This window comes from Vicia villosa, unplaced genomic scaffold (assembly GCF_029867415.1).
Source record: "Vicia villosa cultivar HV-30 ecotype Madison, WI unplaced genomic scaffold, Vvil1.0 ctg.000218F_1_1, whole genome shotgun sequence".
NCBI lineage: Eukaryota > Viridiplantae > Streptophyta > Magnoliopsida > Fabales > Fabaceae > Vicia > Vicia villosa.
In genome coordinates, this window is record NW_026705082.1 from 970,073 (window position 1) to 1,042,161 (window position 72,089).

General features: G+C 34.9%; 5 protein-coding genes and 1 long non-coding RNA gene across 7 annotated transcripts; all 6 read left to right on the forward strand.

Moving 5' to 3' along the window:
* Positions 1-18,155: 18,155 nt before the first annotated feature.
* LOC131625473 (uncharacterized) lies at positions 18,156-19,409 on the forward strand. Its single transcript, XM_058896333.1, has one exon. It carries the CDS (start codon positions 18,156-18,158, stop codon positions 19,407-19,409), a length of 1,254 nt encoding a protein of 417 aa, XP_058752316.1.
* Positions 19,410-23,910: 4,501 nt separating this feature from the next.
* LOC131625474 (putative F-box/LRR-repeat protein 9) lies at positions 23,911-24,958 on the forward strand. The gene is made up of 2 exons (XM_058896334.1): positions 23,911-24,251; positions 24,385-24,958. The coding sequence occupies exons 1-2, from the start codon at positions 23,911-23,913 to the stop codon at positions 24,956-24,958; spliced, it is 915 nt and encodes a 304-aa protein (XP_058752317.1).
* Positions 24,959-32,590: 7,632 nt separating this feature from the next.
* On the forward strand, positions 32,591-33,547 carry LOC131625499 (uncharacterized). 2 transcript variants are annotated; one of them, XR_009290868.1, is made up of 2 exons: positions 32,591-33,106; positions 33,229-33,547. It is a non-coding gene; the product is annotated as an uncharacterized LOC131625499 (long non-coding RNA). The 2 variants fall into 2 exon arrangements; XR_009290869.1 differs by having other exon boundaries at positions 33,242-33,547.
* A 4,289-nt stretch (positions 33,548-37,836) lies between these two features.
* LOC131625500 (putative F-box/LRR-repeat protein 23) lies at positions 37,837-38,927 on the forward strand. The gene is made up of 2 exons (XM_058896355.1): positions 37,837-38,227; positions 38,329-38,927. The coding sequence occupies exons 1-2, from the start codon at positions 37,893-37,895 to the stop codon at positions 38,846-38,848; spliced, it is 855 nt and encodes a 284-aa protein (XP_058752338.1). The 5' UTR covers positions 37,837-37,892; the 3' UTR covers positions 38,849-38,927.
* Positions 38,928-50,461: 11,534 nt separating this feature from the next.
* On the forward strand, positions 50,462-51,440 carry LOC131625476 (F-box protein SKIP19-like). Its single transcript, XM_058896335.1, has 2 exons — positions 50,462-50,796; positions 51,059-51,440. The coding sequence occupies exons 1-2, from the start codon at positions 50,462-50,464 to the stop codon at positions 51,438-51,440; spliced, it is 717 nt and encodes a 238-aa protein (XP_058752318.1).
* A 13,811-nt stretch (positions 51,441-65,251) lies between these two features.
* On the forward strand, positions 65,252-65,584 carry LOC131625477 (putative F-box protein At4g05475). Its single transcript, XM_058896336.1, has one exon. It carries the CDS (start codon positions 65,252-65,254, stop codon positions 65,582-65,584), a length of 333 nt encoding a protein of 110 aa, XP_058752319.1.
* Positions 65,585-72,089: the final 6,505 nt, after the last annotated feature.

Here is a 72,089-nt window from a genome sequence, read left to right on the forward strand (position 1 = left end):
ATAAGTTATTCTTTATCAAGAATGTATTTATTTTATGTTCATATGTTATATTTTTCGTTTTTACTTAAAACCCATTTAACCCAAACTCAAGAACGAAGAATCCGTCGAACGACAATTCAATAGCACTAATCTCTGTGGACACGATAAAATTCCCAGATAAATACTTCCAAAACTTTTGTTGCCCGCCGCTTTACCGCTTCAACACTGACAGAAAACATTTTTACCAAAATAGAAACTATGCAGAATTAAATTGCAAAAGGTAAAAGAACACAATCAGTTGTTAACTCAATTTGGTGCAACATCGCTTACTCTAGGGGGCTACCAAGCTATGAAGGAAATCCATTATGATAATATTAGTTCAAAGCCTAAACAATTCCAGTTTACAACTTCTCGCCTAATCACTACCTTGTGCGACTTCTACCTAAATCCCTCTAGATATGAGATCCCCTTCTCACTTTCTACCAATCACCTCAGTGATAAACTAAGTCACAAACTAGTGACAAGAAACAAAAATAGAACATTACACTTCCAATAAACAATACTTAGTTTTACTTAAAGGTTTCAACTAAGAACAATACTCGACTCTTTGCTTAAAAGCTCATGAGTGAGAATAATGAATACTCAACTCCTTGCTTAAAAGCTCAATAGTGTTAACAATCAGTTTACCTCAATGTATCAAAAGATACATGAGTGACATACACAAAATCACAAAAAACTTGAACTACTCTTAAAACCATAAACCCTTATTTTCACCTACAATTTGTTGTTGTGAATGCTTGCTCTTCTAGCTTTAACAAGTCCTTATTCATAAACTCTAGCAGTATGGGATTTGACTCTTGAATCAAATCCAATATTCTCCTTTTAAATCAGCTAAAAGATCTTCACAAAAAATAGGAACAAACCAAATCAAATAAAAGTTTCCAAAAAAGTCTCCCTAGAACATTCTTGATTGGCTGTGCCTGTATGAGTACTAGAATATTCCAAAATCTCATATTTTTCAATAAATCTTCAGGGATTTAAACTAGTTGTATAGTCATTATGTTCTAGTGTAACATGTCACGATATTTGTCAGAGCATTTGTCAAAAATACATGACAGCAAAACATGTCATGACAGTTGGTCAAGATGTTACAACATCTTGCTCAACATTAGATAAGAACCATGTTTTAGCAAAACTTATGTCAATCATAAAACCATGGACCTAACTGTTAGAACAAGATTTGTTCTGATCAATTATCTTAGTTTTGATGATAACAATAATATGAATTTTGCTTAAGATAATATGGTACTCTAATCCAATGCAATTTCCCTTTCAGGAAATATATAAAAGAGTACGCATAATTCAGTGCTCAGAAGCTTTGTCTCAAAGGGTTCAGCATGCAACATCAGAACATGGTCTGGCAAGACATCAGAAGATGGTCGAAGCAGAATCAGAACATGGGTCTATGGAAGCATCAGAAGAACAAGAGAACAGAAGCACTGAAGTTCTGATGGTATCACGCTCAGAAGCACTTCAAGGTCAGAAGATCAGAAGATGCTATGCACCAAGCTGTTTGACTCTGATGATATTCAAACGTTGTATTCACAAACATCAGATCAGAAGAAAGTACAAGTGGCAAGCTACGCTGACTGACAAAAGGAACGTTAAAAGCTACTAAAGGCTACGTCAGTAGACACAGCGTGAACAAGGCTCGAGGTAGTTGACAAAAGCGTATAACATTAAATGCGATGCTGTACGGAACACGCAAAGCATTAAATGCACTCAACGGTCATCTTCTCCAACGCCTATAAATATGAAGTTCTGATGAGAAGCAAGGTTAACGATTCTGCACCAAAACAACTCATATCAAACTTGCTGAAACGCTGTTCAAATCTAAACTCAGAATCTTCATCTTCATCAAAGCTCACTACATTGCTTTTGTAATATATTAGTGAGATTAAGCTTAAACGATTAAGAGAAATATCACAGTTTGTGATTATCGCTTTTAAGAAGCAATTGTAATACTCTTAGAATTGATTACATTAAGTTGTAAGGAACTAGAGTGATCGTGTGGATCAGAATACTCTAGGAAGTCTTAGAGGTTATCTAAGCAGGTTGTAACTAGAGTGATCGTGTGGATCAGTAGACTCTAGAAAAGTCTTAGAGGGTATCTAAGCAGTGTTCCTGGAGTGATCAGTGTGTGATCAGAAGACTCTGGAAGACTTAGTTGCTGACTAAGTGGAAAACCATTGTAATCCGTGCGATTAGTGGATTAAATCCTCAGTTGAGGTAAATCATCTCTGCGGGGGTGGACTGGAGTAGTTTAGTTAACAACGAACCAGGATAAAAATAACTGTGCAATTTATTTTTATCTGTCAAGTTTTTAAAGCTACACTTATTCAAACCCCCCCCCCTTTCTAAGTGTTTTTCTATCCTTCAATTGGCATCAGAGCGCCGGTTCTAAGGTGCAAGCACTTAACCATGTTTAGAAAAGATTCAGGAAGAGAAAAACGCTTCAGTAAAAGATGGTTGATGAAAGTGAAAAGTCTACACCTGCATCTACATCTGGCTCTGCTGAGCAATACAACGGTAACAATGGTTATACTAGACCGCCGGTATTTGATGGTGAAAACTTTGAATACTGGAAAGATAAACTGGAAAGTTACTTTCTTGGTCTAGATGGTGATCTATGGGATCTTCTGATGGATGGTTACAAACATCCAGTAAATGCCAGAGGCGTAAAGCTGACAAGGCAAGAAATGAATGATGATCAGAAAAAGCTTTTCAGGAATCATCATAAATGCAGAACTGTTTTGCTGAATGCTATCTCTCATGCTGAGTATGAGAAGATATCTAACAGGGAAATGGCCTATGACATATATGAGTCCTTGAAAATGACTCATGAAGGAAATGCTCAAGTCAAGGAGACTAAAGCTCTAGCTTTAATCCAGAAGTATGAAGCCTTCAAGATGGAGGATGATGAAGACATTGAAAAGATGTTTTCAAGATTTCAAACTCTTACTGCTGGATTGAGAGTTCTTGACAAGGGATACACCAAGGCTGATCACGTAAAGAAGATCATCAGAAGCTTACCCAGAAGATGGGGTCCTATGGTGACTGCATTCAAGATTGCAAAGAATCTGAATGAAGTTTCTCTGGAAGAGCTCATCAGTGCCTTGAGAAGTCATGAAATAGAGCTGGACGCAAATGAGCCTCAAAAGAAAGGTAAGTCTATTGCATTAAAATCAAATATCAAGAAATGCACTAACGCTTTTCAGGCTAGAGAAGAAGATCCTGAAGAATCAGAATCTGAAGAAGAAGATGAACTGTCCTTAATCTCCAGAAGGCTAAATCAACTCTGGAAGACCAAGCAAAGGAAGTTCAGAGGCTTCAGAAGTTCAAAGAAATTTGAACATGGAGAATCTTCTGATGACAGAAGATTTGACAAGAAGAAGGTCATGTGCTATGAATGCAATGAGCCTGGACACTTCAAGAATGAATGTCCAAATCTTCAGAAGGAAAATCCCAAGAAGAAATTTCATAAGAAGAAAGGTCTTATGGCAACCTGGGATGAGTCAGAAGATGATTCAGACTCTGAAGATGAGCAGGCTAACTGTGCGCTGATGGCGACAGAAGATGACGAATCAGAATCTACATCAGAATCAGATTCTGAAGAGATATTTTCTAAACTTACTAGAGATGAGTTAGTTTCCGGTCTAACTGAACTTCTGGAACTCAAGTCTCAGATTAGTCTCAAATACAAAAAGCTGAAAAAGCTGTTTGAATTTGAAACAAAGAAGCTTGAGTTGGAAAATTCTGAATTAAAAGAAAAACTTTTAAAATTATCCAATAATGTTGGATCTCCTTCTGATTCAGAAAAATCCACTCCTAGTCTAAACCATATTCTGAAAGAATATGATTTAAGTTTCAGGAAGTTCTTATCTAGAAGTATTGGCAGAAGTCAGCTAGCTTCTATGATATATGCTGTGTCTGGAAACAAAAGAGTTGGCATTGGTTTTGAGGGTGAAACCCCATACAAACTTGAACCTGTTGATGAAATGAAATTCACATACAAGCCATTGTATGATCAGTTCAAGTATGGCCACTCCCATGATATTAGGCACACTTCACATGCTCAAAGTTTTCACATAACACACACCAAAAAGCATGTGACACAACCTAGGAAATATCATGAAACTCACATTAAGAATTATCATGCTGTTCCTCCTATTGCTTACAATGTTAAACCCAAGTTCAATCAGAACTTGAGAAAATCTAACAAGAAAGGAACCAAGAAAATGTGGGTACCTAAGGATAAGATTATTCCTATTGCAGATATCCTTGACTGCAAAAAGGACAAAGCACAACATATCATGGTACCTGGACTCTGGATGCTCACGACACATGACAGGAAGAAGGTCTATGTTCCAAGACCTGGTGCTTAAGTCTGGAGGAGAAGTCAAGTTTGGAGGAGATCAGAAGGGCAAGATAATTGGCTCTGGAACTATAAAGTCTGGTAACTCTCCTTCCATTTCTAATGTACTTCTTGTAGAAGGATTAACACATAACCTCTTATCTATCAGTCAATTGAGTGACAATGGTTATGATATAATCTTTAATCAAGAGTCTTGCAAGGCTGTAAATCAGAAGGATGGCTCAATCCTATTTACAGGCAAGAGGAAGAACAACATTTATAAGACAGATCTGCAAGATCTTATGAGTCAGAAGGTGACTTGTCTTATGTCTGTTTCTGAAGAGCAGTGGGTCTGGCACAGAAGATTAGGTCATGCTAGTTTGAGAAAGATTTCTCAGATTAACAAACTGAATCTGGTCAGAGGACTCCCTAATCTGAAATCCAAATCAGATGCTCTTTGTGAAGCATGTCAGAAGGGCAAGTTCTCCAAACCTGCATTCAAGTCCAAGAATGTTGTGTCTACCTCAAGGCCATTAGAACTCTTGCACATTGATCTGTTTGGCCCAGTCAAAACAGCATCTGTCAGAGGGAAGAAATATGGATTAGTCATCGTAGATGATTATAGCCGCTGGACATGGGTAAAATTCTTGAAACACAAGGATGAGACTCATTCAGTGTTCTTTGATTTCTGCATTCAGATTCAATCTGAAAAAGAGTGTAAAATCATAAAGGTCAGAAGTGATCATGGTGGTGAATTTGAGAACAGATCCTTTGAAGAATTCTTCAAAGAAAATGGTATTGCCCATGATTTCTCTTGTCCTAGAACTCCACAGCAAAATGGGGTTGTAGAACGAAAGAATAGGACTCTGCAAGAAATGGCCAGAACCATGATCAATGAAACCAATATGGCTAAGCATTTCTGGGCAGAAGCAATAAACACTGCATGCTATATTCAGAATAGAATCTCTATCAGACCTATTCTAAATAAGACTCCTTATGAATTGTGGAAGAATAGAAAGCCCACCATTTCATATTTCCATCCTTTTGGATGTGTATGCTTTATTCTGAACACTAAAGATCATCTTGGTAAGTTTGATTCCAAAGCACAAAAATGTTTCCTTCTTGGATATTCTGAACGCTCAAAAGGCTATAGAGTATACAATACTGAAACATTGATTGTAGAAGAATCAATCAATATCAGGTTTGATGATAAGCTTGGTTCTGAAAAACCAAAGCAGTTTGATAATTTTGCAGATTGTGATATTGATATATCAGTAGTTGTTGAGCCAAGAAGCAACGCATCAGAAGCAGAGCTTCTCAGAAGCAAAGAATCTGAAGATCAAGTATCAGCTTCTCTGGAGGATCTAAGCATTTCTGAAGAACCATCTGTCAGAAGATCATCCAGACTCATCTCTGGTCATTCAGAAGATGTCATTCTTGGAAAGAAGGATGATCCAATCAGAACAAGAGCATTCCTTAAGAACAATGCAGACTGTCAATTAGGTCTTGTATCTTTGATCGAGCCAACTTCTGTTGATCATGCTCTAGAAGATCCAGACTGGATAATTGCTATGCAAGAAGAACTGAATCAGTTTACAAGGAATGATGTTTGGGATCTTGTTCCTAGACCAGATGGATTCAATATAATTGGTACAAAATGGGTCTTCAGAAACAAGCTCAGTGAGAAAGGTGAAGTGGTAAGGAACAAAGCCAGACTGGTGGCTCAGGGTTATAGTCAGCAAGAAGGGATTGATTATACAGAAACCTTTGCACCAGTGGCCAGGTTAGAATCTATTCGTCTATTAATTTCATTTGCCACTCAACATAACATCACTCTTTATCAGATGGATGTTAAGAGTGCCTTCTTAAATGGTTATATAGATGAAGAAGTTTATGTCCATCAACCTCCTGGTTTTGAAGACTCTATGTCTCCTAATCATGTTTTTAAACTTAAGAAATCATTGTATGGATTGAAACAGGCTCCCAGAGCTTGGTATGAACGCTTAAGTTCTTTCCTTCTGGATAATGGTTTCACTAGAGGAAAAGTGGACACTACTCTCTTTGGTAAAACCTTTAAAAGGGATATTTTAATTTGTCAAATATATGTAGATGATATTATTTTTGGAACATCTAATGCTACACTTGGAAAGGAGTTTGCTGAGTCTATGCAGGCTGAGTTTGAAATGAGCATGATGGGAGAACTCAAGTATTTCCTTGGAATACAAATAAATCAAACATCAGAAGGAACGTATGTTCACCAAACCAAGTATGTGAAGGAACTTCTGAAGAAGTTTAATCTTCTAGACTGCAAAGAAGCCAAAACTCCTATGCATCCAACATGCATCCTAGGTAAGGATGAGGTAAGTAAGAAGGTAGATCAGAAGTTATACAGAGGTATGATTGGATCTCTTCTATATCTGACTGCTTCTAGACCTGACATTCTGTTCAGTGTTTGTTTGTGTGCTAGATTCCAATCAGATCCTAGGGAATCTCATTTAACTGCTGTTAAGAGAATTCTAAGGTATCTGAAAGGTACTACTAATGTTGGCTTAGTTTACAGAAAATCTAAAGAATACAACTTAGTAGGATTCTGCGATGCTGACTATGCTGGAGACAGAATTGAAAGAAAAAGTACTTCAGGAAGTTGCCAATTTCTTGGAAGTCATTTGATCTCTTGGTATAGCAAGAAGCAAGCAACTATTGCTCTATCAACAACAGAAGCAGAATATGTCGCTGCTGCTGGTTGTAGTACACAGATGCTCTGGATGAAGAGTCAGTTAGAAGATTATCAGATATTTGAGAGTAACATTCCTATATTCTGTGATAATACTTCTGCTATATGTTTATCTAAGAATCCTATTCTTCATTCAAAAGCTAAACATATTGAGATTAAACATCATTTCATAAGGGACTATGTTCAGAAGGGTGTTATATCTTTAAACTTTGTTGATACAGACCATCAATGGGCTGATATCTTTACAAAACCCCTGGCTGAAGATAGGTTTAAGTTCATTCTGAAGAACATCAGTATGGATTTATGCCCAGAATGAGAAGATGAGAAGTTCTTATGTATGAGTATCTTCTGAAATGAAAATGGATTATTTTTTATCAGAAGTTCTGATTGAAATCTTTTAGAAATTATGATTCGGTTATTACTAACGTTTCATTGTCTAAGTTGATTCAGAACCTCTTTTAAAGCAAAACAGCTGTAACGTTTTATCTCGGGATGGTAAACCTGTCGTTACTATTCATGGATAAACGTGCGTGCAGTTGAAGGGACGCCGACCATAGGTAACTGTGCTAGTCACCTCATTTGTCTTAGCTAGGGTCTTAGGCTTTGGTCTTTGTAGTTTTCTTTTTCTTGTTGCATCTGCCTGTTAAACATCTTCATGTAATATCTTTTGATTATAAATAAAAGTTTCTTTGCTTTTACATTCCAGTGATTCTATTTGTCGTTTTATGCATCTGAATCGTTTTAAAATATGCTTTTTGATGTTATGACAAAAAGGGGGAGAAGATAAATGATAAATGATTTGATAAATCTATCAGTTGCTGGGTAAAGCTCCCACACATTCTCTAACAAGAACTGCAAGTTCTATATGGTTTAAGTGTTTTGCAGGTATAAAGAACTGAAGAGAATCTTCAAAGCAAACACAAGAAGCAAAACCATGGAAACTGAAGCAAGCCGAGTGCTGTCAAGCTTCAGAGATCAGAAGCAAGAAAGAAGAATGAATCAGAAGCACTGATAATAGAATTTGATCCATATTTTGTCTATTTGTTTTGACAAAATTCTATTTGCTCTGATACATTATTTTAGCCTATATGGCTCTGATACATATAATGTTATAGCTCTGATACATATAATGTGTTAGAATATACATTTTATGTTCTGACTCGTTCATGCTGACTTTTGTCGTTTAGTTTTTGTTCTGTAACATTTCAGGATGTAGAGATGCTCTGATGATGCTCTGGTACATTCAACAATGTTCTGATACAAATCTAGCATGAAGTGATGTTGGTAGAAATTCAAGCTCTGAAGCTATCCGAGGGAAGCAGAAATCAGAAGCTGCGAATGTTCTAAAGATCCAGAAAACTCAAGTTCTGAAGCTGTCCTAAATGGAAGCAGAAATCAGAAGCTGTGAATGTTCAGAAGATCAAAGAAATTCAAGTTCTGAAGCTGTCCTGAATGGAAGCAGAAATCAGAAGCTGTGAATGTTCAGAAGATCAAAGAAATTCAAGTTCTGAAGCTGTCCTAGATGGAAGCAGGAATCAGAAGCTGTGAGTGTTCTAGGGATCTAAAGAAATTCTAGTTCTGAAGCTGTCCTATGGAAGCAGAAGTCAGAAGCTATGAATTCTCTAAAAGACAAAAGCTTATATGATCGTCTCTACCGAAATAATCAGGGAAGTCTTTTATTAAAGTTCTTCGAGTATTTATTTCAAGGGGAGATTATTTATCTCAGGGGGAGATTGTTAATCTCAGGGGGAGACATATTCATATGCTTATGCTATAGCTGTGTAATTTGTCTTTTGCCGTCTGTTCTTTCTGATCGCAAATTCATATCATTTATATATGTTTTTGTCATCATCAAAAAGGGGGAGATTGTTAGAACAAGATTTGTTCTGATCAATTATCTTAGTTTTGATGATAACAATAATATGAATTTTGCTTAAGATAATATGGTACTCTAATCCAATGCAATTTCCCTTTCAGGAAATATATAAAAGAGTACGCATAATTCAGTGCTCAGAAGCTTTGTCTCAAAGGGTTCAGCATGCAACATCAGAACATGGTCTGGCAAGACATCAGAAGATGGTCGAAGCAGAATCAGAACATGGGTCTATGGAAGCATCAGAAGAACAAGAGAACAGAAGCACTGAAGTTCTGATGGTATCACGCTCAGAAGCACTTCAAGGTCAGAAGATCAGAAGATGCTATGCACCAAGCTGTTTGACTCTGATGATATTCAAACGTTGTATTCACAAACATCAGATCAGAAGAAAGTACAAGTGGCAAGCTACGCTGACTGACAAAAGGAACGTTAAAAGCTACTAAAGGCTACGTCAGTAGACACAGCGTGAACAAGGCTCGAGGTAGTTGACAAAAGCGTATAACATTAAATGCGATGCTGTACGGAACACGCAAAGCATTAAATGCACTCAACGGTCATCTTCTCCAACGCCTATAAATATGAAGTTCTGATGAGAAGCAAGGTTAACGATTCTGCACCAAAACAACTCATATCAAACTTGCTGAAACGCTGTTCAAATCTAAACTCAGAATCTTCATCTTCATCAAAGCTCACTACATTGCTTTTGTAATATATTAGTGAGATTAAGCTTAAACGATTAAGAGAAATATCACAGTTTGTGATTATCGCTTTTAAGAAGCAATTGTAATACTCTTAGAATTGATTACATTAAGTTGTAAGGAACTAGAGTGATCGTGTGGATCAGAATACTCTAGGAAGTCTTAGAGGTTATCTAAGCAGGTTGTAACTAGAGTGATCGTGTGGATCAGTAGACTCTAGAAAAGTCTTAGAGGGTATCTAAGCAGTGTTCCTGGAGTGATCAGTGTGTGATCAGAAGACTCTGGAAGACTTAGTTGCTGACTAAGTGGAAAACCATTGTAATCCGTGCGATTAGTGGATTAAATCCTCAGTTGAGGTAAATCATCTCTACGGGGGTGGACTGGAGTAGTTTAGTTAACAACGAACCAGGATAAAAATAACTGTGCAATTTATTTTTATCTGTCAAGTTTTTAAAGCTACACTTATTCAAACCCCCCCTTTCTAAGTGTTTTTCTATCCTTCACTAACACCTAACTTAGTTTCTACTACTAGGTTAAGATCAAGAGTAAGGGTTGCGACCAATCTTTCAATGATGGAGTAATGATTCTTGATGATTGCTTTCTTTCAAAAAAAAATGTCAATGTTGTAACACTATGTATTCAGCTAGTGTCAAAGTCATTTTGTTTGGTTTCATTACACCGTATGAGAATGAAATTGGTTTGACAAATAGTATCAAAAGCATCTTGTTTGGTTTCATCTTTTCTCTAATTTTTTTGATTATGGAGAGTGATGTCAAGTTGATTCTTGCCCCCAAATTACTAAGCGCTCTCTTAGTTTTTAAGAAAAATGAGAGCTTCTTAAAATAATTTTAGGTTGAAAGATGGAAAAGCATAGCAAAAAGAATCAACTGCCAAAAAATAAAAAATATCTTAGCCAATAACAAATAATGAAGAAGAAGAATTAGATTAATGCAAGCTGTCAGATTGGTTGGTTGAGATGTTAGTTACTTTTAGTTAGGTTAGTTATAGTTTATGGTTTACTATATATAGACTTGTATAACCAATGTAACTGCTTCTTAACAATGAATAACAGAATCTACTTCTTCTCTTTCTATCTTCTTCGTTCTCATGCTAATAGCTTGTAGTTCAACACCTTCATCAATGGAGTTCACCATTGCTTAGATGGTATCAGAGCAGGTTCGACCTGCTCTGCTTCCGCCGCATACGATAGGTGAAGTTGTTCATCTTTCTTCTTGTATCTTTTTCTTATGTGATTGATTCTTCTTGAATCATCCTTTGTGTTTCGAATCTTTCTCGAAGCTTTTTTCTTGATTCAGTTTCTTATTTCGATTCTTTCTCGAAATACATTGTTATCTGTTATTCATTGTTGTTGAATCATCTTTTGTTGAAAATTCATATTTGGTTAAACCCTAATCATGACAAGAAACACTGGTAGTAGTGCGCAAATTGTTGATACACTTGATCCATACTATGTTCATCCATCAGAAAACTCTGCAACTGTGTGTGTAACACCGGTACTATCGGGATAAAATTATCATGCTTGGTCTATGAAGATGAAGCGAGCATTAGCAATGAAAAATAAGTATCAGTTCGTTGACGGATCCATAGAAGTACCAGATGTCAACGATCTCAACTTCAGAGCATGGCAACGATGCAATAATCTGGTTCACACTTGGATTATCAATTCAATCAATCCATCAATTGCACAAAGTGTTGTGTTCATTGATAATGCAATTGACATGTGGAATGACCTTAAAGATAGGTTTATGAGAGGTGATAGAATACGAGTTGCTCAGTTACATCAAGAGATTTCAAATCTGAAGCAAGGAACCAACAAAGTTTCAGATTATTTCACTGAGTTGAGAAGCTTATGGGAGGAATTTGATCAATACAGGCCTATGCCAAACTGTACCTGCAGAGTTGCTTGCACATGCTTGGCTATGAGGGATAGTCGAGCCTATAGAGCTGAAGACAGAATCATTCAATTTCTGATTGGTTTGAATGAAAAATATCATGGAGTTGTATGTCAAGTCTTGTTAATGGATCCCCTGCCTCAGATAAACAAAGTATTTTAAATGGTGATGCAGCAAGAAAGGAAAATTTGTGGAGGAATCTCTATTGGAAATAACTTGGTTGAGGATAAATCAGGAATGGTGAATGCCACTGAATCTAATAAATTGACAGGTAATGGAAGAGGTAGAGGGAATTTTAATGGAAATAGCCAAAGAGGAGGTCATAGTTCAGGTAGAGGAAGAGGAACTGTGAAAGTTTGTACCTATTGTGGGAAGACAGGCCACATCATTGACAGTTGCTATAAAAAGCATGAATATCCACCAAGCTTTGGAAGAGGAAATGGAGGCAATTCCTATGCAAATCAGGTAGCTACAGGAGAATCAAATAGCAAGAGCACTGAAGCCTCAACAAGTGATAACATGACTCTCACAAAAAAGCAATACCAAAACCTAATGAGCTTACTTGAGAAGAACACTAGCAATGTCAACTTAACAAAAGGAGGTAACTCTTTTCTTGCCAATTTTAAATGCAGTAGTAAGGTTAATTGGATTATGGATACTGGGGCTACACACCACATTTGCCATGATCTCAATTGGTTTGTGAAGTATTGTGATATTAAACCTATCATTGTTAATATACCAAATGGAAATACAATAACATCAAAAATATGTGGTAGTGTGAAATTGTCTAGCCAGCTTGTCATAGAAAATGTTCTTTACTTGCCTCAATTTGAAGTGAACTTGATTTCAGTTTCAAAACTATGTGCAGAACATAACTGTCAAGTTGTTTTTGAAACTAATCAATGTGTGATACATGCAAAGAAGGATTTGAAGAGGATTGGTTTGGCTAAAGAAATAGATGGTCTTTACTACTTGGGAGCCACTGAGCCACATAAAGAGAACACCTATGCTGGCCATGTTTCTAGTATTGTAGTCAATAGCAATAAGGAAGGCAGTGGAGTGCTATGGCACTTAAGGCTAGGGCATTTATCTTTTGAAAGAATGAAATGTATGAAAAAGATATATAGCTACATCTCAGATAGTGTACATAGTGCTTGTGATGTATGTCATCTATCAAGACAGAAAATTCTCCCGTTTCCTATTAGCAATAATAATGCCACTCATGTATTTGATCTCATACATTTGGATATTTGGGGTCCTTTTAATACTCCTTCTGTGCATGGCTTTAGATATTTCCTAACTATTTTGGATGATTATAGTAGGCATGTTTGGGTTGTCATGATGAGATCCAAATCAGAAACTTCCCAAAGAATTAAAGAGTTCATTTTAATGGCTGAAAATTAGTTTGAGAAAAGAGTAAAAATAATCAGAAGTGATAATGGCTTAGAGTTTCTTATGCCATCCTACTATGCTTCCAAGGGCATAGTACATCAGAAGAGTTGTGTTTATACTCCACAACAGAATGGGAGAGTGGAGAGAAGACATCAACACATTTTGAATATAAGTAGAGCTCTAATGTTTCAGGCTGGATTACCAAAGAAATACTGGTCTTATGCAGTGTTACATTCAGTATTTCTTATGAACAGAATCCCTACAAAACTACTCCAAAACAAATCCTCATATGAACTTATGTACAATGAGTTACCTGACCTAACTTGCTTGAGAGTTTTTGGATGTCTCAGCTATGCATCCACCCTACCAGCAAATAGACACAAATTTGATCCTCGGGCAAGGAAGTGTGTTTTCTTGGGCTATAAGTCAGGAATGAAAGGGTTTGTTCTCCTTGATCTTTCCAATTATGAAATACTTGTCTCAAGAAATGTCAAATTCTTTGAGATGGAATTTCCTTGTCACACTAATTCCTCTACAAACACACCTCATGACATCTATGTTAATTCTCCCATTGAGAATTTGGCTTCCAATGTTCCTGAAATTCATGATGATGTTGTGAGCATCTCTGACATCCAGGCTGATTCAGTTGAATCTGAAGTAGTTGAGCATCATGGATCCACACCACCTGTTGTGCATTCCAATGAGGATACTCTTATCCACACTCCTGCTCCCATTGCTATTCGAAAGTCTAGTAGAAATGCTGCTCCTCCAGCACACTTGAAAGATTACATCTGTAGTTCTATTACTACTACTTCATGCCAGTACCCTATCCAAGATTACTTATCCTGTGCAAACATCTCTTCATCTCATCAGGCCCACATTCTAGCCTTGGGATCTGAAACTGGACCTACCAACTACTCTATGGCTTCTAAAGATCCTAGGTGCGTTCAAGCTATGGAAAGTGAAATTGATGCTCTTCATAGCAACAATACTTGGGAATTTGTGGACCTTCCCCCAAATACTTCTCCTATTGGTAGTAAATGGGTTTATAAGATCAAAAGGAAAGCTGATGGTTCCATAGAACGATTCAAGGCCAGGTTGGTTGCTCAGGGGTTCACTCAAACCGAAGGCCTTGATTATTTTGAAACTTTTTCTCCTGTTTCCAAGCTTTCTACAGCCAGGGTTCTACTAGCTCTAGCTTCCATCCATGGCTGGCATTTACATCAACTCGATGTTAATAATGCCTTTCTCCATGGAGACCTACATGAAGCTGTTTACATGAGGATACCTCAAGGAGTTGTTCCCTCTAAACCAGGCCAAGTATGCAAACTCATTAAGTCATTATATGGCCTAAAACAGGCAAGTTGATAGTGGTTTGAAAAACTTACCAAATTTCTTCATTCTCAGGGGTTTGTTCACGCACATGCTGATCATACTCTCTTCATTAAGTCTGATTCCACATCCTTCACAGCACTCCTTGTGTATGTGGACGACATTATCTTGGCAGGAACCTCTTTACAAGTTTTTGATGCTTTGAAAGCATCTATGAACAAAGCATTTCGCATAAAAGATTTGGGTCAACTGAAATTTTTTCTCGGCCTTGAAGTAGCCAGATCCTCCTCTGGGATTACCCTTTGTCAACGCAAGTACTATTTAGATCTTTTAAAAGATGTCGGTCTCATTGGTTGCAAGCCTGTCTTAACACCTTTAGACACTGCCACACGTTTGTCACATGACAATGGATCAGCTTTTGCTGATGTGACTGCATATCATAGACTTGTTGGTAGATTAATCTACCTATCAACGACACGACCTGACATTGCGTTTGCCACACAACAACTCAGTCAATACATGAGTGCTCCCACTGACACACATTACAAAGCAGCTTTACGTGTGCTTCGATATCTTAAGAGATCTCCAGCTCGTGGCATATTTTTATCTCACTCCTCTGACCTTCAAATCCTTGGATTTAGTGATGCAGATTGGGGAGGATGTATCGATACGCGCCGATCTATTTCTGGCTATTGCTTTTTCATAGGTAAATCATTAGTTTCCTGGAAATCAAAGAAGCAAGTGACTGTAAGTTGTTCATCCGCTGAGGCTGAATATCGGGCTTTAGCATCTGCCACCCGTGAACTTCAATGGATGTGTTTTCTTCTTCAAGATCTCAAACAACAACCATCACGCCTTCCTGTGCTTTACTGCGATAATCAAAGTGCTCTACATATTTCAGCTAATCCGGTGTTCCATGAGCGTACTAAACATCTGGACATTGATTGTCATCTTGTCCGTGAGAAGCTCCAGGCTGGTCTCATGCGCCTCTTGCCCGTTCCTTCTCATGCACAAGCTGCAGACGTATTTACTAAGGCTCTTGGACCTAAACCTTTCTTCAACTGCCTGTCCAAGCTTGACTTGGTAGATATATTAACCCCAAGCTTGTGGGGGGGGGGGTAACAAATAATGAAGAAGAAGAATTAGATTAATGCCAGCTGTCAGATTGGTTGGTTGAGATGTTAGTTACTTTTAGTTAGGTTAGTTACAGTTTATGGTTTACTATATATAGACTTGTATAACCAATGTAACTGCTTCTTAACAATGAATAACAGAATCTACTTCTTCTCTTTCTATCTTCTTCGTTCTCATGCTAATAGCTTGTAGTTCAACACCTTCATCAATGGAGTTCACCATTGCTTAGAGCCAATGACCCAAAAGTAAAAACGAAATCAAATTCACTAGACAAATTTGAGCTTGTTCAACAAAACAGCGACTGGATGCATGGGTGAAAAACAAGAACAATTTGTTAGGTGAATATAAATTCAGACAACAAATATGAGTTTTTTAATTAATAAAAAATAATTTATACTTTTAAAAATAATTTTCATAAAATTTATTTTTAAAAATTAAAAAAACATTTTTTTAACTAGCAAACACACCTGAAGTTTAATCAAACAAACAAAATTAATATAGGTTAAATAAAATTAAATTAAAGAAAATGTTAACAAACTTGTTTAATCACTACCTTGTGCGACTTCTACCTAAATCCCTCTAGATATGAGATCCCCTTCTCACTTTCTACCAATCACCTCAGTGATAAACTAAGTCACAAACTAGTGACAAGAAACAAAAATAGAACATTACACTTCCAATAAACAATACTTAGTTTTACTTAAAGGTTTCAACTAAGAACAATACTCGACTCTTTGCTTAAAAGCTCATGAGTGAGAATAATGAATACTCAACTCCTTGCTTAAAAGCTCAATAGTGTTAACAATCAGTCTACCTCAATGTATCAAAAGATACATGAGTGACATACACAAAAACACAAAAAACTTGAACTACTCTCAAAACCATAAACCCTTATTTTCACCTACAATTTGTTGTTGTGAATGCTTGCTCTTCTAGCTTTAACAAGTCCTTATTTATAAACTCTTGCAGTATGGGCTTTGACTCTTGAATCAAATCCAATATTCTCCTTTTAAATCAGTTAAAAGATCTTCACAAAAAATAGGAACAAACCAAATCAAATAAAAGTTTCCAAAAAAGTCTCCCTAGAACATCCTTGATTAACTGTGCCTGTATGAGTACTAGAATATTCCAAAATCTCATATTTTTCAATAAAATCTTCAGGAATTCAGCTGTACAGTCATTATGTTCTAGTGTAACATGTCACGATATTTGTCAGAACATCTGTCAAAAATACATGACAGCAAAACATGTCATGACAGTTGGTCAAGATGTTACAATTTCTTGCTCAACATTAGATAAGAACCATGTTTTAACAAAACTTATGTCAATCATAAAACCATGGACCTAACACCTAACTTAGTCTCTACTACTAGGTTAAGATCAAGAGTAAGGGTTGCGATCAATCTTTCAATGATGGAGTAATGATTCTCGATGATTGCTTTCTTTCGGAAAAATGTCAATTTTGTAACACTATGTATTCAACTAGTGTCAAAGTCATTTTGTTTGGTTTCATTACACCGTATGAGAATGAAATTGGTTTGACAACTAGTATCAAAGTCATCTTGTCTGGTTTCATCTCTTCTCTAATTTTTTTGATTATGGAGAGTGATGTCAGGTTGATTCTTGCCTCTAAATTACTAAGAGCTCTCTTAGTTTTTAAGAAAAATGAGAGCTTCTTAAAATAATTTTAGGTTGAAAGATGGAAAAGCATAGCAAAAAGAATCAACTGCCAAAAAATAAAAAATATCTTAGCCAATGACCCAAAAGTAAAAACGAAATCAAATTCACTAGACAAATTTGAGCTTGTTCAACAAAACAGCGACCGGATGCATGGGTGAAAAACAAGAACAATTTGTTAGGTGAATATAAATTCAGACAACAAATATGAGTTTTTTAATTAATAAAAAATAATTTATACTTTTAAAAATAATTTTCATAAAATTTATTTTTAAAAATTAAAAAAACATTTTTTTAACTAGCAAACACACTTGAAGTTTAATCAAACAAACAAAATTAATATAGGTTAAATAAAATAAAATTAAAGAAAATGTTAACAAACTTATGATTTTAGATAAAATATAAAATTTAATATAATAAAAATAATAATATAAAATTTATAATTATTAAAGTAGGTCAGTAAGACAAGTCAATATATATATATATATATATATATATATATATATATATATATATATATATATATATATATATATATATTTGTTAGAAATTAGATATCCTCTACTCACCACTCCAATCCATAGACTAACCCCTTGAATTGGGGAGGACCTCGATAGGTAAACTCAAAATAGAATATTTGAACCACGTGATATAGACAAATCTAAAAAGATTTCTAACATTGTATTTTTTTAATATAAAAAAATATAGTCTTATCTCAACCTCAAATATTGAACTAAATATTGAAGACCTCTAAAATAAGAATTGATGAGAAGGTGCTAAGCTGCTCACGTGTTTCTAGAGAGAGGCTCTCTCTGTCCAGGAACTTAACGTGTTTCTTCCCACACTGAACCTAGGGTTTGGCGGCGGTTTCCTCCACCAGTGCTTCTGGTTTCTTCTCCAGTTCCTACAAACTGGTGCTCTCCGCAGATCTTGTGGATAGTCTCAGTGTTTATCCTTAGTCGGTTCCTTGGGTGTGAGCAATATCTTTTGAGCAATCTGTTGGGCGATGGAGAAGTGGAAGAGTATCCAACTTTCCAAAGAGGAGGAGGAAGGTGTTATAGTGGCAGATGAGGAGGTGTGCGCAGAGGAAGGTTTCCAAAGATCTCTAGCTGGGAAGCTCTGGACTGAGAGCAATTTCAACGCAAGGGCGTTTAAGAGCACAATGGTGAATGCCTGGAAACTGAAAAATCCTGTGGAAACACAAGATTTAAGCAAAAACTTGTTCCTATTTAAGTTTGCTACGAAGAGGGATCTGGAATATGTTTTGAGAAATGGACCGTGGAGCTTCGACAGATATCTCCTGGTACTAAAGCGCATTTCGGGGGAGGAGCAACCCTCAGATCTCAACATGCATTACGGCTCATTTTGGGTGCGAATTTACGAACTACCACTCATATTGCGATCTGAAACAATGGCTAAGAAGCTTGGCAGCATACTAGGTGAGTACGAGGAGATGGACTCAAGGGAAGCTTTCAAGAATGGGCGATTCCTAAGGGTTAAAGTCACGCTGAACCTTAAAGATCCTCTGAAAAGGGGTACGATAGTGAAGTTCAAGGAGAAAAATTTAAGAGTTCACTTCAAATACGAGAGGCTCCCGACCTTCTGTTTTGTCTGTGGAAGGATGGGTCACCAAATGAAGGACTGCGAAGCTTTGGAAGAGTTTACAGAGGAGGGCTTTGACGAAATTGAAGAACAAGATCTTTCCTACGGTCAGTGGCTTAGAGCATCCCCATTGCCAAAAATGAGTGAAGAATCGAGAAAGAAGGATTCGAGTTCAGGGAACTGCAGTAAAAATCTCTTTAGCGTCTCCTCGAGTCATAGCCGTTGCGACATGAAAGAGAAATCAACAGCGGACAATGCAGAAATGATACAAATTCATGAGAAGGAGGAAGAGCCGGCTGCTGCTAGTGGGGAAGCTGAACGAGTCTCTAAAGGAAAAAAAATGGTGGATGTTGAAAAAGTTGCAGAATCATTGGGGGCGGTGATTCTTTCCTCTACTGAACAAGGTGGTACAGGGCTAAGTAAAGAAAAAGGGACCCAGCAAAAGAAATGGAGTAGAAAGAAAGTAGGGAAGAAACTAGCAGGAGATCAGAATGCGAAGAAAGCTTTTGAAGCTACCAAAAGACAATTGGTAGATGTGATGATAACAGAAGGACCAATTGAAAGGATTGGAGCCAGTGGGAAGAAAAGACGACAATCGAGTGAGGCAGATGATCTACCAGAGGTGGTGTTGGAGGACCAACACCGCCTACCCCAATGAAGATGTTAAGCTGGAACTGCAGAGGCTTGGGGATGCCTCGTGCAGTTCGAGCCCTTGGGAGGCTCATTAGAGTGGAAAATCCCCAAATGGTTTTTCTGATGGAGACAAGATTGAAGTCAGAAGAATTAACTAATATAGCAAGAAAAATTGGTTTCCAACACTGGTTTATTGTTGACTGCAGGGGAGAAGGGAAGGAGCGTGCGGGGGGGATTTGTTGCTTGTGGAATAATGCTGTCCAGACCAATATTACTACACACTCTCAGAACCATATTGGAGGGGAGTGTTGTATTGATGGTGAGGAGGAAGTGTGGAATTTCGCAGGAATTTATGGATTCCCGTATGAACACCAAAAGAGGGATACTTGGAGGCTGGTGGAGAATATTTACCAGGAGCTAGGAGACTGTCTTTTGTGCGTAGGAGATTTTAATGATGTGATGCAGGATAATGAGAAAAAAGGGGGAAATAAAAGATCCTTGACTCAATTCAGCTGGAGCAGAAACACTATGGACTCGTGTGGGCTTAAAGATCTGGGCTTCTCTGGCTATCCGTTTACATGGTCTAATGGTAGAAGGAATGATGAGAACATACAATGTAGGCTTGACAGGGGCTTGGCTACTTCATCTTTCCTGGATCTCTTTCCAGCTACCCGTGTTGCTCACCTTCACCGACATGGGTCTGATCATGCTGTCCTGAGAATAGAAATTGAGCAGGAGAAGGAAAAGAAGAGAACGAGCCATCTATTCAGGTTTGAAGAAGTTTGGTCTAAGGACTCCAGATGCGAACCACTCATAAGGCAGATATGGTCAAGTAATCCGGTGGAATTTACGCAGAAAACTAAAGCTATCCGAAGTCTCCAACATACCTTTAAAGAGTATCGGGCTGGGAGTGTGGCTAAGGAGATCAAAAGAATCGAAGCCTCTTTGGAAGAGGAAAGTAGGTGGTCTGGGGAAAGCAATGAGATCCGCAAGTACAGAGCCTTAGAACAACAAAGAGCCAAATTGCTTAGGATTGAGGAAACTTTGTGGCGTCAGCGGAGTCGTGCAGTGTGGTTGATGGATGGGGATCGAAACACAAAATTTTTTCACCGCAAAGCTGACCAGAGAAGGAAGACAAACACCATTAAAAAATTGAAGGATGATAGGGGTATATGGTGGAGAGGCCATAGTCACTTTGAACGCATTCTCGTTGGTTATTTCTCTAGTATTTTTGCCACATCTAATCCTGAGCATATCACGGAAGTGTGTAGCAATATACGGCATAGGTTGACGGATGGTCAGAAAGAGTGTTGTGGGGAATCGTTCTCGGAGGAAGAGGTGAAGGCAGCTATCTTCCAAATGCACCCCTCAAAAGCCCCTGGCCCAGATGGACTTCCTGCGTTGTTCTATCAGAAATACTGGAATGTAGTGGGGATGGATGTTATTAAGCTGGCCCTTGCAGTTCTCAACCAGCAGCGGGATCCCTCTGACATAAATTCAACTTTTATAGCCCTCATCCCCAAGGTAAAGACTCCTGGCAGGCCCCAAGATTTTAGACCCATTAGTCTTTGCAATGTCATCATGAAAGTGGTTACGAAGACTATTGCAAACCGACTGAAAGGAATGCTGCCTGACATCATTAGCGAAGAGCAAAGTGCCTTTGTTAAAGGACGCTTGATCACAGATAATGCCCTGATTGCCATGGATTGCTTCCATTGGATGAAAAACAAGAAATACGGGAAGAAAGGAACCATGGCTTTAAAACTGGATATGTCCAAAGCATACGACCGCCTGGAGTGGAACTTTGTTGTTGGTACTTTGGAAGCCTTGGAATTCCCCCAAAGTTTCATTGATCTGATTCATAGATGCATTTCCACGGTCTCGTACAGAATCCTCATAAATGGCCAGCCAAGCAGAAGTTTTTCCCCTAACCGGGGCCTCCGTCAAGGGGACCCCCTTTCACCTTACCTCTTTATTATTTGTGCAGATGTCTTATCAGGTATGATCAAGCAAGCGGTGTGCACGTCGGAGATTCATGGCGTGAAAGTTGCAAGGAAAGCGCCAGCAATTTCTCACCTTTTCTTTGCAGATGACAGTCTCCTTTTTGCCAGGGCAAATGAAAGGGAAGCGGGTATAATCCAGAATATTCTCACAGTTTATCAAGCTGCATCAGGCCAAGTTGTAAATTACGACAAATCCGAAGTTTCCTTTAGTGGCAACGTGGACCTGAACAACAGGGAGGCAATTAGGAACAAACTTGGTTTTCAAACTGTAAACAACCATCTGAAATATCTGGGACTGCCTGTGATTCTCGGTAGAAAGAAAAAAGAAGTTTTCTCGTTAGTGGTCGAGCGGGTTTGGAAAAAAGTCAAAGGCTGGAAGGAAGGCTTTCTCTCAAAGGCTGGCAAAGAGGTTTTGATCAAGGCAGTAGCTCAGTCCATCCCCACATACATCATGAGTTGCTACAAAATCCCGGAGAGCGTTTGCAAAGAAATTGAGACTATGCTGGCCAGATTCTGGTGGGGTACAAAAGAGGGAGTAAGGAAGATCCACTGGATGTCATGGGAGAGGATGGCTCAAGGGAAGTCTTTTGGCGGTATGGGATTTAGGGGAATTAGCGACTTCAACACAAGCCTATTGGGTAAACAATTCTGGAGACTGTTGCAGGGTGATGGATCTCTGTTTGAGAGGTTCTTCAAAGGGAGATATTACCCTAGAGGCCATATTACCGAAGCCCCGTTGGGTTTTAGACCTAGCTATGCTTGGCGTAGCATTCTCAGTGCAAAGGAGATTGTTCTAAAAGGATCAAGGTGGAGAATTGGTAACGGAGAGAGCGTTCGGATTAGAGAAGATAATTGGATCCCATCCATTCCGGGTTTCAAACCGCTCACTGTCAATCCTCATGTTGAGGCGGAAGCAAAGGTAAGCTCCCTAATTAATAAAGAACTGGCCATCTGGAACTTGGAGGCTCTCGAAGAAACTTTTGCAGGTGGAGATTCAACTCATGTAGCCAGCATCCCTCTTTCGAGTAGTTTGCCGGAGGATAAGTTAATCTGGAACTTTGAGAGAGATGGAGAATTCTCAGTCAAAACAGCATACCATATGATTAGGAGTAGCAAGCAAAATCTGAAACCGGGGCCATCGCATACAATGGACTCTTTTCTGTGGAAGCAATTGTGGAAAGCGCCAATCCTCGAGAGAACAAAGCACTTTATTTGGAGGCTGCTTAAGAACATTCTGCCTACTCAAAGCAATCTAGCAAAAAAAGGCATCTCATTGGATGTTACTTGCCCATTGTGCCAATCCCATGTAGAAGATTCATCTCATCTATTTCTGCAGTGTCATGTCTCTAAGGCTGTTTTCTTTTCTTCTCCCTTAGGAATTAGAATCCCTATGACAGATGACATTGTTGAGTGGTTGACTGGTGTTTTCAAGAGTAAGGATGATTTCCTGTGTCAAGTTGTTTGTATTGGTCTCTGGAAGATCTGGCAGGCCAGAAATGAGCTGGTACATAATCACAAGGAGGTGAAACCGCATTTGATAGCGCAGGACATATGGTATGCTTGCAGTGAGGTGTCGGGGCAGCGGAAAAAAGGAACTATGCAGATGGGAGACTCACAACAGATGAGGTTTTGTTCCAGCCATTGGACGGTTCAATCTGACGCGGGGTGTTTTGCCGATGGAACAGTATCCTTAGGCTGTATCATCAAAGATCCGTGCGGCATGGTTTATGTGGCGACTTGCAAAAGCTTTCCAAGCGTAACAGATATTCTCTCAGCTGAACTGCAAGGAATCCTATGGGCTATGCAATTAGCAAAGGATCTCAAACTAACCAATGTTGTCTTCCAGTCGGACGCGATGGTGCTAGTAGACTGCATAAATGGCCAAGATTTTCTTGCAGCTTTGGACCCGTTGATTTGTGACTGTAAAACTTTGTTATGTTCTTTTAATTCTGCTACTATTATGTATCTTAATAGATCCTTGAACACTGATGCCCACCAGATGGTGGGAATTGGCAAGATTGCTGGATCCAGAACCTGGTCTGGTTCAATTCCTTGTATGGAGGATGTTATATCCCCTTTGGCTGTTTCAGCCGTCTGCTAATATATCAGTTATGTTTCGCATCAAAAAAAAAAAAAATATTGAACTAAATATTGAACTAAAATGCTCAATCGGTGTGACGTTTCACCGAATCAATAAGTGAAAAAGTAAAAATATTATTTATGGTGATCCATTTAGTATAGTCCTAATTTATAAATTATCCTTTAATGAAAAATTATTACTGATAAACATTTAATTATATATCTAGGAGTATTGTTTTAGTTATAGATTATTTGGGCAGCCAAAAGGTTTATGCACTATTATACTTTATCTCAAACGTTGCAACCCCTTTTCTTCCGCAGGTTACTAATTCCAACTAAATCAAAGCTCATATGTGAAAATTATATAAATGTAAAGTTACAGGTAACCTATATCATCACACACACACACAAATCAATCTTAAGCTATCGATCTTTATTTGCAAAATGGTTATGAATTCAAGGCCAACTAAGGTAATGAGATTGGAGGACCTAATACAGTTAGTTCCAAATTGGCTTGAACTTCCAAAAGATGTGACATCAAAGATACTCCAATTGCTTGGTCCTGTTGAAATTGTGAAGAATGCACGTAGAGTGTGTCCTATGTGGAGGAACATTTGTAGGGATCCTAGCATGTGGAAGAGCATTGAAATGATCAAAAGTCGAAAATCACCATATAACTTAGAGAAGATTTGTATGTATGCTGTTGATCAAGGTTGTGATCATGTTGAAGAAATTAATGTTGAGTATTTTGCTACTGATGAACTCATCAAAAAAATAGCTGAAAGGTAATAATAGTACAGTATTATCTTATTTTTGTTTTCATATTCAATTTTTTTTTTTAATGTTTTTTTATTAGGGTTTGTACTTCTTTCTAATCAACCAAATTTTTTTCTTCCAATTTTGACCTAAATTATACAGAACTACCAATCTGCGACGCATTCGGATCTCAAAATGCTTGAAAATATCAGATAAAGCCTTCAGTGATGCTGCTAAAAAGTTTTCACTACTTGAGGAACTTGAACTTTCGTTCAACGAATTAAACAAAGATTCTCTTGAAGCGATTGGCCAAAATTGTCCACTTTTGAAAACCCTAAAATTCAATAGAGCATACAAAGGACTTAAGTGTACATCCTACAAAGGTTTCAAATGCAACAAAGAAGCATTTGCTATTGCAAAAATGTCCGGATTAAAACATCTCGAGCTTTGGGGAAACAATCTCACAAGTGATGGTTTAGTTGCTATTCTCGATGGTTGTCCTAACCTTGAATCTCTTGACCTTCGTATGTGTTACAAACTTGTTATGTCTGAAGATTTGGTGAAAAGGTGTTATGAGAATATTAAATATTTTAGACATCCTGGTGAGTTTATTGATGAGCACGATGATGATAAGGATGATCATGTTTTTGTATTCCATTGTGAATGTCGTGATAGAAGTGGCAAGGGAATGAAGAGGACGAAGATGACATACATGAATTTTAATAAGTTTCGTTGATGAATGGTTTGACTAGAAGCTGTGATCTTTTGAAGGAAATTTGCAGGAGAAATTTAATATTCTTGTTTAATTTTTTTGGTCTGTTTGGGATGTAATGAAAATGAATTTTGATGGAAACAACTGTGAGCTTTTTTTTTTTTGGTTTTATTGTTGAAGTAGTTTCATTGGGAGATTTTGTTTAGTTTATGTATAATACAATTTTTTTTGCGAGTGTCTATTATAATGATATCGACACATCCACCCTTCCAATTTTAAAATAATTAGTAACTTTTTTAAAGATCCCATCAAATTGATAAATATATTTTTTTTCATTAACAAACTAGAATAAAACTAATAGAGTAAAGATTAATTTTGGTCCTGCATAAAAATAAAAATTGCAGAATCTAGATTAATTTGAGGAAAAAAAACCTATTTAATCCAATAAAAAATCTAACTTGCCATGTTAATCTCTATGTCAATTTTTTTTTTTTTTTAACTTTTGAATTGTGAGTGATTGTCCCCTATATTATTTATAAATAGGGGCCAACTTCATTACCCTTCAATTAAAAGTGGGAAATTTTACCCATCTGACTTGGCTAAAACATATTGGTGTAAAATTAGGTTATTTGACATATCATTAAGAAAATTGTATTTTTAATTGTTGCAGCATAATTCTTTATGATTACAATTACATCTATTATGTTTCCAATGCACTAATGAACAAATTTTGTTTGCTTGCCTCTATAAAATAATTGAATTTTAATGATCACTTTTACTTTGGTATACAAAATAGATGTTTTTTTTTTTATGTAATTGTTATTTTTTAATAATAAAAGTTTATACTATTTTAGCATATAATTTAATTACGTACTGTATGCTGTTTACTATATAGTATTTTATTAAGTGTCATGCTAACGAGTGTCCCAGGGGCACTCTTTAAGCATTCTAATTAAAGAATATATTCTATAGAAAAGTTAACAATTTCAATTTCCGAGGCAATTAATACACATATTATCAATAAAAACTTGCTATTTTAAGGCCTTAAAGAGTGCCCCAGGGGCACTCGTTAGCATTTCCCTTTTATTAAATAACTTGGAGAATAAGGGAGGTAAGGAAGAGGAAGGTAGGAAGGAGTCTTATAGTGCGCATCAATGATTATAGGTTCGTTGAACATAAGAGGGGGAGTGAATGCACTCAAAAGGAGGAGGATTAATTCTTTAATCAAAAGAGGTAAAGCGGACATTTTTTTAATTCAAGAAACTAAGGTGACAAACATGGATGAGGAGATAGCTAAGAGTTTTTGGACTTCGGATCTTGGGTATTCTTACTCGAATTCGAGAGGTAGATCGGGGGGCTTGCTTTCATTATGGAATAAGGAGAAAATGGAGGTTTTGTTTAGTTTCAAAGGTGAAGGTTTTTTGGGGATAAAATTGAAGTGGGATCTTAATATCTATTATGTTATTAATGTGTACTCTTCTTGTGACATACATAAAAAGAAGGCCTTGTGGGAGGATCTTTTATCTTTGAAGGATAAATTCAAAGATGGAGAATGGATCATGGGCGGGGATTTTAATGCGGTAAAGGATGGGAAGGAAAGAAAGGGCAAAGTCGGTGTGGTTAATAATAGAGAGGTGGAATTATTTGCGGATTTCATTGATAAATCTACGTTGGTGGACATGCCATGCAAAGGGAAAAAATTCACTTGGTTTAGTGGAGATGGTAAGTCGAAAAGTAGAATCGATAGATTTCTTTTATCTAGTGTTGTTGTTAATAGATGGGGGGTGGTTGGTCAATTGATTGAGGATAGAGATATTTCGGATCATTGTCCGATATGGATTAAGACAGATATTGCCAATTGGGGTCCTAAACCTTTTAAATTCAATAACGAGTGGTTCTCTTTGGATTCTTTTTTACCTTTTGTTGAGAAGGAATGGAAGAGTATGGAGGTGGAAGGTAGAGGTGATTTTGTCTTGAAAGAGAAGCTTAGAATTTTAAAAGATAAAATTAAGGTGTGGAACAAGGAGGTGTTCGGGAAGATAGATATGGAATTGGAAGATTGTGTGCGCAACATTAATTTAGTGGATGAAAAGATGGATTCGGATTCTAGTCCTTCTTTTTTTGATAATCTCGACTTGAGAAAGGAGGATAGTGGAAATTTTTGGAAGAACTTAAGGATAAAGGAGAATATGATTATTCAAAAATCTAGATCTAAGTGGCTTAAAGAGGGAGATGCTAATAGCGGTTTTTTTCACAAGGTGATGAAGCAAAGAAGATGTCATAACCACTTAGGTCCGATTCTTACACGCGGAGGCTTGAAGGAGTCGGTGGAGGATGTTAAAGAAGAGGTTTGGAATCACTTCAGTTTTAAATTCTTGGAAACGGAGGTGGATAGACCGGTGTTGGATGGTATTTCTTTTAATACCATTAGTGCGGAAGAAGTGGCTAATTTAGAAAAACCTTTCCTTGAAGAAGAAATAAAGGAAGCGGTTTGGAATTGTGGTGGAGATAAAAGTCCGGGTCCGGATGGGTATTCATTTCTTTTTATTAAGAAATGTTGGTATTTCATTAAACTTGATTTTATGAAATTCTTTAATCATGTGTTTGACGGATGATCTATTTCAAAGGCCATTACTTCATCTTTTCTCTCCTTAATTCCAAAAGTTACTAATCCTTTAACTTTGGATGACTATAGGCCTATATGCTTGGTGGGATGCATGTATAAGGTGGTGGCTAAGTTGTTGGCGGGTAGATTGAAAAGGGTGCTTAATTCTATCATCTCTCCTTGCCAAAGTGCCTTTGTTCCAGGGAGACAATTGTTGGATGGAGTGTTAGTAGCGAATGAAGTGGTGGATTTTGCGAGAAAAGAAGGTAAAAATTGTATGCTTTTTAAAGTTGATTTTGAGAAAGCTTATGATAAAGTTAGTTGGAATTTCCTCCGTTACATGCTTAGGAGGATGGGGTTCGGAGAGAAATGGTTGCATTGGATGGAGCTTTTTGTGTTCAATAGTAGTATGTCGGTTTTAGTTAATGGGAGTCCAACCAAGGAGTTTTTGGTTTCTCGTGGGTTGAGGCAAGGTGATCCCCTATCTCCTTTTCTTTTCGTGATAGTGGCGGAAGGATTAGCGGGCCTTGTGAGGAAGTCCATTGATATTGGTGAATTCCATAGTTTTGATATTCGAGGTTCTTGCAAGGTGGATTTGCTTCAATTTGCGGATGATACTTTAATTGTGGGGGAAGGAAGTTGGAGGCATGTGTGGGCTATAAAAGCGGTGCTCCGGGCTTTCGAAATAGTATCGGGATTAGGCATTAATTATCACAAAAGCAAGTTGATTGGAATTAACTCTAATATCTATTTTTTGGAGGCGGTTTCTCACTTGTTTTCTTGTAGGAGGGAAGATAACAATTTCTACTTCCTTGGCATTCCCGTCGGTTTCAATCCGAGGAAGGAATCCACGTGGAGTCCTCTTGTTCTTAAGTTGAAGAAGCGATTGGAAGGATGGACTAATCGATTTTTGAACTTGGGAGGTAGAATTACTCTTTTAAAGTCCGTGCTTAGTTCTTTAACTATTTTCACTTTATCCTTTTTTAAAGCTCCTAGCAAGATTGTGAAAAAATTCACAAGCATTCAAAACAAGTTCTTGTGGGGGGGAGTGAGGGAAAAGAGAACCATTCATTGGGTGAGGTGGGAAGATGTTAATTTACCTTTGGAGAAAGGAGGGCTTGGAGTGAAAAATATCGCTTTATTTAATCTAGCACTTATTAATAAATGGAGGTGGAGAATTATTCAAGGTCAAAATTCTTTGTGGTATAACATTTTGAAAGCGAGGTATGGAGATATTTCTAATAAGGTCTTTAGTGGTGATAATAGCATTAAAATTCCTTCATCTTGTTCTTTTTGGTGGAAGGATTTATTAAAGATTGGTAGTTGTTTTTTGTTGGATCCCTTGGTTGAGAATTGTAGGTTTTCCATTCATGATGGTTATACTACTTCTTTTTGGGAAGCTAGGTGGTTGGAGGATATGGTGTTGAAAGATTTTTTTCCGGAATTATTCAAGGCATCTTGTTTGAAGTATGTGTCGGTGGCGGCAATGGGAGGATGGAAAGAGGGTTGTTGGCATTGGAGTAATCTTGGTATTTCGATTGATTCCTTGGATAGTAGCGGGTTAAGGGAGAATTTTTGTGCTTTAAAGGAGCGGTTGGAGACTTTTAGGGGTTGGTCGGAAGGAAAGGATGAAGTGGATTGGCTTGCGAATTCTAGTATGGATTTTTCGGTAGCTTCTTGTTACAATTTCCTCGAACAATTGCGTATCCCGTTTGGTCCGAAAAACAAGTGTGATGATGCTTTTGGGTTGTTGTGGAAAATGGATGTTCCTTTTAAAATAAAAGCTTTTGGTTGGAGACTTTTTCTCAACAAGCTTCCAACTAAGGATCTTTTGTCTTCTAGAGGTTTGTCTTTCTCTAATGATAATTTATTATGCATTTTATGTGGTAGTTGTTCGGAAGATAGAAACCATTTCTTTTTTAAGTGTTCGGTGGTGAAAAAGATTTGGAGGGAGGTGGCTTTTTGGGTTGGTAAAGAGGAAAATAGAGAGGAAGCTTGTTTAGCCAACTTCATGGAATGGTACGAATTTTTTGATTGTATGAAGGTGAGGCATAAAAAGGAGGGTGTTGTGTGGCTAGCGACAACGTGGCATTTGTGGCTATTAAGGAATGGGGTGTGTTTTAGGAATGATAATTGGAGCGTAAATAATGTCGTTTGGAATATTAAGTTGCTTATATGGAGGTGGTCTTTTTGTGGGAATATTACCCATTCCAAATACTCTTTTTATGAGTTTATTAAGGACCCTTTGTTCTTCATCTCATAATTGATTATTTGGTTGGTAATTTTTTCTTTGGTCGGCTATTTCCGACTTTGTAAGAGGGTTGAAGAACCCCTAGTTCTTCCGTTATTGAATTTTGCTTTCTAAAAAAAAATATTGGCAAATAAATTTTTTATATAATTTTTCAAAAATATATATTTATTTGTTACATTCTATTCTATATTTCTATTATAACTATTACATTATTTATTTACTCCATATCTAAATTCTTATTTTATATTTTATTTATAATAATGAAAATATATCAATAGTTAAAAATATTAATTTTTTAAAATATTAAATGTGTGATAATTTTTTTTAATTACCAATTTATTTATTAAAAAAGTAGTCTGATATAATTGATTTTTAATTTTTTGATTATGTGTTGTCGAGCTAATTTTAAAAAAATCAAACAAACCTTTCTTTTGCACACAATTTTCTTAACACAAATTTTCAAAATGATATTTGTGGAGTACCACAAATATGATGGGTGCTAACACCTTCCCCTTGTATAACCAACACCCGTACATAAGATCTCTTTTTGATTTTTTTGTTTTAAAAACTTCTTCTTTGGGTTTATTTCGCTCTTTTCCCATTCCCTTTGAAAACAATAAAGCGTGGTGGCGACTTTCACAGAAATAATGAGTCAAGTCAATCCAATGTCTTTGATCTCAGATTTTTCCCCGCTACACCTACGCTTCGAACAACGCATCAAACGGAGTCCAGAAACTCAAGTTACGGCCTTTACAAAAATTCTGGTTCAGGCACCATTCGCTCGGCGAGTCTCCTCGTTCGCCCGGCGACTGAAGTCACTAACCAACATCCGAATTTCCTCACGCCTCTCGCCCAGATAGCCTCTTCACTCGCCCGACGACTAAAGTCAGTAGCCAACACCTACCCTTGCTTGCACCATTCACCCGACGTGTCCCGAATTGATCGCCTCACTCGGCGATTGGGTCGATTCACCCGACGAATCTACGCGAACAGGATTTTCCTGTTTCGATTTCCTGCATAAAACCAGTCCCAATTCTTGCGATTCCTTCACCTTACAAGTCCTAAATTATCATCTAAACTCAAAATTTCATCATATAACCACAACTCTATGTTTTCCCCATTATAGACATCATTCTATTGCAAACTAGCACCTCTAATTAAAATAATCTCAACTAATTATTCTAAAATACTCCCAATTTCCGATAACCCTCTTAACAGACATGAACATCACATAAATCACCAAAACACCACATATCATGGTTAAAACATCACAAACTTCACAAGGACTCACATATTCACACTAAATTAATTAAATAACTAATTAAATAATGGGGTAAATAAGTTTTTGGTCCCTCTAAATATAGCGGTTTTCAACTTTAGTTTCTCTAAATATTTCCTTCAAAGAATGGTCCTCCTAAAAATTTTAATTTTAACTTTTGGTCCCTATTGCAATTTAGCGACGGTTTTAGTGACAGTTTTAGCAACAGTTTTTGATTTAGCGACAAAATTATTGACAATTTTAGCTACGATTTTGCCATGAGGGACCAAAAGTTAAAATTAAAATTTTTAGGAGGACCATTCTTTGAAGAAAATATTTAGAGGGACTAAAGTTGAAAACCCCTATATTTATAGGGATCAAAAGCATATTTAACCCTCAAATAATTAATTTAGATTTTCGGGGTGTTACATGGTGGACCTCTTGGAGTCAGATTGAGACTTTTTTAAAATTGATTGATTCTTTGTCCAATTTACACAGTTTGGACAATTTTATATTTAAAATTCTAGTTGGTGTTCTTCTGGTGAAGGAAAGAGTCAATAAAAAAGGACCATTTCTAGTGTAAGACTTTTGAATTGTGATTTGAGAAGGAGGTGGTGGATCTCCGAGAGTTCGATTGATGAAACTTTTGAATTTGTTTGTTTCTTAGACCATTTTACACAATATGGACAGTACAATATTGAAAAGTCTAGTTGGTGAAAAAATAGTCAGCTAAGAAATACTCCATCCGTCTCACAATGAGTGACCCAGGACACCATTTCACACAGATTAAGAAGACCCAGATTTCATTGAGGGGCCGTCGACTCAAGCACAAGACGAACCAAATAGAGGGGGGCGTCGTCGCAGGAATAGGGGGGCATTACCAACTCGTGACCCGTCTACACGACCCATTAGACAACCTCAATGTGGATCGTACCATGGTCCACGTGGCGCGCAATAAGATTTTTATTTGTATCGTTAATGTATTTTGAGTAATTTGTATTTTGGTTATGTTTAATATATTGGTATTATATTTCCATCTTAAAAAATATAAAAAAACAACTAAAAAAGTAATATAAAAAAAACAGAAAAAAAAAATGAAAAAAAAAACAGTTGAAAAAAATACCAAAAAAAAAAATGAAAAAAAAAAATAGGGGGGGGGGTGTTGTCGCCAGGGGGGTGGCGACAACACTTAAAGGAAACAACGTAGGCGCCAGTGGGCCTGGCGACCACACTAAAGCCCACAACGTTGTCGCCACCCCCCCCCCGGCGACAACGTGTATTTTTTAGCAAAAAAGTGACATTTGTGTAATTAATTTGAAAACCTTGTTATTTTTGGAATTTTTTTAAAAAAGTTGGTTATTCAAAAAAAAAATTCGATAAGTTACAATAGTGAAAGGGTGCGTGACCATCCATGACATTCAGGTTATCTTCAGCATTAGAAACATAGTGATCACAAAACAATTTTGATATTTTTATGTAATTCATTCACCAATAAAACAATGGCACGTGGCATGGCAAAATAAAAACATAAGAAATCATGTTAGCAGCAATACAGATCTTTTCATTCTCCTCTTCTTTATGCCATTCACGCTCATCTTTTCTTATTTCCAAAATCTCTAACCAAGCACCACAATAACAACATTCTAACACAAAATCAATCAAAAAGACATAAAATTTCAAGCATAACAAAACGATCATGGAGATTACCAAATCAAGGGTGAAATGTTCAACGATCAACCGCAAATATCACGAAAGAGATGGTTACCGATGTGTGTATCGTCCGCCGAAAAATTGCTGCGAGTTGCCGCGTCGTGCAATTCTTCTTCTTTTTCGGTGATGGAGATGGTAGAACCACGACGACGGCGCGTCCGATCTGGAACCGACGGTGGTTGCTTCAGCCGTAGCGGGTGGATTCAACGGCAGTGATGATGGGCGGCGCTCCGGCGATTCTGCTGTACGGACAGCCGGACTGTGTGGCGGCACACGGCTGAACGTGGAGCTGTTCGTGAGTGGATCGGTTCGACTCGACGACGATGTCCGAGAACGGAGCTATTTCAGGTTGCGGTTTCGGATCCGTGCGATTAGCTTTTCTTTCTGTAAAACAACAACATTAATAACAAGATTACTCAAACAATTGAATTAATTCATGTTATTTATATCTGCAATTCTTGTCAAGATAGTTCTAATTTGCAGGTGTCTTGAGAGTCCAGGGGTGAGTCGCGAGTAAATTCGCCGGGGAGTCGTACTTCATGCGGCGGTTGGAAGGGCTGTGGCTTCGCGGAGTGCGTATGGTTTTCCGCGGTGGCTGAGTTGTTATGTCCTGGTGGTGTCGGCCGAGTCTTGTTATAGCTGCTGGAAAAAAAAACAAAACTAATGTTGTAGTTGTTAGTTCAATGAAATCTGCATTTTGTATGAAGTTTATGTCAGTATTCGTTGTTGCAACTAAATGAGAAAAATAGTGTTAATTTGGGAAAGAATTTGTGAAAATATTGTTATGAATTGGACTTGTAGTTCTAGTGATTGAATCTTGATTGGTTTTGGTTACGTTTCTTGTGAATTGTTTGAAGGAAGGATATGGTGTGGGTAGTTACTGTAAAATATAGAACAAGCAACCAAAAGGATGAAGGTTAGTATTATATATTGGTAAGAAAGGTTTACAAGTTAACAACTACGAGAGAAAAAAAGATTTTCTATACAAGAGAACTGTTAGTGCATGGCTACTGTAGGTGAAGAGAAAAGACTTTGTGGAATAAGGGTTCGGATTCTTGGTTTATATATGAAAAATATTAGGTTAGAATGATTAAAAGAGAACAAAATCAATAATCAATTAAAATAATAAAAATCCAAAATCAAATATTGTTTGATTTAAATTTATGATTATTTTAACCAATTATATAAATTCTCTCCTAAAATAAAGATTACCATCTAAAAAAGAAAAGGAGAACAAAATCTTTCAAAAAATTTATTTTATGATTTTTTGGATATTTTTGTGAATAAAATGTGAATAATAAAAAAATATTTTTAATAAATAATAAATAATAAAAGCGAAAATAATATTTAAATATTAAAAAACAATTTTTTGTGAATTTTTTAAAAAAAAGGAAAGAAATGTTAGAAGTGAGATTCCGACTTGGGGCCTCTCGCTCTTGTACCTTTTACCCGCAAATTCTTACCAACTGTGCTATGTCACTTAATCGAAATAAAATGACATTTGTGATGAGGGCAAATTTTGGGGTATGACAGGAGGTGGGTAAAAAAATTTTCTAAAATAATCATTTAAACACCTAAGGACAATTTGGTAAATTACCATTAATCTTGCATGACATATTAAGTAAATAAAGAACTTTTGTGATCAAGAATCATGTTTAAACCTCAAGTCATTTCATTAAATCAAGAAGGGTAGAACTAAGATTTTACAATTAAGACAAGGGAATAATGATCTTTTGAGGTATTTGGCTCTATGGGTGTGACCTCTTAAGAGAGAAATTAGAATTTTCTCTCCTTTCTAATAAAAATGCACACGATGGAAAAGGAGAAAAAGAGAGAGCAACTTAACCTCTTACAAGCTTCTCTTCCACTCTCATCACTATGAGAAACAATTGAAGAAGAAGATGGTATTGGAAGTCTTCTTCAACCTCTCCTCCTTACCTTGAAGATACAAGGTAAGTATTGTATTCAGTTCTCTCTTCCGAATCTTAGTGCTAATATCTCTAAACATCCCTTCCTTTTCTATGTCATATGGAGACGATCCTTGGAAGATCTAGCCATATCACCTAGAATGAAGGCAAGTCTAATAGAGATGGAATTTAATCGTGCATGTGGTTGGAACAATGAAAAAGGGATTCGTCATCAAGTTCATCTTCTCTAATTTTTTTATTTTAGGTGGCTTTCCCCTCCCATAGATTATGATCATGAAATGACTAAAATTTTTACATGCATGTGGTAATATAGATACTTTGAGGATTCTATGAATATGCATGATACAATTATAAGAAAGGGTAGTATGACTAGAATGACAAGTAGATTATAATTCTATGTTAATTAATATCAAGATCATAAGAATTATATGCTAATTGCATGCTAGAATTTAGGATCCTTTGATGTGTTATGCTTTAAAATATATGTAATTTTATGTGTTAGCTACTAATATGAACATGTTTAGATGATGGTAATTTTTAGTAAAATTTTGGCATGTTAAGAGTTGAATTTTTTGTTGTAAGCATGGAAAAATTTGGAAGTCTATTCAAGCATGTGGAAGTTGAAGTTGTGCTTGTTGTAGTCAAAGCCTGTTCGAACCTGCAGTACTAAGTTGTTGTTTTGTATTTTTCTTATGCAGTAGCTATGCATGCCATGTATGAGTGTTATCATCATACATGACATTCATATGCTAGTAGTCTATAAATAGGTTTCTCTCTCAAGTTGTTGAGAGATGTTGGTTATTAACCACTTGTAATCTTTTAACCCTATTTGAGAAAGTGAATAGAAAATAATCGTCTAACAAACTCTGTTTCTCTATCTTTTTATCATGAATTGAACCGTTTTTCTTATACTTTTTCAAGAAACTCTCTATCTTACAACATTTCTTCGTTCTTGAAGGAGATTGTTGCAACAAACTAGTACGGTGAACATGTATCAAGATGCCATCAACGAAGTATGAGATTCATAAGTTCACATGTGTGATCGATTCTTAACAGGGTATGTTAGAAGTATTGAAGGGATCGAAGAAGATGAATGATGCCTTAAGAGAGAAGGATAAGACAATGATGATCGAGAATGCCCACTGTGTCGTATTGAGCCTTCGTGATAAGGAGAATTCAAAGGTTTGTACATGACTAAGTCATTGGTGATCAATCGTATTTAGCTGAAGCAGGTCATATATTCATTCAAGATGAGTGAAGATAAAGTCTTGACTAAAGAGTTGGATATGTTCAATAAAATGATTATTGATTTGGAGAATATTGATGTTAGCATTGATAATGTAGATCAAGCGTTGCTGTTGCTGCTGCTGCCTGCTTTACCAAGATCTCATGCTCATTTCAAAGACACTCTCTTGTATGGAAGAGAGTCCCTAACCTTTAAAGAAGTTCAATCGGCCTTGTACTCAAAGTACTAAAACGAAAGAAAAGAGAACACGCCATCGTCTGTTGGTGAATGATTTTCTGTAAAAGAAAAATTCTTGAAGAAGAATGATAAGTTTGAGAATAAGAAGGGTAAAGATCAACACAAGACTTATGATGGTAATGCTCCTGCTATTAGGTGTTACCACTGTAAGAAAGAGGGATATAAAAGAAAAATGTGCCCTAAATGGCCAAATAATCATAGAGGTAAGGATAATTACAAAACATCACTACGCCAAACAAGACCTTAGACATCGCTTTTATGGCTTTAGACAACGTTGTCTATTCCAGCACTGCTGTAGGTAAAGACAACGTTTTTTTAAGTGAAAGCGCTTCTAAAGCCCCCCTTAAGCCAGCGCTTTTAGTTTGAAAGCGCTGCTAAAGGCCCCTTTAAACCAGCGCTTTTAGTTTGAAAGCGTTGCTAAAGGCCCCATTAAGCCAGCGCTCTTAGTTTGAAAGCGTTGCTAAAGGCCCCCTTAAGCCAGCGCTTTTAGTCTGAAAGCGCTGCTAAAGGCCCCCTTAAGACAGCGCTTTTAGTTTGAAAGCGCTGCTAACGGCCCCTTAAGCCAGCTCTTTTAGTTTGAAAACGCTGCTAAATGCCCACTTAAGCCAACGCTTTTAGTTTGAAAGCGCTGCTAAAGGCCCCTATGCCAGCGCTTCCCAAACTAAATTTTTTAAAAAAAAAGCCTCTTTAGGCAGCGCTTTTAGTGTAAAGCGCTGTCTAAACTATACAATTTTTTTTATATAAATTAATTAAAATAGAGTTGTTTGTATTATACATTTTATATGCACCTGTTTTTAACCACAATTTGCACCAGGTTTTTAACCAAAATTTGCACCAGATTATATGCACCAAATTTTTACAAATTGGAGCTTCAATCCAATTAAAAACAATACCATAAGATATACCATATACATTTGCACCAATATACTTATATATACTATTACTCTTGTACATATACTTTTAAAAAAAATAACACCAAAAGATAGTGATGAATGGTCCTGGTTATAAATCACATTTGAAGAAGTTCAATGAGTTTTTTTTTGTTGTTGTAGTGCAAACCCTATGTCCACATGAATGGTCCTGGTTGGAGTAAAAGGACAAGAACTTTCTAAGACCCCAATAAAATATCTATAAAATGATAACATACATCAATATAGTACACACTACAATTCTTAAGAATTCAATACCTCTTATATCTAAGAGTCACTAACTAGAGTGTTGAAGTGTGTGGAGGTACCTTTCTCTCTAATTAAGCTAGGCAATCAGAGAGATACCGATCTTCATGTTGTTAATTATGTTAAGAATTGACTGTCATCAAATAGAAGACTCCTTATCAAAAGGAATAACAACTAATAAAATTTATTTTAGTAATGATCTTAAATTTATAATTATTTTTTAAAACTTTGCACAACCTAAATATATTCCTATTATTGAGTTTCATTTTGGTTAACTATTCTTCTTACTACAATAATAATAAATGTTTACTCTAAGAGACGATTGAAGTGAGCATGCCTTTATGCCTTTATATAGGCTTTGGAATACATATGCTTAATGGCTAAGTAACTTAAAGCATCCTTGAGTGGTGGGGTACTTGCTTTCTTTCTTATGCTTAATAAATAAGCTTAGTTTTACTTGGACAACAAGTTATCTAGATTCTAAATTCTTCACTTATTTAATCTACCAACGTTACTAAATACTTCTCCACTCCACACTATCGAATACTATGGCATCCTGTTCAGTTGCTCCAAAGGAAGCCGAAAGTGAGCATACAGCCATACCAAATTGGGTTGCACTTCCCAGAGACATCACAGCAAACATTCTTCTGAGGCTCGATACTATCGAAATTGTGACAAGTGTACGCTATGTTTGTCCTTTATGGTGGAACATTTTCAAAGATCCTCTCATGTGGCGCAATGTTCAAATGACCAGTCTTGGTGATTTTTATGAGCAGGCAATAGAGATTTGTGAATATGCTATTAAACAAAGTTGCGGTCATTTAGAAAACATTTTCATTGATGGCTTTGCCACGGATGATCTTCTTCAATTCATAGCTGACAAGTACTGTAACTGTTAATACCGATTTTTTGTTTTGCTTTCAGGAGTTGTATCATTAGGCCTTGATCAAACATATTTTTAATATTTTATTCAAAATTTTGCAGTGCTAGTAATCTCCGAGGCCTGGTGCTTATAAATTGCCATGGAATTTCCGATGAAGGTTTCTGTCAAGCGGTAAAAAAACTTCCGCTGCTAGAGGCATTGAATATTTTGTGGTTCAACTTATCGAAGGATTCTCTCGAAGTTGTTGGCCAATGTTGCCCTCTTTTAACAATTCTAGTATTTGCAAGATCGGGGAGTAATTGTATTATCGACGGTGGTCTTGATGACGAAGCGTTTGTAATTGCAAAAACAATGGTTGGATTACGTGATCTTAAAATTCCAGGAAATTCGCTCACTAATGCTGGCTTGCTTGCGATTCTTGCCGGTTGTCCTCATCTTGAGATTCTTGATATTCGAGCATGCTATAATCTTCACTTGGATGAAAGTTTGAAGAAAAAGTGCATTGATCAGATTAAAGATTTGCTACTCCCAGAGCCAGTTTATGATGACTATTGGGATGATGATCGCGTAACTTATTTGGATTCTGTAATAGATGATGATTCTTACGATCCTTATGATTGATGATAAAAGTTAGTATTAGTCTATTGTCATTGTTTTCTTTCCATGTATTAATCTTCAAGTAAACTTTAAGTGTTTTTTATTTTTGTTTTGTTTATTTATGATTATGAATTAATTTTTGTGGTTTCCGAGTGTTCTAGATTTGTAATCAAAGTGGCGAAGCATATTTGTTCAATTACTTAATTAGATTAAGGCTGTGTTTTGGATTTGATTGAACGAAATGGCTTAACTTATGTTTTTAGCCCAAACAAAGTGTATTATAGAATCAAATGGGACTAGAGTACCAAAAGCTACAAAGAGAAAAAGAACTAACACCAATAAATGAATACTATAGATCAAAAACACCACATAAATAAACTCCAAAGAGAGTTTCCCTCAAGAATCTACTTCCTTTTTGGAGGAAAAAGCTGGATCTCAAGTGTACAGATCGCCAACACTAGATCAAAACCTCATAGGAAAGGAAAAGAAACACAAGACTCTTGATCTCGTTGAGATCTCGATTCACTTTGCCGAATTCAAAGGATATGGTTATATAATTAAGTTGTGAAGATGCAAGAATTTCCTCTTTGGTTTTGTCAAAAACTATTTCTATGTGCACAACATAATTACTCAACACCAAATGTTGGGTAATTTTACCCAGTTGATGTTTCTCAAAGATATTGATCTAAAATTGTCCATTAGTCATACCATTGAAAAAAGTAGCAGTTTTTCATTCTAGCCAGGGCCGGCCCAATCAAGTTGGAGGCCCTGTTCTAATTCAAAAAATGGACTTATATATAAAAAAAATACAATTTTAATAATTAAAAATAAAGATGAATTCTGTAGACAGTAGTTTCCGTAAATCAATTCTACTATATTCCTATAATAAATTAAATATTACAGTGAGAAAAATCAATTACATTAATAAAATTATAGAGAGAATTAGGAATAAATAGCTTATTAATCTATAATCTATTAACCTAAAAATTCTTAGGAACTTAGAACAAATTAGGAATTAATAGCTTATTAATCTGTAATCTATTAACCTAAAAATCCTTAGGAACTTAGAACAGAACTAAAAATGAAAAATCTAACTTTGTTTCAACTTTCAAACAATACAACCAAAATCCATTTAGTTTTGCATCACAATAGAAAATATGATATTTAGTTTGTCCAAAATTCTATGAAACAAAACATCAAAAATTCTCTGAATATCCATATAGTTTTACAAATTACAATACCATAGAGGACGGCAGTGCGGTGTTTTGTTACGGTGCAGTATTTTGCTACAGTGCAGCTTTTCGTTACGGTGTGGCGTTTTGTTAATGAACAACGGTGGACCAGTGGTGTACGGTGTTTTTTTTCCGCTTTCGTTTCGTTTTCGCTTTTTTCCTTAACGTTGCTGTGTTGTTCATATTGAAAAGAAAAGAGAGAGATAATAGAAAGAAGGAGAGAGACTCTAGTATTTAGTTTTCTATTTCTTTTAGTGTTTCAATATCTTTTTTATATATTTGTTTAATAATAATATTACAAATTGGGCCCCCAGGTTTATGAGGCCCAGTGCAATAGCACTGCCTGCACCTGGTTGGGGCCGGGCCTGATTCTAGCAATACTACTCTAACGATTTTTTTTTGAATTCTTATAATACAACCGATTAAATTCGACCACTAAACAATATCGGTTTCTCAATACAACTGATTAAATTCGACCACCGAACAATAAAACTTCACTGCCATGGAACCTAATGACTGTCAATATTTCAGCTTTTTTTATGCTTTAGGTTTCAACGATCCGTGAGAGTAAATTAGATGATAAGCGGTTTTTAGTATTCACGAGAATTAATAGTTTCCACTTGAGAGCGGAATCACGTAAAAATCGTATGGGGTGGATAGCAGCTTTGCAAGTGGTGAAAAAGCCAGATCCACAACTATGGTATAGGGTAAGTTAAATCGATATTGATTTATTTTAATTTCAAATTTAAAATATGAAATTTTATATGTCTGGTGGAACTGCTAGTATCATTAGAATGAAATTTGATGTGAATTTATTTTGGTATTTAATTATATTTGTCATTTCAATTTTCACATTAATCTTTCTCCGATAGGAACCTGAAGTATTTTTCTATTTCTTGAACTTTTTCATACATGCTTTTCTTGATGTCAATGATGTGTATAACTCAATTTATGCATTTCTTAAATCTTAATCACAAAACTTTTATGAGATTGTAAAAAAATCCTGGGCCAAATGACACGAATAAAGTTTCCATATTTTCCTTTTTTATATATATATATATATATATATATATATATATATATATATATATATATATATATATATATATATATATACTATCTACCCATTATTATTGAATTGGCCAAACTGACCAAATTGTCCCTTGCACAAATTACATTTACAAAGGAAAAAGGGCAATTTTGTAATCAACTAAATACAACACAAAATCTTCACCTTTTTCAACAAGCGTTACATTTCCATTGGTCCAACTTGATTTATTCTCCTTTCCCTCCATAACACCCTTTCTTTCTAGCACAATTTCAAATTTCACTTTTCACTTTTTTCTAATAAACTCTTTTCAGATCTGTTTTGCAACCCTAAATTTCTTTCTCTATCTCTATCTCTTTCTCTGCTCATCAACTCATCCATCTTCTCCTAACCATAGCAGAAAATAATTTCCTTCACTCTCTCTCCACTTTCAAAACAACATATTTGCTCTTCTTCTCTCTCTTTTAATTTATGCTCTATACTACCATTTTCTGTTTGATTATGTATTGTGTTGTTGCAGTTATACCGGAAAACTACAAATCTTGCGTTTGGCATGCTAGGGAGTTTGCTAATGGGGAACTAAAAGATGAGCTTTTCTACATTCGTTTTCCACCCATCGAAAGTAAGTATGAGCTCTTCTGATTTTTAACTTTAGGGTTTGTCATCACTCGGTATCTGTCGTTTTGATTTTCCTTGTCTCTGCTTCACAAACTGGTTTCGCCTCTTAACTGTGTGTTTTGTCTCTAATGTTTCAGTTAAAGATTTTACAACAATGCTCAAAAGATCATACCTTTTTTGCAAATCTGACTTTTGGTATGTGTCCATCTTTCAAAATATGAACCTATTGAAAAAAATCTTTCAAAATCTGACGTATTGCTACATGTTTTTTGTAAATCAGTGAAAATGTTTCTTGGATGTTTGTGTTGCTTATGTTAGAGCTATGGTTTTGTGATATTGCAGGTTGAAACAGTGTTGTTCTTTTGTGAATAAGTTTATACAACTTTAAGTTGTTTTCAATAAGTTGTTTTCAGTAAGTTGTTTTCAAAGTTAACGAAATAAGCTGTGTTTAATTACCAATGCTATGATTTTATGTATAAGTTGGTTTTCACTTGTATGTATAAGTTGTTATTGTTCTTCTTCTTCTTCTTCTTCTTCTTCTTCTTCTTCTTCTTCTTCTTCTTCTTCTTTTTTTCATCTAATTTCTGTTACCGATTCGTTGTTGTGTTGATTTGTTGTTGTTGACTAATGCTTAGATTGTGGTTTGTTAACTGGTGAAGGATTGTTACAGTTCGTTATCAACGTTTTGTGCTTTGCTCACCACATGTTCGATGAAAGGTCTCCACCGAACAAGGCCTCCCAGCACTTTCTGTGTCTTCCTGTTTGTATCTATGTGTTTTTCACTGTCTGTTGTAGGTTCTTTTCATTTTATGACTTATAATTTATAATGTGTTGTTCTAACTTTCCTCTTTTGAAAGTAAAGGAAAAACCTCCATATGAAGCCAAGGCTGCAAAATGGAAAGTTAAATATGAAATCTTCTTTTTTGTTGTTGATATTTTCTGTTGGATGCTTACTAGAATTTTAGATAACTAGATCTGCTTTTTATGCATTTTTTTATGCTGCAGCAAAATATGGAGTGATCATACTATGTACTAGGTAAAGCTTTGTCGCCTCTATTCATCTCTCGCTGCTCCATTCAAACTCAGGTATGCAATACATCTCTTTAAACGATGGTTTTCCAATGTCTTCAAGTTCAGTTTCAATTATTATAAGTTTTGTTTCGAAAAACTTCTGAGTATGATGTATATTTGGTGGTTTGTTTGGTTTGTTTAAATTGCTAAAACCTATATCTTGGGAATCATTTGAAGGATCTGAAAACAAAACCTGCTCTTCTCTGTGTCGCTAAGATCGCTCATGACACAAACTCATATCAGAAACAGCAAGCACATGACGATCTTACCGAGATTGATGAAGGTAAACTAGGATCTTAGTTGGAAACAGAAAATTATTTACATAGCAAGTTATCTTCCCCAGTTTTTGTGCTTGTATTCACAGGCTGCATAGAAATTCAGAGAAAATTATTTTGTAGCATACAACTGGTGAGTTTTATATGTTGAACTCAACATTTTAAAGTTCTCATCATACTGCATGTTGATTGAAAGAAATTGACAAATTTATCTGAGGTAGATTGGCGGTATGGCTATGACAAATGGTTTAGTTCCTACAGTCGAAGAAAGGTTTGTTTCAGTTTCCATCGAGTTACTGGTATATTTACATAGCATCATCAGTTAATTTGCAGATTAATTTGTTCACGTAAAGCTGTAGAATTAAACAAACTACAGTAGCATTTTGCTCACTACATTCTAATGGAAGTAAATTACTCAAGGCTCTATTTTCAAGTAGCATTTTGCTTTGTAATATATCCCTGCATCACTATGAGTTGTTGATGTCTTGCAATATAACTCTTAATCAACCTTACATTTTAGTTTTAAATTCATTTAGATGCCCAGGCCTCCTATCTTGATCAAGGGCATGTCAAATTCATAGAGCAGAACATTTTTCGTGTTTAGAAACTAGCCGACATCTAAACTAATATATATTTCCTTTCCACGGTACGATTGTTACTGCACTAGCGTTGGAAAGGGATGCCTTTTCAATGCAGCTACGGTGCAAGTGATGATGTCGATGTTACAAAGTCAGTTTTGATTCTGCTTTTTGTTTCTGTTTATATGTTTAACTGTCTACATACATAATGTTGCTTTGGTTTTTCTCTAGGTTTAAATTTTGCCTTTCATGTGAAGTATCAAACATTATACTGACAATGCTCATTGTATCACTTGATGATGATGTCGTGAAAACTATTGAGACTTATTTGAACCTGAATGAGGTGATATAATGTCTCAATTTCACATAATTCATTTAATCACTATCAGCTTTATACTAATCAACTTTATATTAATCATATTACTGTTGAATTTAGGAGAAGAGTGTTCTTCAATCTTGAAAAATGGATTCCCTTGCAGAGTCCATCAGAAAAGGTAATAAATCTTTTTAGCGTTTAAACGGATTAGCTTAAAACCAAGAAAATGTTTGCATTGAATGTTTCATTTTCTGACATGTTATTTGATTTCAGGTATATGAGTATTTTGCATATCAATTCAAACCACAGGTGGCAAGATTTTTATTACACATGCAGATTTGATGCGCACTATTGTTCCTGACTTTCATCCTTCTGAATCGAGCCGTGTTAGAGAGTTTTTTTTAAGAGGGAATCAACTTCCCGGAGCGTTACAATGTGATCCTTCTAAATTTTTTATGCTCTTTGACACAAACAATGATGGACTCATTTCTTTTTCAGAGTGAGAATTTGTTGTCTCTTTTATTTGCTTGAAACTTATTTGTGAATCTGTGATAAGAAACTGAATAGCATTATCTCAGATTTCAGAGTTCAATTGCAAATAACTTTTGATACATACATGTTGTTTACCATTCAGCTGGTTTTCTTGATAACTTGAGTTTTAAGCTAGCTGATAGTGAAACTGTTACTTCTTCAATTTGGATTTTACTTTTGAAAACATCATAAGCTATATTTAAAAACATATTATGTTTTGGCATTCAATTTTGTTGATAGAATTTTCATTGAGGTTTGTTTGTTGTGCTGTCGACAAAGAAATAGACAGGGAAGACAAATGATATATGAAATAAAGGTCCTTTCTTATATTGACTGATTATTTATACTTGTGATTTTTTTCTTCTTAATAACATTAACTACATCATATCCATATTTTCTTAATCTGTTGCAGGGAAGACAAATGCATTGTTGGTTTGGGAGCAGTAAGAATCATATTGCGGCATGCCTTCATTTAAATCTTGGATATAAGATTCAATTTTACTTATTATTAGGAACCAATTTATCAAATGTAGAGCTTGGTGTTAGGTGAAGAAATTGGGAGTATATATCTCTGTCAGGAACCAATGTATCAAATGTAGAGCTTGGTGTTAGGTGAAGAAACTGGGAATATATCTCTGTCATTGGTTCGTTCTGATTCTGATTTAGGAGCATGTGACCAAATTAGTTTCTTTTGGCCATGCATTGTGTTATGAGTAGTTACGTTGGACCATATTGTATTATTTTGTTTGATCTGCCTATGCACAACTTAGAGATGCTAAGGATCCTATTAACAATTTTGGATAAGTTTCTTTTTTTTTTTAGTATTCATCTCCTTTATGTTTTGTTTGAATTTGGTTGATTATGGTGTTGTTTTGAGAGTCGAATATTGTTTGTTAGTGTAATACATAAGTATTTTTGCAGATTTAATGTTGATTCATAGGATTGTTGTAATAAAGCTTTGTAAATGTCGATAAGAATTTTTTCCAGCTAGAATTTTCCACCCATTTCCAGCTAGAATTTTCCACCCAATTAATCTTGCATATGGCTTATGGTTTATGTGAAATATGGTTTGCATGCCGTATCTTGAATAATGGATTAATTTCTAACCTTTTTTTCTTGGTTTTTTTTCTGATAAATATTAAACCTACAATATTAGATCAATAGAACTAAATATTAAGTTTAAATATTAAATTAATAGATTTTAATTTTTAATTGAAAGTAATTAAATTAAACTAATTAAACCAATTAAATATCACTCATCTAAATTTGTCAATTTGTCAGTAATGTTAAAAATGTAGTTGAAATACTTTTATAAAATAGCATGGGACATAATCTTACGCATAAAAGCAATTACAGTAAGAAATGATATATGGTACTACAATGATATATGGTACTTTTTCTTCCATTTCGATAATGAATGTGTTTGCGTTGTCACAGCTTTCCATCAGGTGAACAAGGTGGACGCTTATTCAAGAATAAAGCAAGAACTAGAGTCAAAGAACCAATAATTCACCTATGATTAATTTTTAATTAACATTTTTTTACCATACAAGTAATGTATCACTAAAATTATTAATTTTTTATTGTATTCTAATGAAACAATGAGATGATAATTTGTAAATTTTGTCAATTTCTATATATTTTATCACTCAAACTGTTTTTACGGGTCACTATCACCATAATACTTTTTTATTTTAATTAATAAAATATTTATATTATTAGTGATTTTATAATAACAATTATATATCAATAATAATCAAACCCTATCAAATGATCTAAGATATAAATGAACCTACCCGTGCGGACGCACGGGTCTTCTACTAGTATATATATATATATATATATATATATATATATATATATATATATATATATATATATATATATATATATATATATATATATATATATATATATATATATATATATATATATATATATATATATATATATATATAGGGGACGACTCAAGTGAGAACACTTGGTTATTATGAGAAATGAGAACAATGAATCACAACCATTAGATTTAGATTTGTTGATTTTAATGGACATGATTTGTTTCTCTTTCTATGATTCTTATTAATTATTTATTGTAAGACAACATAGAAAGAGAAACAAATCATGTCCATTAAAATCAACAAATCTAAATCTAATGGTTGTGATTTATTGTTCTCATTTCTCATAATAACCAAGTGTTCTCACTTGAGTCGTCCCCTATATATATATATGGCGATTTGTTCGACTGATGCACTGATAATGAACAGGCAACCAAACATCAGATTCTAAGTAAGGTTCTAGAAAAGATTTACTTAAAATGAAAGAGGATAATCTCAGTAGTTCCTTAGAATATAATTTTGACAGTCCTTCTTAAATATGTAATTGTCTGAAAAAACCTAGAATTGTTTGAAGATGATCAATCAACTTCTGTAAGTCAAGTTAATTGAAATTTGAAAATTTATTTTCACTGTTGAAACATGAATAAATTAATGTATCTTTGATGCTCAGGTTGTTTTCCATAGGCACTTACTAAGGACAGTAGCAACTCCTATGGTTGACATGCGTCTTCATGACTTGACATTGATATTCAGGTGGTTCGTTTTTCAGTATGCTCTTTAGATTGTGGCAGGTTTCCTTATTGGCTTAGCGGCTTCTGGTTTCTTCTTGTGTGCGGGACTTCTATCAGTCTTTTTCTGGTGGATATATTTAATTGTGTAGAGGTGTTCTATTTTGTCTTTAGCGGTTTGTCTGTGTCCATTTTCCTCTAGCCACAACGTTATAATTTCTTCAGTCGAGTCAGTTTGTAATTCCATACATTATATTTTTCACCTTCTTAATGTGTGTTATTTTGCAGGCTTGCTTTTCTTCTAATGCTTTCGCTTTGGCATAAAGGAAGTTCTCCCTAAGGGTGACAAATGAGGTTCTCCAAAAGGCTGTTAGTGCTCTTCTGGATTTCAATTATGTTATTTCCATATTCGATTAATTATAAGCTTGATTGTGATAATAGCGGTTTGTTCAAATTTTGCTACTCCACAACAGTACTATGGTGTCACTATTTGATCATTTTCTACTAAATAACATATTGTGGAGCTATAGTGCTTTGTTTTAGTTCCACTATGTTAAAGCACTATAAGACATGTTTTGATATAAATTTCAGGGAGTATATTATTGATATATTGGCAGATACGGGAGCTCTTACACCATATCTCTTTTGTCATCATACTATAAGTGTTTTTACTCATTTTGGCTTCACTTCACATGCATCAGTAGTAAGCTATTTCCAATATTTTTTCAAGTATATCAATTTGCCTTCACTTCACATGCATCGCTAGATGAGATGTTTGACAAGTGGTGTCGCTTCAATGCCTTTTTATGTGTAATATACATACTCACACATACTATAAATCACTTATGGAATATGAATTTGAGTCACGAGTGCATTTTAAAATGGAGCAAAGAATAGCTTTTTTATTTTGTTATGGTTATTTCTTGGTTTAGTTGAGTATGTGAATCACATTTTAGAACATTGATTAAATTTCAGGTTTATGTAGTTTATATGGAAAATAAAAGTGGTGAACACCCTGATGATATTTTGAATGAAAATCATCAAATAATTGCTTTTGTTTATAGTGGAAGGTTAGAACTTAAAGTAAAAATTAATACTTGTTTTTGTTCTCAATTTTTCATAGTTTGATTGTTTTTGACAACATATTCACTTTTATAGAAATTCAAATTGTACACACAAGGCAATGCATAATTGTTCACTTTTTATGTACAGATGCATATGTCATTTTAGAAATAAATTTAACAGCAATTCATATGTCATATAATTCTCACTTCAATTTAATATCTCGTTTTCATATATTATTGCAGTGGGAGATCACCAATTGTTCTTGGAGATCACCATTATGTAAGAGTATTGTTAGAAAACAATATTTAATGCTTTCTTGATATTCTAACGCAACATATTTTAAGAGAAATATATTTTATGAAAAATGAGATTTTATTTTAGATAGATTTTATTTGTAAACAGTAAGTAGTTAGTTTAAGAAATTTTATCTCGTGCCTCGCACGGGTATACACACTAGTGTGTGTATATATATAAAGCCTTTATATGTGGAACTATTTCTCATGCATATATATTTTTTTTAATAGGTAATGGAATTCACTAAAAGGAGTATAAGGGGTACTCCACCCGATTACAAAGAAGAAACGGGAAACCTTTATCTCCTAAAACATAAGAGATGAAGAGTATGCCACACATAAAAGTTGCTATTGCCTATTATATTACAAGAGGTTCTCAACCAATTTCACGTGTTGAGAATTATCGCCGAAAAACAATCTTCAAAGATAAAGGAGGCATTCTTAAAAATAACGAAATTACGATTCAACCAAAGAGCCCAAACCGTTGACATCCAAATAACCGCTATAATTAATCTATAATTTAAACACTTCACTTTATCGAAAGAGAGGAAAAACGATTGGAACTCTTCAAGATTTATCTCCTCAAAATGACCTATCCAAATATACACCTTCTTCCAAACATCTCTTGTTAAGGAGCAAGAACCACAAATATTCAAGTATACACCTTCGTCACATGCATATATTGACATTTACTCACTTGCACTTTTTCTTGTCATTTTAGAACACACTCATGAAAGGTACGATTGGAAGAAGAAATAAAAATTGCTTTGGAAACTAAAAGCGAAACTTAATTTAAAACAAAAATAATTATATTAAAATGCGAAATTTATTTTGGGACGAATGGGGTATAAAAAAATCACTTGTTGTTTGAAGAATAATAATAGAAGACTAGTGAAAAAGTAGAGAAATGACTTTAGGGTTTTGATAACTATCGCCCTATTTGACAATGTTTCTTTTTAAGGTTATAGCTTATAAGTTAGGGTAATGCTGACTTATACTTTAGAGCAATTATATAATTAATTTTTTATTTATTTATTTTTTAATACAATATTTTTATAAGTGGGTTTGTTAACTTGTTCTCTAGGCACAAGTTAACTTTACTCTATTATAAGTTATATCAAACTTTAATTAAATTATTTAAATTTTTTATTATCTTCGTCCTTAAATATAAGACACGATAATTTGGTAGTGGCATTAAATTTATCTTTAAAAAGAGAAAGTTAATTTGATCTTTTCAGTTAGGGGTGACCAAACGATTCCGGTCCGTTGGACATACCCGTTTTGTCCGCACTTTAGTGCGAGATGGTCCAAAAGTTTAGGCTCTCACTCTATAATGTGACCGTCCCAATTTGTTTTTTCGGATTTTTGCGGGCACATAAATTAACATAAATTTTGTATTTTTAGACTTAAAAGGTGTAGTGCCTGCGGGCTTAGTCCGCTCTGCCCTCACTTTTTTGCGGGATGGACCAAGGTTTTAGGCTTGCACTCTTAACTATGTCCGCTCATGCCCCACTCTGTTTTTTTGCAGAACAAACCTAAACGGGACGGACATGCCCGTTTGCCACCCCTATTTTAAGCATAGTATTATTATTGATTAAAAAATAATGTATAATAAAGAAATAATTAATGGAGTTAAAAATTCATAGAGCCTAATAAAAGAGATAAAAAGAATAATCTAAAGCAGGTCTTATATATGCTGCGAGGGTAAAATTATAAAATTTCATTTTAATCTTTTTAAAAATATTTCAGAATTAAAACTCTGAATTTAAAATTTTGAATCTTAAATCTAAGAGTTGGACTATTAATTATACAATTTTCAAGTAAATTACATTCACAATTTTTAAGTAAATTACATTACATATTTTCTAGGCTACTTGGGTAGTGAAATAGTCTCGTACGACTGTAAAGTTTAATTGAAAAATGTGACCTTTGCTTTGCCATCTTTGTGTTTCCACTTCAAATTGAAAGGGTCTGAAGGCATTACTGTTTATTTATATAATGTAGGTAATTTGCTTCAAATTATTAGTATCATTTTCGTCTCATAGTAATGTCGTCCCATGTGAAGAAAGCTAAAGGTAAGAGAATAAAAAAACCAAACTGGCTTGAACTTCCAATAGACCTGACAAAGAACATTCTTCAAAGACTTGATACAGTTGAAATTGTGACAAGTGCACGTAATGTTTGTCCTCTATGGTGGAACATTTGCAAGGACCCTCTAATGTGGCGTACCATTGATATGAGTAGTTTCCACATTATTCGATTTAATCGTAGTTGCTTGGATCAAATTTGTCGCTGTGCTATTGATTTAAGTTCCAGTCATCTTGAAGGCATTGCTATTTCGGCATTTGGGACCGATGACCTCCTCGAATATATGGCTCATAGGTAATAAGCATCAATTATATTTTGCTTATTGTATATTTCTAGTGTTACTGATAATAATAGAGTTGAGCATGTTTTGTTTATTGTGTTATTTCTAGTATAGAATAAGCAGGAACATAGTTGCCCTTAATACTTATATTAAGAGGTGTGGTAGGAACATTTTTTTTTTATATATTTTCCAATATTTTCTTAAGTATGATTTAATTTTATTCAATAAGAACTCGGATGAATTGTATATTATAAGAATCTTCTTAATTCGTTACAGGGCAAGTTATCTACGGCGTTTACAAATTTCAAACTGTAATGGCATTTCAAATATGGGATTGGAGGAATTCGTAAAGAAGTTTTCACTATTAGAGGAGCTAGACATTTCATTAGACAAATATTTATCTAAGAGATCTCTTGAAGCTATTGGTCGATGTTGCCCTTCTTTGAAGTCACTAAAACTCGATATACATTATTACTTTGAAGTCGAGTTTGCTGATCAGGTGTTTGCTATTGCAAAGACAATGCCCGGGTTACGCCATCTGGCATTTTCTGGAATTTGTATTGGTAATAATGAGCTGGTAGCCATTCTTGATGGTTGTCCTCTTCTTGATTCTCTTCATCTGCAAAATTGTGTTCTTATCATTTCAGTCAAAGTTTAGACAACAGACTCCATCTGCAAATCAAAGATTTACAACTTCCATATTTATTAAATGATGATGATGATAATGGTTTAGCTTATGTAGACACTTTTGAAGATACATATGCTAATGATGACTGGGAGTATTAGATACTTAATTGATTCTGATTTTGAATTTCTAATTATAGGTTTTTGAAGAACCCTATGTGTGAGACTATTATAACTGAAGAGTCCCAAATTTTCTTCATGTTGCTTTAAAGTAATTTTGTTTAAGATATGAAAGTTTGTATTTCATTTTTGAGTAGTGTATTTCAGCAATTTTAAAAAAATGGTGTCCAAAGAATGTTTTGCATGTTTTGGTAATCAGATAATCTTGTTTAATTCTTGTGTTTTTATTATAAAAATGCTTACTTTTCAAGTTTCTTGTTTTGTATTGTTCTTGTTTAAAAATACAAATGATTATATTGATTTGGGAAGTTAGTCAATTAAAAATAAATTTTGTTTAAAGTGGTCATTAGCGTCCACTTGTAATGGAGTGTTGGAAATATTTTTCATTAGTCGAAAGTTTGCAATAGATAGTTGAATGAGTTGTTGAAAGTGAGATGGATTAATTTGTGTTGAAAACATTCAACATGTTGAATGAGAAATGAGTGGATTACTTATAATACTTTGCAAAATTTTATTAGTTGTTGTGATTGTTTATATTTTTATTTCACCTTAATTATTTGGAATCAATTATTTTATAGAAAATTAATTTTTATTTTGACCAAAACTCATCGTTTTTTTTTGTTAATAATCAGATTCTTAGTTCATTTGATTTGAACAAAGGAAAAAAATTCATTTTTTCTCTCTAATTTTCTATTTAACCTCCAATAAATTCTTGCTTGTGAGTTGAGTCTATTATACTAATTAAGTTATGTGTTTAATGTATTGTATTGTATTTTAAATTTTTTGTAATTTTATTTGTTTTATTATGACTATTCTTATATATCGTCTTTATTACTTGCAAATAAAAAAATTAATTAAAACTATAAAATTAAAAAAATAAAATAAAAATAAATTATTAAATTAGAAAAAATTAAAATAAAATATTTAAATATTAATTATTTTAATTTAATTTCAATAGACAATTGTTATTAATATATAATAAAAAATATAAAAGAAAATAAAAAAATGAAATAAAAGTGATGCGATATGGTATTGAATTTTATTAAATAAAAACTATTGCTAAATTTCAATATGTTACTTTTATTTCGTCCGTTCTATTCTGTATGTGTAGATTAAAAATGAGATGGATAAAAAAGCAGCAGAAAGATACCGAGCGGCGCCCGATGCGTTTCACGGCGGTAGTCCCGCGCTAGGGCTCCTTCGCCGGCCTTGAGGTTCTCGATATCAAGGGTTTCCTCATCTCTTCTTCTCTATCTTCGGTTTAAATTCCTGATCTTAGGATCAGGGACCTTGGTAGAGCAGTCGATTTGGGGCTTTTGTTATCGGAGTTCCGGTTTTTGGTTTGTGCGTTTCAATCGGGCATTTTCAATTGGGCGTTTTCTGGTGGACTTTTTTCTCCTTCTCTTGGCTTGCTGCTTCCCTGTTCTGCAGTTGAGGGTTTTTCTTTGCGGGTTCTGGTTCTGTTTCATCTTATTTTCTTTTCAGGAGTCTGGGTTAGGTGTTGTTTGCGGTTAAGATGCGCGATGGTTTGTGGACCGAGGCTAGAAAGAAGACTTTTAGGAATTGGTCTCCATCCTGGGAGTCTTTTCCTTTCAAATCTTTGGACAGAACTGGTTTGGGGGAGATATTTTCGTTTTACATTTCGGAGTTTCCGGATTTTACCAAGGCTGAAGACCTATTTGGCTTGTTTGGTTGCATAGGGAAAGTTATCGAAGTTTCGATTGCTCCTAGGAGAAACAAGGTGGGGAAACGGTTTGGGTTCGCGAGGTTTGTGGAGGTGCAGGCTCCGCGTCTGCTAGCGGTTAAATTAGATAATGCGCTTATAGGAGGGAAGAAAATCCACGCAAATGTTCCAAGGTTTAATCGTAGAGTCCCGGTGGTTGGTGGTAATTTGGGTGTTAGAACGGGGCTTTCGGTCAGCGCGGGGGGTGGCTCTCGCCCTCAGCTTTTAAACTCAGGGAGTGGTTTCAGGAATCAGATCAGGGATGGTAAGAGGACGTTTGCGGAGGCGGTGGTTAACAATCGGGCGAATGGGGTTACGTTAATCGTTGAGAAGCCGCCGTTTTGCTATAACTCATCGGAGGAAGATAAGGTTAGGCTTCGTAAGGCTTTCGTGGGAAAGGTGAAGATCTTAGGGTCTTCTTATGGTATGCAGACAAAGTTAGAAATGGAGGGTTATTATAGTATAAAAGTCACTCCTCTTGGTGATTCTTTATGCTTATTGGAAGAAGATGAAGAGGGGACGATCGAGAATTTCTGCAACGAGGGGGAGGATTGGTGGAGGAACTGCTTCAAGAATGTTTCTGCGTGGACGGAGGTTACGGTGGATGTCGTAAGGCCAGTGTGGATCCGGGTTTATGGAGTTCCTTTACAAGTTTGGAAAGAAGATTTCTTTGTTGCTCTTCCAAATTCTTTTGGTTCTTTCTTGGCCTTAGATGATAATACGAAATCAGGGGGTTCTTGCGATGTAGCAAGGATTCGTTTGTCGGTGCCGTTAGACTTTTCTTTGCAAGAGAGGTTATCTTTAAAGGTTGACGATAACGTTTTTTCTTTGGTCCTAAGGGAGGAGCTAGGCAACTTTTCATCTACCTCTGGTTCGGGAAGTGTTTTTATATCTGATTCGGACTCGGTTCCATCTTCTTTGGAGGACAAAGCGGATCTTTTCTTAGGAGAGGAGGATGATGAAATACAAGAACTCTCTAGCAGTAGGAAAGTGGTGGCTTCAGGATCCCGGGAGCACGAGGCGGTGAGGTTCGGTGGCTCGAATGGTACTGTTTTAGTCAGGCCGGCAGGGGAGGTCGCTGGGTTAGTCCTAGTCGCAGCGGTGCATTCTGTTGGTAAGGAGGTGCATGTTTTGGAACTTTTGCCGACGGAATCCTACGGATCAGTAAAGAGGGACGTAGCGGAGCATTCACTTAGTTCGGAGGGGAATGCTACGAAGCTTGTTTCGGCAGAATCTACTGATTCTGTAGAAGGGTTACCCGATGTTAGTCACATTTCTAGGACAAAATTATCTAGTAATGGGGTCGTGAACAGTGTTGATGGAGCTGTGCGAATGGTGTCTGGAAATAGCCTTGGTGATGGGGAAAAGATGCTGAAGGGAGAGAATGAGTTATCTGATCCTTTTCCTTTGGTAGCAGCCACCTGTGGAACTTTTGACAAGGCAATATCTGCTTTTAATGACAAGAAGAAACGAAGGTTGAAGAAGCTGGCTTTCAAGAACATGTCGGAGTTAGCGGGATCACTTCATCACAGAGCTCTAAAGAAGGTTAATAGGTATAAAGGTAAAGGTTTTCTGGCAGGCGAGAAAAAACCGACTGAGCAGAGGCGCGCGATTTCATCCAAGGGCAGGGCCAAGACGGACAGCAGCGGTCTCGACAGGTTAGGCGGAACATCAAGCCTTCCTTTGTGTGCTGAGCAGAATGATTGCAGTTTGGGCAGGGGTTGTATCCATGGAAATATTAGCAGCAGTAGTGACATTGAGAGGAATAACCGTAGACAACGGAACGAATTGTTAGGCGAAGAAAGTTCAAAGGCGTGGAAGGCAATGGAATCTTTGGGGGTTTCTCATAAGGGGGAGATGTCCGATGTTATTAATAGAATTGATGTGTTGAATAAACAAGCGGCGTCGAGAAAGGATGTTTTGGTGGGGTCTAAATTTAGTGTTCCATGATAATCGGAACACTAAATATTAGAGGGGGTGGCAATGCTTTGAAAAGGAAGAGAATAAATTCTTTGATTTCTAAAAGCAAGGCGGATGTTTTTTTGATACAAGAGACTAAAATTAGAGAATTGCATGGTTTCTTGGCGAAAAGTTTTTGGAGTGGTAGTGAAATTGGTTATTCCTTTTCTAACTCTTTGGATAGATCGGGAGGTATTTTGACGTTATGGAAGGAGCAAGCTCTTGATGTCATTTTTAGCTTTAAAGGGGAGGGGTATCTTGGCATCAAGTTTTGCAAAGACAATAATTTCTTCTACTTGTTAAATGTTTATTCGCCTTGTGATGCTTCAAAAAAGAGATCTTTATGGAGGAAGATTTTAGACATGAAAGAAAATTGGAATGACGGAGAGTGGATCATAGGAGGCGACTTTAACGCGGTCAAGGATAGGAGTGAACGAAAGGCAAGAGGGGTGGTCTCCTTTAGTCAAGATATTAGCGGGTTTGCGGATTTCATAGAAGAGACAAGGTTAGTAGATGTTCCTTGTAAAGGCAAAAAGTTCACTTGGTATAGCGGAGATGGAAGATCTATGAGTAGAATCGATAGATTTCTCGTGTCGGAAAAAGTGGTGAATGATTGGGGGGTGGTTGGGCAATTGGTGGGGGGGAGAGACGTGTCGGATCATTGTCCGGTATGGTTGGAAGTAGACAAAAACAATTGGGGTCCAAAACCGTTTAAATTCAACAATGAGTGGCTTTCTTGTGATTCTTTTTACGCTTTTGTGGAAAATGAATGGAAGAGTTTTAGAGTGGTTGGGAGAGGGGATTATGTGCTAAAACAAAAACTTTTTCTTCTCAAAAATAGTCTTAAAAGGTGGAATAAAGAGGTTTTTGGGAGGTTGGATTTGGAAATTCAAGACGAGGTTAGGAACATTAATAATGGAGATGTTTTGTTGGAAGCGGAAGATGAGATTATTGACTCGGAAATTTTATTTAATAGGAAGGAAGCTACTAGTCGCTTTTGGACGAACTTGAGGATTAAAGAAAATATGTTAGTTCAAAAAGCCAATTTGAGATGGATGAGAGAAGGCGATTCTAATAGCGGTTTCTTTCATAAAGTTATGAAGGAAAAAAGGAGATTCAATCACATCGGGCCTTTCAATTCTCCGGAAGGTATGATAGAATCGGTAAATGAGGTTAAGGATTTCGTAGCGCATCATTTTTCTAAGAAGTTTGAAGAGGAGGAAGGTGAGGTTCCAACGTTAGACGGGATTTGTTTTGATAAGTTAAGTGGGGCGGATAGGTCTTGGCTTGAAAGACCTTTTTTAGAGGAAGAAATTAATGAGGCTTTAAAGTGTTGCGGAGGAACTAAAAGTCCGGGGCCGGATGGGTTTTCATTCTTGTTCATTAGGAGATGTTGGCCTTTTCTTAAAAAAGATTTTTTGAGGTATTTTGAGCATTTCTTTGTGGGAGGGGAATTATCTAAGGTGGTGACTTCCTCTTTTTTGGCTTTGGTCCCGAAATCATCTAATCCTCTATGTTTAGATGATTATAGACCGATTTGTTTGGTTGGATGTATGTACAAAATTATGGCAAAAGTTTTGGCGGGTAGACTTAAAGTGGTGTTGCATTCTTTAGTATCTCAATGTCAAAGCGCTTTCGTTCCGGGTAGGCACTTACTCGATGGTGTTTTGGTCGCTAATGAAGTGGTGGACTTTGCTCGAAAGGAAGGTATGTCTTGCTTTCTTTTCAAAGTTGATTTTGAAAAGGCTTACGATAAGGTCTCTTGGGACTTTTTGCGAGGTATGATGGTCAAAATGGGTTTCGGAGTCAAATGAAGAAAATGGATGGAGTTATTGGTTTTTAAAAGTGACATGTCGGTGGTGGTTAATGGGAGTCCTACCGTTGAGTTTGAGGTTAAGAGGGGATTAAGGCAAGGTGATCCTTTATCTCCGTTCCTTTTTGTTCTTGTAACGGAGGCCCTTTCTAGATTGGTTAGAAAATCTATTGCTATTGGGGAGTATGAGGGTTTAGTGCTAAATAGAAGATGTATCGTGGACATACTTCAATTTGCGGATGATACCCTTTTGGTTGGTAAAGGCTCGTGGAAACATATTAAGGCTTTAAAAATTGTGTTGAGGGCTTTTGAGCTTGTTTCGGGCTTAGGCATTAATTTCCACAAAAGCAAATTGATAGGGATTAATATTCCGACTCAATTTTTGGAGGCCGCTTCTTTGTATCTTTCTTGCAAGATTGAAGATAGTAATTTTACTTTCCTCGGGGTCCCCATAGGTTGTAATCCTAGGAAGGAGGCTACTTGGCTCCCTCTTTTGGATAAGATGAGGAAGCGTTTAAAGGGGTGGAGTCATCGTTTTCTTAATCTAGGAGGTAGGATCACTCTTTTGAAATCTATCTTGAGCTCTATAACTATTTTCATCATGTCTTTCTACAAAATGCCGTCTAAAGTGGTTAAAGAGTTCACTAAGATTCAAGCCAATTTTTTATGGGGAGGGGTGGTAGAAAAAAGAAGCATTCATTGGGTTAGTTGGAATGAGGTGACTCTACCTTACTCCAAGGGAGGTTTGGCTATTAAAGATATAAAAGATTTCAATTTGTCTCTTTTGAATAAGTGGAAGTGGAGGTTAGCGAAGGAAGGAGGTTCATTGTGGCATGAGGTGTTAAAGGCGCGTTATGGAGATGTGAGTATGCATGCTTTTACCGGAGGAGATTCTGTCAAGCTTATTTCTTCTTCCTTTTGGTGGCGCGATTTATTAAAGGTTGGTATTTCCTCTTCGGTTCTAAATGAACCTTTTTCATCCAATTGTCGTTTTGTCGTTGGAAATGGTTATACTACCCCGTTTTGGGAAGTGAATTGGTTAAATAATTTATCTTTGAAAGAGGCTTTCCCGGATCTTTTTGAGCTTTCTTCACTTAAAAAAGTGTCGGTTGCGGCCATGGGAGGTTGGCGAGAAGAGGAATGGTTTTGGGGTGATTTAGGAATTTCGGAGGAGGTAGCCGAGCATGACGGTCTTGTTTCGGTTTTAGGGGAGCTTAGGTCCCTTCTTGAGAATTTTGGGGGGTTGAAAGGTGGTAGAGATTCCGTGTGTTGGTTACTTGAGTCGGATAAAGTGTTTTCGGTAGCTTCGTGTTACAACCGGTATGTTTCATTGCGTACTCCTTTTGGTCCATCTAAAAGGTGTGAGGAGGCTTTGGAAATTGTTTGGAAATTGGAGATTCCTTTTAAGATCAAAGCTTTTGCTTGGAGGCTTCTTGTGAATAGACTTCCCACTAAAGATCTTTTAGTGTATAGAGGTATTTCTTTTGCTTCTTCCATTTCTAGTTTATATTGCATTTTTTGCAACACGCATTTGGAAGAAAAAGAGCATTCTTTTTTTAAATGTGATGTGATTAAAGTTGTTTGGAGGGAAATTGGTGTGTGGTTGGATTTTCCGGATCGGAGTGAGGAGGAGGGTATGTCTTCTTTTATGGAATGGTATTCCATCGGTCGGAGGAAAGGTATTAAAGATGGTAAATTGGGGGTGTGTTGGCTTGCCGTTTGTTGGAGTATTTGGTTGACAAGAAACGGCTTTTGTTTTAGGAATGAGAAATGGAACATAAACAATATTGTTTGGAATATCAAGTTTTTGGTGTGGAGGTGGGCTTTCTTTGGTGACATTGCATATTCCAATTGCAATTTTTACGATTTTTGCAAAGACCCTTTGTCTTTTATGTCGTAATAGGAATTGGTTTGTAATGTTGTTCTTTTTTCGGACTAGCTCCGCTCTTGTGTATCGAGGTTTGGAGAACCCTTAGTTCTCCCTATAATGAAATTCTTGCTTACACAAAAAAAAAATAATAAATAAAATCTATTGTAATGAGTAAAAATTGAATGAGTGTTGAATTATTATGTGAAAGAGAAAAAAAAATGACGTGGAATGTAAAAAATGGAAAAGGAGGATGTTGAATATATGAAAAATTTACTTTGTACCCCTACAATTATACTTGTACCCCTACATGAAAATAAAATGGACCGAAATACCCTCGTATAAATAGTACATATTTTAAAAAATTTCACTTTTTCTTCACGTTTAAAAAAAAAATTCAAAACACCCAAAAATATACAAACCGGAACACTTTTTTAAAGTCTTCCGGTTAAAAAAAATACATACCGGAACACTTAGAAAAAGAGTTCCGGTAGTTTTCAAGGTATTTAAAGTGTGGTTTGAAAGTGCAAACCGCAACACTTATTTAAAGTGATCCGGTGGTTTTTTTTTTAAAAACAAATTCTAGATTTTACGCAACGGTTTAAAACCGTTGCCTTAAGTAATTGACAAAAAAAAAGCGTTGCCTAAAATGTATTGTGACGCTGGTGACACTATAGGCAACGTTTTTGCTCGGTTCCCAATAACTTTAGGTAACACTTTTAAAGCGTTGCCTAAAGTCTAGAATTTTTTTTAAAAATTAAACCACCGGAACACTTCCGGTTTAAACCTTAGCACCCACTTTATTTAACTTTAAAATTACCGGAAGACTTTAACTAAGTGTTCCGGTATGTAACTTGAAAATTTTGATTGCCGGAACTTTTTTTTCAAGTGTTCCGGTGTATTTTTTTTAAAACCGGAACACTTTTAAAAAGTGTTCCGGTTTATATATTTTTAGGTGTTTCGAATTTCTTTTTGAAATGTGAAAAAAAATGAAAAATTTAAAATATGTATTATTTATACGGGAGTATTTCGGTCTTAATTTTTTATGTGTAGGGATATCAGTATAATTGTAGGGGTACAAAGTAAAATTTTCTATATATAGTCTTAGACAATCTACAGCTACTTAAAATACATCAATATCTTATAATTTTTTTCAAATATTGTCACGTTATTACTTATAGTTTTTTTTTCCAACAGACCCATTAATTAATAAAATATAATTTTAATCTTATAAAGTAGCTATTTTAAAGATAATTGTTAGATAAATGACCATGTTAAATTAATTTAACTAAATTAATTTTTCCTTTTTTTTTCTTTTTGAAATCAAAATTGTCTTGACTAGTATTTTGTACATTTGTATAGTACAACAATAAAAATACTAAATTATCTTATAATATAGTCCTAAAATAAATATAAAAAAAAGTAGATAAATTTGATTTATATTTTGTAACTAAAGCTCGGGTCTTCCTAAAGAGAATAGGCTAGCACCAAAGTTGTCAGAATCGAGTTTTTACTTTGACTCGTTTTATTTGGGTAAAATCATAGAGTTTAGCTTGTATTAAAATTATATATACGCCATATATATACTTATATAATATTTTAAATGCATTAATTATTTAAAATTTTAACTTAATTATAAAACAAAAATATACTATATCATCATAGTAAAGTATAATATTCATAAACTTGTATCAAACTACATAAATTGTCCTTAAATTATAAAAAGTAACATCCAAAAGATTATAAAAAAACAATAGTTTCATAAGTTTTTCAAGTTAAAAAAACAAATTTTTTCATCTTCAACTTAATCAAAAGTTTAATCCTTCTACAACATCATCTTCATTAGAACATTCATATTCGACTTGATTAAATTCATCTCTAAATGTTAAAGATTCTTTAATATTATATCCAAAATATGAATGTGAATAAAATTAAAAATTCATAGAGAAAAATATAAAATGTGATTTATAAATTGACAAAAAAAAAAGTAAAATCAGGTCAAAGAGTAAAATCTAACGATTTTACATGATTTTACACGATTTTACTGATTTCATAATGATTTGAATCACTTAAAATCGTTTCGGAATACGATTTTACATACAAAGATTTTTACCTGTGATTTAACACGAAATGCTGACCTAAAAACGTGAAATCTATAGAGTTTAGATTTTAAATCGAGATTTTAACAACCTTGGCGGGCACTTCCTAAAGGAAGACTTTAATCAGATCTTTAAGGACTTTCATAGGGGTGTAAGTGGATTAGAAAAAATCAATTACACCGACAATCCAAACCAAATCAAATCGAAATAAAATTGATTATTTATGGTTCGGTTCTGAAACCGAACCGAACCAATGAAAACCGATGTGGTTTGGTTCGGTTCTTGATTTTAGTTTTTAGGAACCGCCAAACCGATGAAACGAACTGATAGAAATAATTACGCTATAAATCTTTTATTCCACTCATCATTAAGCTCAAATTTTGTACCATTCTCCATTTTTTTTCACTTTCTTCCTTTCAGCAAAACACACATCTAGAACCAAACTCCAAAACATAGAAAGTGAAAATCATAAGTCACAAAAACTTGCTTTCACTAAATTACTTATCTAGCTGCCTGCCTCAAATGTTTCTCTCATCCTCATTATGATATGTTATGGTCTCCTTCTTCTTGTTCAAGTTCTCTTCGTTAATTTTCATATTTGTTTTTTCCTTTTTGGTTTCTTCTTTAACAAAACTCCTTCTAGTTTTGTTACAAAATAGTTTTGATGTGTATTTAACGTGTGAAATATGTTAATTGATGCTTTTTTCCCCTTGTTCTATTTGTTAAGCTTTCAAATCTATTTCTAACATTTTGATGTCAAGTTTCAATTTTTATATTTTATAGTGAATTCATTTCATAATGCAATGAAATCATGTCATTGTTTCATATGGATTAAGAGCAACTTGTAAGTTGTTTGAAAAAATAGAGTATGAAATAAATGACATGAAATGTATTATTTTAAAAAATAATAGCATAAAATACACAAAAAAATACGATAGTGGAGAATATATTGATGATTATAATGTTTGGAAAAAACATTGAAAACCGATCAATCGAACCAAACCAAACCAAACTAAACCGGTTAATTAGGTTCGATTCTATTTTTGAAAAATATTAAAAATCGAACCAAACCAAATTGATGAAAATATTATTGGTTCGGATATTTTTTTTGACCAAAAACCGGTCCAAACCGATCCGATTACTGAAGGAGTGAAAAACACTTAGAAAGGGGAGGAGATTGAATAAGAGTTGTTTCTAAAAATGGTAGATAAAAAATAATTACATAGTTATTTTTATCCTGGTTCATTGTTAATCAAACTACTCCAGTCCACCCCTGATAGAGTGATTTACCTCGACTGAGGATTTCATCCTCTAATCAATCTTGATTACAATGGTTCTCCACTTACACAACTTCTAAGTCTTCTAGAGTATACAGATCACAAGTTGATCACTCTAGGAAATTCTTTTTATAGAGATGTAAGCAATATTACAAGAGTTTAAAATGCTTCTAAATAAGCTATAATCACCAAGTGATCTTACTCTTAAGTTTAAGTTCTAAACACTCACTAAGATATTACAATGTTGTGAGGTTGAAGATGAAGTTCTACTTTGTTTTTGTGTGAAAGCGTTTTGGCAGTGTGTTGGTACTTAGAGCGAGAGTTGTTAGCTGCTTCAGCATCAGAACTTCTTTATATAGGCAGTGAGAAAATGTGACTGTTGAGTAGCATTTAATGCTTTGCGTGAATAGTACACTGTTGCATTTAATGTTTCACTCTTTTGTCAACTACCTCGAGCCATGCTTTAACTGCTTTTGTTGACTTTGCCTTTTGTAGCTTCTAACGTTCCTTTTGTCAGTCAGACAGATTTGACGTTGTAGCCTTTTCATCTTTTACTTGCTTCTGGAATCAGACTATTAGAATAACATTTGAATATCAGAGTCTTCAGCGTTGGTGCAGATGCAACTTCAGTCATCAGACTTTGGAAGTGCTTTGGAGCGTGATACCATTAGATCTTTAGAGCCTTGCTTCTGATTGCCATCTCCTGATGCCTTCCAGATCATGTTCTGAATTTCTCAAGACCATCTTCTGATGTCTTCCAAACCATGTTCTGACGAGGTCATCTAGAGCTTTTGGGTCAGAGTACCACATTGTCTTATACAAAATTCATATATAATGTTATCATCAAAACCAAAAATATTGATCAAAACATTTCATGTTCTAACAATTACACCCTTAGACTTTCATGGTAGGGTCGATTTGTCAAAATTAATTATTTTTTCGTTTTGACCCTTATACTTAAGAATTCTAATCCCTTGGGATTAGACGATTATAGGCCAATTGGTTTGGTAGGGTGACTTTATAAGGAACTTTCTAAACTTTTGCGGCGGCGAAGTTGAAATTGGTATTGAGCTCTATTGTATCTCCGTATCAAAGTACTTTTGTTCCGGAAGACAATTACTTGACGGGGTTTTGGTGGCGAACGAACTAGTGGACTTCGCGAGTAAGGAGAATAAGGGTTGTTTGCTTTTCAAGGTTGATTTTGAAAAAGCTTATGACAAGGTTAGTTGAGGTTTTCTAAGGAGCATGATGAGGAAGATGGGTTTTGGTGAAATTTGGTTGAGTTGGATGGAAGCGACTATTTTCTCTAGCAAGATGTCAATATTAGTGAATGGAAGCCCGACTAAGGAATTTACCGTGGAAAGGGGTTTAAGATAAGGCAACCTTCTTTCTCCATTTCTTTTTGTTCTACTGTTGGAAGGGTTATCGGCTTTGGTTAAGAAATCAGTGGATTTAGGAGAATTTGTCGGTTTTAATGTTAATGACAAATGTTTCATTGACATTCTCCGATTCATGGACGATACACATTTTGTGGGAGATGGTAGTTGGAAATAAATTTGGCATTTAAATTGGTTCACAGGGGTTTCAAAATTATTTCGGGCCTTGGCATCAATTTTCATAAGAGTAAGCTAACTTGCATTAATATAAGCCATGCCTTTTTGGAAGCTGTTGCCTTTTTCCTTTCTTGTAGGACAGAAGAGTATGGTTTTATTTTCCTCGAAATCCCTATTGGTTTTAATCTAAGAAGGATTACAACTTGGCTACCTTTAGTTTCTAAGTTAAGGAATCAATTATCTAGCTGGAAGGGGCACTTTCTCGATTTTCCATTTTTCTTTTCATAAGGCTCTAGTGAAAATTTGAAACGATATTATTAAGATTCAAAGTGATTTCCTTTGGGGTAGTACGGAGGAGCGAAGGAGAATGCATTTGGTGAATTGGAATACAATTTGTCTCCCTATCGAAAAAGACAAATTATGATTAAAAAGAATTGAAGATATTAGGAACGAAATCATTTTTAGGAAGGATAGTTGGAATGTCCTTGACATCATTTGGAATATAAATCTTACGGTTTGGAGGTGATCCTTCATAGGAGAAATTACTCACCCCAATTACAATTTATACGAGTTTAGCAAAAATCTATTACTTTTCTTATCTCAAGTGTCAATTGGTTGGTAATGTCTTAGTTTTATGATGGCTTATAGCGCCTCATTTTGTAACAGGATTGAATACCCTTTATACTCTTATCAATATAATCTTGTTTAAAAAAACAAAATTTGTTACTAAATAAATCAAATTTTTACTAAATATTTTTGTTAACTTTTTTTTCCTCTAAATATATCTCATATTAATATTATTTCAGAAAATTAGTCTAATTAAAAATATAGATAATAAAAAAAAATTCATCTAGTAATAATTACACAAATTACAGGTATTAGTACTAGTTTGAATTCTGTTTTGCAAAATTTATCCTTTCTTTATTGGTAACAGGCCATACTTTTATTATTATTGGAAACACAACCGCGTTTATCTTTCAAAATGATTGTATGCGCCGCTTATAGTGTGTAGGTATTATTATTACTCGTGACAGTAAGTATTTTTCCAAAGTTTATTGGAACCAATGTTTTAGTTTTAAAACCTTTCATTTATTGTAACTTTATTTGAAAGGATATGATTATGGGAAGGGTTATGGTAACGAGTATACCAGAGATACTCTTTAAGGTTTTCATATAAATAAATTAATCAATTCAAGTTCTTTTAATAAAATATGCATTTTTGGTCATTAAAAGAAATCAATTATTTATATTTTTAATGTATTAAATACAAGTATATTTAACAAAACATTATCTTTTTAGACTCTTAACCAATACTCCTGAGATAGTCATTACTCATTAGCTTTTCCCTTCTGAGAATACGGATATACGGATACAATGGCATCCTATTCAATTGCTTCATGTGAAAATACAGCTGTGCCAAATTGGCTTGAACTTCCCAAAGACATCACAACAAACATTCTTCAGAGGCTTGATACCATTGACATTGTAACAAGTGTTCGTTATGTGTGTCCTTTATGGTGGAACATTTTCAAGGATCCTCTCATGTGGCGCACTACTCACATAACCAGTGTTACTCATTTTCCTTATTATGGCCAGTTGGTGAAGATTTGTCATTATGCTATTAAACAAAGTTGCGGCCAGTTAGAAGACATTAGCATGGAGAAGTTTGCAACTGATTATCTCCCTAAATCCATAATTATTGTATAAAATAGTTTTACACTATCAACTAATAAGAATTAACTATTTTGTCAATAATTTAAAATTTATAATATGAAGTGGCAAAATATATAGTGATGATTGATTACAATGTCAGTGCATATCTCTTTCTCTTGTTAAAATAATTAATATTAATTTTGTATAAAAAATTTAAAATCTTAACATGTTAAAAAGGTCAAATGTCAATTTAGTAGTTAAATTATTAAAATATTTCCAAATTTAATTTGTTATACAAATTTATCTAAATTTAATTTTTTATTTTGAATACGAGAATTTTTCTAAAAAAAGTATTTTTATTTTTTGCTCATTAATTAAAAATTATATTTATCATGTATTATATATATATATATATATATATATATATATATATATATATATATATATATATATATATATATATATATATATATATATATATATATATATATATATATATATATATATATAGAGCATATCAAGTGAGAGCATTTTTAAATGAGAGATGAGAGGAAGAAATATCAACTATTGGATTCATCAAGAGAGAAAATGTTAATACATTAATGAGACTATTAATTTCTCTTTCTTGATGAATCTAATGGTTGATATTTCTTTCTCTCATCTCTCATTTAAAAAAATGCTCCTACTTGATATGCTCCATATATATATATATATATATATATATATATATATATATATATATATATATATATATATATATATATATATATATATATATATATATATATGTATGTATATATATATATATATATATATATATATATATATATATATATATATATATATATATATATATATATATATATAATAGGCAATGATATCACTAAGGAGAGTATAAGGGATACTCCAAACCAAAAGGACAACACGGAAAATCCATACTTTCTAAAACAAATAAGAGGTAGAGTATTTCAATATTAAAAATTATATAAATCGGTTTTTTTACAAAAGGAACAAAGCGACTTCCACGACCTCAAGACGATAGCCGACAAATAATCCTCAAAATTAAAGATCTCTTCCTTAAAAAAATGACATTACGAGTAAGACAAATGGACCACACTATAGCTATCCAAATAACCACTATAATAGTCCTTTGAGAACTACACTTCACCTTATCACAATGGAAGAGGAAATCCACAAACTCACCCAAAGAAAAATCCACCAATATTTCCATCGACTCATAAACCTTATTCCAAATTCTCACCTTATACGTTCAAGTCCAGAAGAGATAAGATAACGATTCAATCTCCGAAGCACAAAAAACACGACATAAATCTCAATGTTCTGAAAAAATTTCACGTTTGAACAGTTGGTCCTTAGTAGGGATTTTATTAAGCAAAAACCTCCAACAAAAAATAAGCAAACTAGGAGGAACATTTACCTTCCACAAATTATTTATGGGTTTTAACAAAGTTGTCGGTAAGGTTGACGAACAGTTTGCGGTAATAATCTCCACACAAGACTTGACGAAAAAAGCTCTGTCAGAATTATGCATCCACGCGAATGAATCCACTTGGTTCTGCCTCTATATTACTCACTGTAGACAATAGAAAAATTCTGCTAGCAGACCCGTATCAGGAGCTACAACAGGTAGTAGAATTTTTGTGATGTCCGAACTCCAAACCTACCCTTCCCAACAGCCTGTTTCAGCCACACTCCTATCGTTGTTCAGAGCTTGCTCGAAGAGTCCCATAAACGCTTCCCGCTGCGGCTGGTTGCATGACCAGTTAGAGTACCAAAATGTCGTTTTGTTACCACTTCCCACATTGTTGCGAACAACATTGGCTAACCGGTTTCCAGCACACGTGTTTGCAAAATCGAATAGCACAAGATCCCTCCATCAAATACAATCGCAATTATTCAAAACTGAGCTACCACCAACAATAACTTTTTTCTCAATATTCCCCTAAGAATGACATAGAATTTTCCTCCACACCGCATTTTGGTTCGTCAATATCCTCCACTTCCACTTATTCAAGAACATCATATTCATCACCTCTACATCTTTCACACCAAGGCCACCTCTCTTGTAGTGCAAACATTACTCTAATTCACCCAATGAATTGTTCTCTTATTCTCGCATCCTTGCCACAAGAAATTACTTTGAAGGCTCTTAATCTCCCGAACAACCTTAGCGGGCGCCTTATAAAAAGATAAAGTACAGATAGGGATGACGTTCAACACTAAGTTAATCAACATAACTCTACGCGCCATAGTAAGATATTTACCGTTCCACCCCACCAACCTTTTTTTTATAAATATTTGATCAAATCTCTTCACATAGATATCTTCCTTAGGGTATCTCCCACTTTCACACCCAAAAATTTGAACGGGAGGCTATCAAATTTGCAAGACAAAAATGTCGACGCTGCATTCAAAAACAAATCTCCTACATGAATACCATAGAGATTACTCTTATTAAATCACTACCATCCGCCACCATGATCGTATCGTAGGCAAATTGCAACAAGTTCACTTCCTCATCTAAATTTATCTTAAAACCCCATAAATCCCCATCGCCCACAGCTTTATTCATAAGACAAGTTAAGGCCTCCATTACTAACACATATAAAAATGGAGAATTATGATCACCTTGACGAAGTCCTCTACAAACTTTAAAATCATTCGTAGTGCTATCGTTGATCAAAACCAACATTGTACTAGTGAAGACAACTCCTTCCATCCATCTTATCCATCTACCTTCAAACCCTATCTTGGATAAAAGGTACCTCAAGAAGTTCCAACTCATACAATTGCAGGCTTTTTCTAAATCCACTTTCAAAATCACGAAACTTCTCTTATCTCATTTTTCCATATCCAAAATCTCATTTATCATCAAAACCCCATCTGCAATACTTCTCCCTGGAACAAAAGCTGACTAATTTTCCGACACGATGCTACCAACAACCTTCTTAAGCCTTGCCACAAGAAGTTTTGATAACATCTTATGTAAACTACCTACAAGGCATATTGGTCTATATTCATATAAGGCTTGAGAGTTTTTCACCTTCGAAATAAAAGTAAGAAAAGAGGAAGTACATGTTTTAGTAAGCTTTTCCTTCTGGTGAAAATCCCCAACGAATCTAACCACCTCCATCTTTATTACCTCCCAATTTGAGAATTCAAAATAGTATCCATTCGGCCCCGCACTTTTATTAACATCACAAGACCAAACCGCATCCTTCACCCCCTCCTTCGAAAATGGTCTTTCAAGCCAATCCCTATCATTTTCATTTAGAGATTTAAAAGTAATCCCTTCTGAAACCGGCCTCGTTTCATTGCTCTCTTTAAAGAAATTTTCAAAGTAAGATTTAACCTCCTCCTTTATCTCAATAATCCCCTCCACTCTCCCATACACACCTTCCAACGAAGTGATAGCATTCCTTTTATTTCTCTCCTTAATCGCATTATGATAGAAACGAGTATTCTTATCTCCCTCCTTAACCAAAGTTATCTCGACTTCAATCTAAGCATACCATCTTTCAAGTTTAAAGTGTTCCACAAGTATCTAGTATCTTTAGATCTCTCTTTAACCATATCCTCAATTTCTTCTCCATGGTGTTCCACCAACATACTATCCCAATCATTGATCATTTTGACTTGATCATTAATTTCCAAGTAAATCCACCCAAATGTAGAACGATTCCACTCGCTAATCCGGTCTTTAAGCTGCTTAAACTTTTCATACAACACAAAATCACCTCTCCCTTCCATCTTAATCTTTGTCCACTCCTCCTTTAGAAATGGTAAAAAGCCCTCGTGTTTAAACCAAGCATTATTTTATTTTTTCTCTTCTTCCTATTTTTTACTTTTCTCTTAGTTCTTAAAAATATTTTCAAAATAAGACTATAAACATTTGATTTAAATATAGGATTTAGTTTTATTTTTTAGCCATTATTAAAATACCAAAAAATCTTAAACTTAAATTTTCTTTTCTTAGAATATTTTCATATGTTTAGAGATATGACCTTAATTCAAAAATATTAAAAATGCCAAAAATATTTTAGACGAACACTTAGGTTTACAATTAATTTCTTGCTTTCATAAAATTACAAAATATTTTCTCTTAGAGTTAGTTTTGTTTGAATTTCATACTTTCACGTTTCACTTGTTTACTTGTGTGCATATTTGATTAATTCATATACTTGTATCATATACTTTTGTCATATACTTTTATCTTTATATGTTGTTGACTAACCCCACATACATGAGATATTTATCCTTATATGCTTGCTTGAGATGTTAAAATTCCTCATTGATGCTAAAAAATCCAAAGGAATGGAAATGATATTGACTAAAATTGTCAAGGTACTGACTCTCTTTTCCAACTCTTTTACTTTTTGCTTAGTATTGTTAAATCTTTTCACCCCCTTGTTTTAAAAATGGTTTTGTATTGTTAAAGCTCAACCTTTTTAAATCAACCCTTGGTTTGGTATTGTTAAAGCTCAACCACCACTCTTTCAATCACCTTTGCCTTGTATTGTTAAAGCTCGACATCTTTTAAAAACTTCTTAAGTATTGTTAAAGCTTAACATTTAAAAAACCCGTTGAGTATTGTTAAAGCTCAACACCCAAAAAGATCTTGGCACTCGCCTCTTTATTTTCCTTTTAAGAGGAACTACAAAAGCTCTGACTTCCCTATTGCACTAAAGGGGTATGTAGGCCTAAGATGCGATGTCTTACTGAGCTCACTTTAAAATCTTCTTTTCTTATCCTCACACTATTTAACAAAAACACAAAACAGAATTATGACAATAACAACAGTGATATATATTTTCAAAGAGGTTCCTACGGAGTACCGTAGATGTGAGGGGTGTTAATAACTTCCCCTCGCATAACCAACCCTCGAACCAATGGTCTCTGATAAGTTTATTAGTTTTGATTTTAAAAACTTTTGTGGGTTTTATTTCGCTTTTTCCCATTTCCTTTATAAACAATAAAGCGCAAAGGCGACTATACAAAAATGTCTGAGTTAAGTCAATCAATGGCTCTAGTCTTAAAATTTCACTGATATAACTGGTATGTGAACACCTTAGCAAACTGAAAGAAATAATCATATCTTTCCTAAAATTTAAAGAGACATAAGATATTGGAAATAAAAGTAAGAGCAAAGATAGATAACAAACAAAATCATAGGGCAGAGAGCAAAAGATCAAAATCATCATAAAAACGATAGATTTCAAAATCCAATCATAGATGCACTCCAAGCCATTGACTCAGCAACCAACGTCAACCCATTTAAAGGAAATACTGATTATTTGATCAGTTACCCCCATAAGACAATAGTACACACATTAAATTCTAAATTAACAAAAAAAGATGATCAGAATATGAAACACAAATATTTTCAACCTCCCGTAAACGTATAAAATCAACAACACCTTATCATGTTCTAAAATTTGTAACAACAACTAAACCATTGCCTATTTTTTACTTCCACGAACATTATTCCTTCCAGCATCTTGAGTTTCTTTCTTAGTTGTCTTCTCATGCAGAGCCTTTGCATCTTAACTCGTGAAAAATCAACAAAACCAACCTCATATTCTTTTAAAAAAATAAAAATAGAAAAAAAATAAAAACAAACAAATATCAGAATTATTTTCTCTTTCTCTCTCACAGTGATTTATATGTTTTTCCTCGTAAACTCTTAAGGGTGTGTTTGGTTCGGGGTAGATGGAGGGGAGGGGAGGGGAGGAAATATTTTTAATTAAATGTGTTTGGTTCAAATTTTATGAGGGGAGGGGAGGGAAGGGGAGGGGGGCAAAACCCCTCCAAAACACACTTTTTGCATTCCTCCAAATCAGAGGGATTCGGAGGGGAGGGGAGGGGAGGGAATCTCAATTTTAATATCTTAAAAATTATTATAATTACTATAATATCCTCAGTTTTATTTTAATATTTCAAAATTATTCATTTTTTTTTTGTATTATTGCTCTCTTATGTGTGATTTTTCTCGATTATTTCTATCAACTTATTATAATTATTCTCCATCTTCAAATTATTTTGAATTTTTTGTCCTTAATATAAATCATAATCATTTCACTTTTTTGATTTTTTTTATAACTCTTTTATGTTTACTTATGTTTTTTTTTCTAATTTTGTTATGTATCCTATCGTATTTTTTTATATTAAAGTTTAAAATTTTCATTTTAATTAATTAATTAATTTTATTAAAAGATTTAAACCATTTATATTTAATAATAAAATATTTTATGTATTTTATGTGTTAAATAATTCATTACGATTTCAAAGTTGTTATCAACATATAGTTTAATTTGTTTTTAAATATTTTATTCGAATTAAGTGAACTCAATTTTCTAACGTTATGTAGTAAATTATAACTTTTTAGTCACTCAATATTAGAAATTTTACTAACAAAAAAAATATGTATAAATATTTCACATTTGAATATCGTATTATATCACTTATATAAGATAATAAGGATAAAAATGTAAATTATTAGTAAAACCCATCCCCTCCCCTCCTGAACCAAACATATTTT

What these genes read in the sequence shown, in the direction of transcription:
- LOC131625476 (XM_058896335.1), top strand. Translation starts at nt 50,462, where the DNA reads ATGTCGTCCCATGTGAAGAAAGCTAAAGGTAAGAGAATAAAAAAACCA. An exon ending in CTCGAATATATGGCTCATAG is followed by an intron (nt 50,797 to 51,058) that starts GTAATAAGCATC and finishes AATTCGTTACAG; the next exon opens with GGCAAGTTATCTACGGCGTT.
- LOC131625500 (XM_058896355.1), top strand. Translation starts at nt 37,893, where the DNA reads ATGGCATCCTGTTCAGTTGCTCCAAAGGAAGCCGAAAGTGAGCATACA. An exon ending in CTTCAATTCATAGCTGACAA is followed by an intron (nt 38,228 to 38,328) that starts GTACTGTAACTG and finishes AAAATTTTGCAG; the next exon opens with TGCTAGTAATCTCCGAGGCC.
- LOC131625477 (XM_058896336.1), top strand. Translation starts at nt 65,252, where the DNA reads ATGGCATCCTATTCAATTGCTTCATGTGAAAATACAGCTGTGCCAAAT.
- LOC131625474 (XM_058896334.1), top strand. Translation starts at nt 23,911, where the DNA reads ATGGTTATGAATTCAAGGCCAACTAAGGTAATGAGATTGGAGGACCTA. An exon ending in ATCAAAAAAATAGCTGAAAG is followed by an intron (nt 24,252 to 24,384) that starts GTAATAATAGTA and finishes TAAATTATACAG; the next exon opens with AACTACCAATCTGCGACGCA.
- LOC131625473 (XM_058896333.1), top strand. Translation starts at nt 18,156, where the DNA reads ATGGAGAAGTGGAAGAGTATCCAACTTTCCAAAGAGGAGGAGGAAGGT.